Below are 72089 nucleotides of genomic sequence, written 5' to 3' on the forward strand. Positions count from 1 at the left end.
TGGTGCTAGAGTCTAATCACAAAAATTAGAATTTTGGTATCTTCTTCAGTTTCTCCATGATAGTTACTTCTTTTTTTTTTTAAAAAAAAACATTTTTTAAATGTTTATTTATTTTTGAGAGAGAGAGAGTGTGTGTGAGTGGGAGAGGGGCAGAGAGAGAGAAAGACACAGAATGTGAAACAGGCTCCAGGCTCTGAGCTGTCAGCACAGACCCCAACGTGGGGCTCGAACCTGAAAACCGGACCATGACCTGAGCCAAAGTCGGATGCCCATCCGACTGAGCCTCCCAGGTGCCCCTCCATGATAGTTACCTCCAATTTCTATTCGAAGACCTCTTTTTGGTCAGGATGACAAATTTTGATTTCTTATTTCAATCTTTACCTAGTAAATATAACATCCATGTATGCATCTATGGATGTATGTACATAAGACACACACACGCACACAGCACACAGCAATATGAGAAGCTAAAGTCACAGTCCTATTAAGTTCTAATTCAAAAACCTGATGGAACTAGAAGTTTGACCAACAGCCAAAAGTTCCTCAGGCATCAAAGGGAATGAAGCCAGGCTTACCGCATGAGATTGGGCACTGCGAGAGGCTCTCTACCTGTGGAATGCAGTGCAAAAAGCAGTGGCTACTGACCAGGGTGAAGGTTTTCAATCTGTCCACTTGCAGCACTTAAGACAGGCTGGACTTGAACCACGCTGTCTGCTACTCCTCTGACTGAATGGGACAAGTGCTGCATATCATCCGTAGTTTCTACTATGAAACCTACTTCTTGGCGAGCGGTCTAGCTATGCCCCCAAGGCTATCATAAAAAACACTATAGAGAAAAACAAAAGTGGTCCTACAGGGAGAAAAGAAAAATGATCAACCTGCAAGCCAAAATTCCAAAGCACACAACTAAAAGAGACAGTCAATAATATTGACAAGTGGGGAGATGGTGTCAGTCTTGAAAAAAATACAAATAATGGAACAATCTATACATGATTTTGAAACCTTTTTATTTAAGATTCTCAGAGACACACAAAAGCTATGACCCAGGGAAAAGTTGTGAAATACCAACTAGAAGATATAATTCAGAAATGGTTAAAAACAGATACAGCTAGCAATTGTGTGTATATAGACAGCGTCCTTGACTTTAAAAAAAGGAGGACCTTCTACAATGTAGTCAAAGAATTAGAGAATTCAGACACTACTGGGCATTTGCCTACAACAAACACAGAAGGAGAGTAAATTAAAAATCTAAAAGATAATTTGAGGTTCCAAATTACATCTTAAAAGGGATGTGAGACTTCAAAAACAAATCAACCCTTCTCTAGAAAATAATTTTCCAGACTTCAGGTTATGAGTTTTCATATCAAAAGTGCATCCTTAGTTGCAGGTATGGTCAATAAAAATAAACCCACATTCACACCCATCGCAGTGAAATTGAAAGGCATAAAAGATAGAGTAAAAGTCTCAAAAGTTATGAGAGAAAAGATGGATTAGCAACAAAAGAATGACGATTATACTTAAAACTGATTTCAACTAATGATTCTGGAAGACAACAGAGTAGTATCTCTGAAATGCCAAGAGAAAACTACCATCGTTTTAACACTTTATATCAAGCTAAACCATGATTCAAGAGTGAGGAACCGATAAAGACTCACAAAGGCCATGAAAATGTACTTTTCCACAAGTTAAAATAACTCTTAAGGGATAGAGTTCATCAATAAGAAAAATGAACCAAATGAAATTAAATAGGAAAACAAAAATGATCGAAGTAATGGTAAAATATGTTGGCAATCTATAAAGCCATCTGCAAGAAAATTCTAGAAACATCATTGGAGAGAGTGGAGGTGGTAGGAAGTGGTAGGAACTCAGGAAGAATGTGTTAAAGTCATTCATTAAGAGAAGGACAGAGAAGATTTCCCTCTTGCTAGAAAAAAAAACAAAACAAAACAGAAAAATTCATGTTAACATTTTAGTAGTAAATTCCTAAAGAATAAAAATGCAAACAACAGGTTCCAAACTAGCAAGGTAAAAGAAGAGTGAACAAGAAAATTTTCAGCAATCTAACAGAAGTCAGGAAAGGGAAAAAAATGGGTACCTGGGTGGTCAGTTTGTTGAGAGTGAGACTTGGGCTCAGGTCATGATCTCACAGTTTGTGGGTTCAAGCCTTGCTCTGTGCTGACAGCTTGGAGCCTGTAGCCGGCTTCAGATCCTCTTTATCTTCCTGCCCCTCCCCACTCTTGCTCTGTGTGTGTGTGTGTCTCTCTCTCCCTCAAAAATAAACATTAGAAGAATTAAAAATAAATAAAAAATTAAAAAAGGAAAGGGGAAAATGAAGAAAGCGTAGAAAAAGGATGGGAAACAGAAGAAAACAAAATGGTAAAATCCAAATATATTAGCAAAGTCAAATGGTAATAGCTTGAACTCCTCTATTAAAAACTAAAAACCACATTGGGGGAAATTTTCAGGTACATTCTGATTATAAAGGACATTTTTTTTTATTGTGGTAAAAAAGACAACACAATTTAGCATCTTAACCATTTTTAAGGGCACCGCTCAATAGGGTTAAGTGCATTCACATTGTTATGGAACAGATCTCCAGAGCTTTTTCATCTTGTAAATCTGAAACTCTCCATAATAGAGTCCCCCTTTCCCCTAGCCCTGGTAACCATCATTCCACTTTCTGTTTCTATGAATTTGATTACTTTAGATACTTCAGATAAGTGAAATTATACTTTTTATTTTTATTTAACAAATTGTTTTAATGTTTATCTTTGAGAGAGAGAGAGAGAGAGAGAGAGAGAGAGAGAGAGAGAGAGAGAGAGAGAGAGAGAATGAATATGAATCTAAAGCAGGCTCCAGGCTCTGAGCTGTCAGCACAGAGCCCTATGCAGGGCTCGAACTCACGAAATGTGAGATCATGACCTGAGCTGAAGTCGGACACTGAACCGACTGAGTCACCCCAGGCTCCCTGGAATTATACTTTATAAATCACACAAAAAGATGGAAAATAACAGGATTGGAAAAGAGACATAAAGCAAATAGAAAATTAATTGGTGTAGAATAAACATTAGCCACTCCAATCAGCTTATGCTCAGAGCAACACTGCTTTTTAAGGAGTGGGGCGTAGAAGAAGAATCAATGGAGGAGACCAAGAAAAAAAATGAATGGGAGAATCATGAGCAGAATAAGAAGAATGTAGAGATTCAGAAAGTAAAGATTATGCAACAATATATTAGTTCAGTCAAATAAGGACCTAAACACATGAGCAAATGTAGAAGTTCAGAGTACTGATTATCTCTATTGGTGATCTTGGCCAAAGCAATTTCAGTTGAATTTGAGCAAATTCCTGTCTCTCAGATTGAAGAGGAATTGTGCTTTTGAGAAGTTTGAGAAAAAATGGGTGAGAAGATAACGTACAGGTGAGGCTAAGGGAATATAAATATTGCTTTACAGGACACATATAACCATTTTTATATATTGAGAGCAAAGAGATTAAGCCAGAGGGGTGGCAACATTTCTCTCCAGCTACATCTCACATACATTTCCTTTAACACAGGGCCACTCACTGGTCCCTGAACAGCCCTATACCTTCACCTGTACTTTGATATCGGTACTGTTTCCAGGGACTAAATTTTCCTTTCCCTTTTTTGCCACTTCTTACTCATCCCTTTAGATTTAGCTCAAATATGCCCTCCTTTGTTAAATCCTCTCTGACTCTCCCAGGAGAACCAAACCCTCGATCCATTGTATTCATTGGGTTTGTAAATAAGTCTGTTCTTCTGTAACAAGATAAATGTTATTTATACATGGAATTATATATGCCATTTCTAGGTATGAGTCTAGCCATGGATTTCTCCTCCTTAGTATAAGTCATATTTTCCTGCTTCTTTACAGACCTGGTAATTTTTTTATTATTGTATCAAATATTATGAATTTAAACTTGAGTGCTGTGTGTTTTGGTATTTCTATAAATATTCTTGAGCTTTGTTTTCAAAGACATATAAGTAACTTTGAAATAGCTTGACTCTTTTGAATCTTCATAGTTTTTAGGTGGGACCAGAGCAGTCTTTAGGGCTAATTTTGCCCCATTACTAAGGCAATGTCCTGGGTAGTCTACCTGATGCCCACTGAATTATGAAGTTTTACACTCCAGTTAGTAGGACCAACTACTGCCCCTGTGGGAACTTCGGAAATGTTCCTTCTAATTCTTTTCCTGGCCTTGGGTTGTTGCCTCACACACATGTGCTAATGGGTATCCAACTAAAGACTCAAGGGGAACCTGTGCAGATCTCTGAAATTGTCTGTGTAGTTTTCTCCTATGTAGTACCCTACACTCCCAACTCTCTTTCACTCAGATAGATGGTTGGACTCCAGTTGGTCCCCTCTTCCAATGCCATAGCCTGGTATTAGAGGGCTCACCTTATTAATTTTTATTTCCTTGGGGATCATTGCCTTGTGATTCCCAATGTCTAATGTCTGAAAATGACTGTTTGAACAATCATGTTTCAATGAGGAAAAGAATGGGAAGCTAGGAGCTGGGAGATTTCAGATTAAAAAAATAAATATCAACAGTGAAGTTTTTAAAGTTATACATGCATAGCCATAAAATTTAGTCATTACTGATTAAATTCTAACTTTTTATCACCATGATATTTTGCATAGATTTAATGGCTTCTCCTTCCCTATATAGCTGTTATTATTCGCATAGAGCTTCTTGGGTATTAGCATCCATGTAATATGATATGTGAATTATAAAGCCATTCAAAAGGAGCTACACTGTGTAGGCAACAGGTTTTTTCTTCTTCTCCTGGTTGTGATAAGCTTATAACTACTTGTGTTCTGAGAAAGGCAAATCATATCCACTATTGATTATATTAATATCTACTTTTATTGAGAATTTTACCATAAGAAAATCATCACTGTTTTATCAGGGTGTGACCTCCTGAAAAGAAGAGTCCTTCAGTGATCCAGGCCATGTCTCATTGACTTTTGATATCCCAAGAGTCTGTCACATTGCTGGTACTCACGTGTTGTTAAGACGTGTTGTTAAGAGACCTTGAAACACAGTTGCAAAAATGTGTATGACCACTCAATAAGCCTCCTTTAAAAGTATATCCATGGTTGAGGTGGAAAGAGAGGACATTGTAACAGCGGTGGGAGGTACCACTGCAAGAGGATGCTCAGTAAATGCTAGCAGGGTCGAGGACTTAGTGACCTGCCACAACAGAACCCAAGTCCTGGCATCTATGTTAGGGCTGGTCATTGAGGCCAAGCTGTTCATTTTTAAAAGGGAGCTTGATAAATTAATGAAGAACAAAGTCAATGAGCATCTTGGGCTGTTCTTCATATTAAAATATGATTTTAAGCAGGGGCAGGACAAGCTGTTATAAATACACCCCAAATGCCATGTTCAAGTGCAATAAGCACTTTTTTCCTCACTTATGTTGCTAGTCTTCAAAGCAAATATCCCAGGTTGGTGGGGAGACCGTATTCCATTCAGCCAGAGACCCAGTCTCTCCTACAGGTGAAGTCAAGGAAGAGCAGCTCTCGGCTATGGCTTTCCAATCAGACAGCTGCAGGAAAAGGACATGGATGGGTGCTTGTAAGTAAAGGTTGTGTGTCCAGGCTTTATACTTCTGTTCACATTCCACTGGGGGGAAAAGTCACACAGCGATAGACACACCTAAATGCAAGGTGACTGAGAAATATATAGTAGCTGGGCAGCCATATGTGCAGTTCCTACCCAAATAAAAATCTGTTGACACACCTGGCCACCTGTTTACTTTTAGTAAACTGAACAGGAAATTATTTTCCTGCTGACTGCTGGACCAAATCATCTGGTGATTGTTTGAAAAAGAAACAAAGATCTTTTGACTTCCTTTAGTTCTTTCTAGAAGGCGTCCTACTGACACACAGGTTAACTGTTCTTAGTATTTTTCATACAATGACATCACAGCTGGCTTTGTAACTAACAGCTTCCTGTGTTACTCTCATGACAGTTCATATGAAGTTCTATGGGAAAACATTGCTACGTGTGGGGCAAAAAGAAAAAGCTTGCTTTTCAAGGAGCCTCTGGATTCGAACAGAAGAAAAATAAACATTTCAGGACAATAATCTTTTCGTATGTCTAGGAGTTTCTTTGGGGAAAAATATGAGTATTTAAAATATTTAATATTTAATAGCCCAAGCATCTAAGATAGCACCTAAGAGTACTCAAAAAAAAGTTTGCAAAAAAAATGAGAAAATACACACAAGGACAAGAGTGTTGTTGCCAAATTTCAACTTTAGGCTGTACATGTGTCAATATAAACCACAGAGGTGCATAGGGGCTGGTCAGGGGTACTGTACTGTTCTCTGAAAAGCTGGGAGTAGGGGGTTGCAAAGCGGGTACGGTTTGAAGGGTCGGCTGGATCTATGAGTGAAAGATCTTATACACCATAAATGGGATTTAAAGCTTAGCCATCAATGGTTTTTAAACAGGAAAGTGACCGATTCAGATCTAGTTTAGAAAACTAATTTTGTGAAACAATGAATCGGGTAGGAGAGAGACAAAGGACAAAAGACAGATGAGGGTCTGAACTTGGCAGTGGCAATGGGCTAAGAGGGAAGGCATAAACCATCTTGAGGACATTCAGGTGCAAAATCAATAGGAGTGGTGATTACTGATGATTAAACATGGAAAGGAGTACCAGAAATGAAATTGTTCTGGGATGCAGGTGGGAAACCTGGATAATCAACTTGTTCTAGGACACGCTGACTGAAGTGCATTTAACACTTGTAGATAGTTCCATTAAAATTACAAAGTTAGCTAAAAAATAGCTACAGGGGCCAAAGCTATTTAATGCAAGGTATTATAAGTATTTATGAACCTGCTTCCTGTCCCTCTGATTAATTAGGACAAGGATCATTTTACTCATTTCTCTATCACTGATTCAAAATATACATACAACTAAGTATATAAGAAATGTCTGACAGCTGAGAGTGTGTTATCAAATTTCCACTCTGAGCTGTAGATAGATCAAAACAAAACCATATGCAGAAATATCACAGTAACTACCAAAACAATGACAATCTCATGAAGGCATTAGGTGTTATGTTTAAACAGGATTAAAAAAAAAAGTTTACTTGTTAAAAGCTAAAATCAACCATAAAACCCAACAGAGATACATGAAAATTATAGAAATCCGAGAGTGAAATTGTAACAATTGTGGATTGCTTTGCCTTATTAAGATGTATTCTTAAAAATTCTTTAAAACATGTAATTCTAATAAAAGGCTACATGCAAATACTGATTATAATTTCTTATGCTCATGGATATCAATCAACATATGGGAGGATACAGAATTCGGACCCTAGACACTAAAACCGGTAGAAATGATAATTATCTTGAAATTTTTACAATAGAGAGATTTGGGGAAACTGTATACATTTCAATCTATAATATAGATTTTCATGTTTTTTAATCTCAGTAATACATCTCAAGTTAAATCAAACATCTTTATTAAAAGACACCAATTATCAGATTTCTCAAAAAAAACAAAAACAAAAACAAACCAAATGGTCCCAAATATTGGGATCAATATTTCTCTGTTAAAAGACTTTCTTTTTATACATTAGTTTAAAAAGTGCCTCATGGAAAAGGTAAGTTCTGGTAACTGAATATTTCTCAAATATTGAAATAATTCCAATTCATGAAGAAACCGTACCCCTCTTTGAAGACTCTAATAGTTTTTTTGGCAGGACGCTGAGCTATTCAATGTGTTCATGGAATGCCGTCTTAAAAAATAGTGAGTTCTAAATTATCCTATTACACAAGTCCAACCACTGCAGATTCCGAGAGTGGGAGGCACATAGCAGGCTCTCTGTGGTGACATTTGGTTCTCCTTCTTGAAAAATACCCCTGTAGCACATCTATTGTAATGTTGGTTATAACTTACTTCCTATCACATTAAATCAAAAGGACTAACACCCTTCAGGTGTGTACAAATAGCAATTCACTTTCCTTTTTGACATCAAGTTTTTAAAAATAGTACCATTGGCTTTATTCTGAGAAGTAATTTCTGGCTTCTGTTAAGAGGACTGTGAAAGTGAGTTGTAAACGTTCCACAGACTAGACATTACGAAATATTGCTGGGGCACCTGGGTGGCTGTTGGGTAAGTGTCCGACTTTGGCTCAGGTCATGATCTCACGGTTCCTGGGTTCGAGCCCTGAGTTGGGCTCTGTGGTGACAGCTCAGGGCCTGGAGCCTGCTTCGGATTCTGTGTCTCCCTCTCTCTCTGCTCCTCCCCTGCTCATACTCGGTCTCTCACAAAAATAAACATTAAAAAAATTTTTTTAATGTTGCCTGCCACAGTTATATAACCTTTATCTCCGAATATCTTAAAAAACAGGTTGAGATTACACACAGTAACAATGTTATCATTAGCACTGGTAATGAAGAAAACACTATGAAAGTGGCGTGAACATCTATTAAGACATGTTGTATGTGAATTAGTCTTTATCAGAAAGCACAGAAAGATTAAATTGAAAAATTTTAGGCATTATTTTTCATAAACTAAATGATTTGGTATTTATCTTTTTCTGAAGTCTGTATTATTCTAGGATATATTAATACTTACTAGATTCATTTTGTGATTATATACGTTCTTTTCCTGCAAATGTCAAAGAGAAATTGAGCTCCTGTTTTTCCACACAGCTAAAATTATCTGTAATCCATATATACACACAGAGTAAAAGGGAAAAATCATATTAAAGTAGAGTGAATATAATTTTTGAATTTCAAGTGTTAATGATTTAAACCTTTGTGGCTAAGTCCGGAAAAATGAAATCTGTTAAAAGAAGTTCTTAATCATTGAATAGGCCCCCATCAATGCTTGCAACACATCTGGCAATAATGAAGACAAGTTAGTAAGATTTTGAAAGTCTGGCAATATGATAAAGCCAAAGCATACAAAATCACTTCTCTGCACATAGTCACTGGTGTTCCAAGGAAGGATCAACTTCCTGTCCTAGACTCTGGTGTCTACATTAAAAGAAGAAAATCTTACTACAGTCTGGGGTCGTTTCTGGCTCACAGACAGCAAAACCGGACACTCCCTAAGCAGGAAAACGTCACCCCCCCCCCAACATATCCTCCGAGAAGAATCTGCTTTTCTAACACTTTAGTTCAAACACACTTTAGTTCAAAGGACTGACAATGGCATAAATTCACACCTTCATCAGGTTGGATTTTAAAGCTTAATGTGCTATGCATTAACTCTTCCCATATATATTTAACTATTCTTGGGCAAGAGGATTGGTCTTTAAACTATAGACGTAAACAAGAATTGCCTTTAAAAAATCCAATTTCATCACCTGAATTAGTAGCCTTAAGTTTACTTCAAGTAATTGAAATAATGTCAATTTTAAAGATGACTATATTCATGTTTTGTGTGTATATACGCACCATGTAATGACATTTTCACTTAAATACTATTTAAAACAAATATTTTAAATAGTTTAAGTAACAGATTTGATACTCAGTTTTTACCAAAAGCAGGATAACCAAATTAGGAAAATATTTTAATTCTTTAGAATAGCTTAAAAGTACCTTTTTTATAAGAACTGCTCATCCAACACAAAATCAGTAAAAAATAGCCAAGATTTCTATCAGCATCCCACTATAACCTGGAACAGTAAATGAAAATCACCTCTGTTATAGCCACTTTAACTACAGAAATGTGCAGTAAACCATGCTCTTGTTATAATTAAAGGGATGGTAAATGTGAAACTATTTGGAAAAGCACAAGGCATCAGGCCACGTAAGGCATTATTATAATTAAAGAAACATGGCTTGAGCAGTGATTTAAGCAATGGTGGTTGCACTACATTATACCAGACTATACCAACAAATGTTTGTAAAGTTAGAAATAAATTAATACACCTCGAATCTTTGTAGCTCTTTTTCCGTTTACAATGTGCTTTTATATACACTAATCTGATTTGAGTTTGCATTACCTCAACTCTGTGTGATAGGCAGAATGGTCAGTTTTTGCTCATATTTTAATGTGCTAAGTAGAATTTCCTTCAATTTGGATGTGATAATATGAAATTATTAAGCCTAAAATGTGTTGAGAACAACAAAAACTGTAATTGTATAGATGGGGCTTAGGATCAAAATGACACATTTTATTAAATGCAATGTGCAAAATAAAATGAAGTGACCTCTATTCAAAAAAGGTACAAGACAGGTATTAATTAAAATGTTTTAGTACTCATTTTCAATAAAAAGAAATCTGGCATTATAAAAATACATAAAATAGTCATGGATTCATACCATTAATTTACATTAAGATTTTTTTTTCACATAAAACAAAGTTAAAATAGTTTAAAAAGGTATCCTTATATGAAAGTTACTCCCAGTATAAAATTTTTTATAACTTTTTGTAATTTTGGTCCATCTGTATAAATAAGACATTTTATCCTTTTAAAATTCGTAACTCCATTTAAAAACATAGGATTCTCTCTCTTTTAAATAAAAGTCTGCTTGAGGTAGTATGTTAGAGCTCTTCTTTGCTCCTACTCAGTCTAGGTGTCCAAGTCATAAGACTGAAAATTTGGAGTCCTATGGTTTTCTAAGGTCTGTTGATAGGTACACGTGTGATTTTCTTGCTGAAAATCTGTCCTTTCTTTCCCATATTCCTCTGACTCAGAGTCCAAGTCTGGGGAAGAACGAGCTTTTAGGTGAAATGCTCTTGGCTGACAATCTGATGGCTGTCCAAAGCTTGAAAAAGCATCCAGGTGAGCTCTCTTCAGAGGCTTTCCAAATGTTCCTGAAAGAAAACAAAAAACAAACAAAACAAAAAAGACCCCTTAACATATGGGTCCTTTGTAGCGCTAGTATGGATATTAAAACATTTTAAATGAAGGAGCATCTTACCCCGTGAGCACAAATAAGTGTTTTGTACAAGTCACTTATGGTTTCAGGTATATGTGCATCTGTGTTATGGAGAGAGAACTTACGGAATGGAGCTGAGGAATGAACACATATGTCCAATCATTGCATTTCATAACCTACAGTAATATTAATCACTGTGCAATGAAGTTCCCCAATGTAAGTTCTTCCAAATCCTAGCTTTGTTACTGAAGGGTCCACAATTCTCCATGAAGGAGATATGGATTGTTGGTTACAAGTAAATTGTGCCTAGATACAGAAACTTTCTCTCAAAATCATCCTTATGCCTTGCCCTTTCTTCTTCACTAACAAAATATTATTTGACTCAAATTCTTGTCGCAGTCATATAAAAGATATTTTCATTGTTAAAAGAAGGAATATAAGTAGTTACACTGTGACAAAACAAAATTTCTTAAAAGCTGGTAAACGGTTTTAAAATTCCATTTTTTAAAAACAAGATAATTTGTGGTTCATTTTCCCATATCCTCACTCAGTGAAAAGATGGCCTCAGTTCTATCCGTTGCTTGTCTGAAGCACTAGACCAAAAAACTCACAAATGAGTCTTGGCACTAGCCAGTGTCTACCACCACCAACTTGGGCTTTAAGGCTCTGACGGGCTCCTCCACCAAAGCAGTCCGGCTTGGCAGACGGGCAGATGTTGCCAAGTAGGACGCTGTCCACCCTCCGACCATGGTCCAAGTGTGAGCACCACCAGACAGCCCAAACCACAATCATGCAGCGCGCACAACTCCACCCCAAAAGCTGCCGTAGCCCAAAACCACTTTTTCCACATGGCTGACAAATGGAGCTCCTAAGTCACTCCCCAAATTCTTGTCTTCTAGATGATGCCACACACAGTGTTAACCAGAAAGCTCCTAGGGCTTACTTACGGATTACATATATAATCAAGGAAAATCCCCCGTGGCTGACTCCGCCTTTAGAAACACGTGTACTAACTCACAGGATGTCATGACAACACCATTTCAACAACAACAACGACAAAACACTCTTCACAAGTTTGGCATCTGAGGCGCTCGCTGCTCTCCCACATACAACATGGAATGTGAGTCCTGAGTTAAGGGGTCTACTAAGTTAATAAACTCACCCATGAAAGAATTACTTGAAGCAACTGATGCTGGCTCTGGACTTAGACTGAAATCTAAAGAGGACTTGTTTAGACACAAACTTTTCATTCCGGGTCCTTCATTCTGAGAGTAAGTGGAGTTGATTAATTTCCTCACATGTGAAGGCCATCCTACATCACTGCCATTCTGTTCACAGGATTCTTCTGAAGGATAAGGACATGGGTAGCACTCCTTTTTCTTTATGTGACTGGGCTCACAGTGGTCCATTAAAGCTGTTCTCAGGTCAGGGCCACAGCCTTTCGAATTTGGGGACATTATCAGAAAGAGCCAGAGTTAGTGCTTCTGAAAATCTCTCCAGGAAACAGAACTCAGATAAGAAAACCACATACCTGTATGATAGGCTTCAAAAGGATCGGAGCCACATACATTCCCCTTCAAATACACAGGGCCTGAGGATCCCAAAAAGGGACAAAGGAATGGATCCGTGGAAACTTCCACATCGGCTTCACTGCTATTGTCGATATTGCACGTTCCTTTAAAACAGACATCTCGGTCACCAAATGAATTTGATTCAAGTATCCTTCAACACTGTCTCCAGTTTTGGTATTTTTCCATTATTTAGAGATAAAAATTTTGGATAGAATGACATATAAAGGAAATAAATTGCAGAAATTTATAGCAGGAAATTTACTGAGGCCTATGGATTAGTAACTAACTAAATCTGTGCCATCTTACAGAAAGAGTCACTTGATTAACCATCATACGGACGTGTTCACCTGGGTGAGCCTCCCCGCCCGGCTTACGAGAGAAACTGATCCGTGTGTCTGCGTACAGCACCTAAAGCAGCCATGGTCTGAAACACATGATGGCATCAGCACTGCCCCCTTCCTCCATAATGTCACAGGTGAGCAGGATGAGGAAGGGGCCTTCAGCAAATGATCTCTGAATGCCCAGCTCAAAGATGAGCTCGGCCAAAAAAAAAAAAATGAATCCCTACTGTGAGTATCTGAGCCAAAAAAAACCCAGAAATGATATGCCAGTTAGCAGTGGCCACAGTAGAAGGAGGACAAGAGATGTGGTGCAGGTGAGAGATGCCACGATAGGCCATGTGCCTGAGAAGTAGGAACCGGGCAGTCTTCGAGAGAAGAGACTGTGCAGAATGTGATCAGTGATGCTGGTGGCCTCTGGAGCTGCTGACAGCACCAATCTCCAGCCCCGGCGCCCACGTGACACAGCATTATTGCGTTCCAGTTCTGTTGCTTTAAACTTTCATAAATGTCTCGGGTAAACCCTGCTACATTTGAACAAGCTTGGGCTTCTGCCCTTTGCAACCAAATGAGCCCAACCAGAACACCCACTTGGGTGTGCAAATCTTCTATCTCTAGACCGCTGCCTTGCCAAGCACTTTGTGATTATTTGTTGAAATTTTTGTCTCATCACTGACTACACTATGAGACTGAAAACAAGTATCTTCCCTCTTGACTACAGAGCCCACCACAGAGCAGATATTCAATAAATGCTTGTGGGACAAGATGGTAAAATGTTTGAAAAGAATGTCAATAGCTTTCACTTTTTGAGCCCTTTAGTATGTGCCAAGCACTATGCAGTTTTCCAGTATCATTTTAATTTCACAACAACCTAATAAGTACTATAGAAATGCCCAAGGATACACAGGGAGTAAGTGTCAGAAGTGGGTCTTGAACCAAGCCTGCGTGCTTGTCTTATGCTGCCTCCATGGTTATTCTTAAAACCACACAGTTCTTTTTTTAATGCTTATTTTTGACAGAAAGACAGAATGTGAGTGGGGAAGGGGCAGAGAGAGAGGAGACACAGAATCCAAAGCAGGTTCCAAGCTCTGAGCTGTCACCACAGAACCCAATGCAGGGCTCGAACCCAGGAACTGTGAGATCATGACCTGAGCTGAAGTTGGAAGCCGAAGTTGGAAGCCGACTGAGCCACCCAGGTGCCCCAAAACCATACAGTTCTTAAAGAGTCAGAATTTGATTCCTCTCATTTGACTTTTAAGACCATACATGAAACCAGTTAACGTCATTTAAAAAAGGAGAACGTTCGGGGCCAAAGAGCATTTACGGTGTAAAGAAAATACTGTGTTGCATGGGGAAATTAAACTTTAGTTCTTCCACTGGTCTTCTATTATTATCAGAAACAAAGATTTTTCCAGTATTTAAGAGAACAGCATAAAAGTATTTAGTTTCAAGCTTTGCTAGTGATGCTAGGCCAGTTCCTGAATATATGAGTGTATCGATTTCTTGAACTGTACTTCAGCCTTCCATCAAATTATTTCAAAACAACTACAGCCCGTGTTCATTTTAAACACTTACCGTTACTGTCGTGTTGCGGTAAGAAAAATCCTCCTCCTGAAGAAGTGACGAACTGGTGGTGGCTTCCACTTTCTGAGGAGATGTACCCATCCTGCCTGTCGGCTAAGGTTCCCTGAGATGACAAATAACTAGGGATATCTGCTGGCAAGTTGGTTTCATCTACAATCCAACAACAGCACTCTGTTAACCCAGGATGACCGTACATACCCCACAGCCTTCCTTGATGAACAGTAAATACTGTTTGGGTTTCTGTACAAATCAAGTAAACCTCCTCCTGAAAACCCATCTTGATTGTATAGTATTTAGGTAAGGAAGATTAGGGCTTTCTGTCTGCTGCTCGGCAAGCACAAGCCCATTTTCTACTGATCTTCTACAGAATACCTCTCCCAAATTTCAAAAAATAAAGGCTTAGGAATTTTCATGGGATGTATCTAAGCTCTTGAATTAAGCTTGATTTCTGCCATTTTTCCAACTTAATATTTACCAGCAGAGGAGTCTGCACGTATTAGTCAAGTGACAGCCCCCTCCCACTAATAACAGGATCCTCCCCAGATGGCTGCACGCACATGACAAGACAAAGAACTACGTCAGCGTGTAAAGCTCACAGCTGAAGGGCTGCTCCTGTTCTCCATCACCACCGTGTGAAAGAGTGAGTCTGTTTTACTCTGTGATTTGGGCTGTATCTCACAGCCAACAGGATATTCTGATGAGGTTTTAACAAAAAGGATTAATCTTTAAATGTCAGCTTTCTTTGGGGCTGAGGTGTTATTTTTAGCTAACCGTATTTCTGCAGCTTGCAACAAGTGAGTCACCCCTCTGCCATGGCCTCAGGATGTGAGACACACATTCTAGACGAAAATTACCACGGGACCACAAACACACATGACGACGGCCCCCTGTGCCAAGCTTCTGTTTACACACCTGTGTTGGTAATGCTGCAATCTTCGTTCCTCCGCCTTGTGTGGTATATGATGACCACCCACACGAGCGACGTGCCCACCACACAGCAAACCACTGCTATGATCACAACGCCCACGGTGGCCCATCCGTCGTCGTCTAACGACGAAGCGGTCATCTGAGGGGAGTCGCAGGTGGGAGTGGGGATCACACTGAGGCGCACGTTGCCTCTCTCAGTGCCAACGGTATTAGACATTTCACACGTGTACTTCCCAGCATCGCTGACATCAGAGTCCACAATGATCAGCAGCTGATTGCCTGCTGCAAAAAAGTGCCTTTCGGTGACCACCAAGGGGCTGTCATCCTTGGTCCAGTTCAGTCTGGGAGGAGGGCTACCTCCAGCAATGCACTGCAGGACGGCCGTTTCTCCCTTGGTTACAGTTCGGTCCAACAGGGGCCGCAGAAAGGATGGTGTCTCTGAAATGACAAGTTATGCTTTTAATCTAAATGAAATTAGGTTCTGCATATCATAAGACCCACTAGTTCAATTTACTAAAACTGGCACCTAACAATGTATTCTTCCACGTCTTAATGTGTACACTTCTTTAAGAGCCTAAATGTGTATACAACATTTGGGATTTCATTTCATCATTTGGCTGTCATTTATTGTGACACCTGTTAAGGATAATATTTACTATTTTTCAAATCTCAGCCTCTCTCACTCTTGGCAAGATTGGGAATTGTGGAAGAGGGGCAATGTGAAACATTTTAGACATTTCTTAGAAACAGAAGATATATAAAAATAATTTTAAGCAGGGGGATGTGTTGATGGAAGAAAGATTTCAGAATGTTTAAATGTTTTAAAGGGAAACTTTCTAGTGCTAGATGTCCAAACCTATATTTAAATTATGAAAGTATTTTTATTTTCTGGTATTCATAGGTTACTTTGCTCAACTCTTTCAAAGATACGCAGATGATTAACATATTCAAATGCTTAAAAAGCTCCCGTTGAGGCAAAAGGTAAAAGACAAACTCCTGATTTCCAGAATGGCAGGGCAGGCCACGTAAAGAGAACAGGTCCTTCCCAATCTGCTCACATGTTTTTTGTTTCCTTACATAGTTTTTATAGTGTTAGGATTATTGGTAGAGACTGGGCAATGGGAAGAGGAGGGCAGAGGAAAAGGTGACTCCAAAAAGGGGAAGCTTCAAAGCATTTACTTTTCCCCTGCCCTCGGAACAGAAGAAGCAGATTCATCTCACTGGCCTCAGGCTAGAAGATGTAACGCACTCCCCACGTCGAGCTCCCAAGAAGCCATCTGCCCTCTCCAAGGGAAGGCAGTGTCTTATGGATTACCTCTCACCCTCACAACTTGGGACACTTAGGGCCTCTGGGGGAGCTAGTTATCTTTAAGATTAACTTACATCATGGAACCTGACAACAGCCACCTACCTAGGACAGTCAGAGTCGCATTTGCAGAAATGCTTCCTGCACTGTTCTGAGCTGTGCAGCTATAAACCCCGATGTCCTCTATCTTCACATCCACAATAAAGAACACATCGTCCTCAGGCATAACATGCATGCGTCTCTCCCTCGCAGCAGGGAAGTCTGTGCCCCCGTCCTTCTGCCAGGCTATCTGTGGGGCTGGATGCCCCAGGGCGGCACACTCCAGACGCGCCATTGCCCCAGCCCGGATGGTAAGGTCCATGGGGGTCTTGGTGAAGGAAGGAAGCACTGAAATCAGATAAAGAATATGGGCATCAGTGCTATGGAGTTTTAGCGGTTCATTTCCATCCTGGTTTTTTTTTTTTAAGTACATACCTACCAATGCCCCTGACATAGTTAAGGCTGGTGTTATTTCTGATTGCAAGATAAGGAATGTAAAGCTGAGACGAAGAGATGCCCTCAAGGTTACACAGACACAGAAATGATGAAGTCAGGCTGAAACAACACAGGTCACCTGATGTTCAGAGTGAAGGTCTTTCTGCTATTTTCAAGATACTTCTCAGTTCCCTCAGTAATCATCTGTGAGATCTTGGGCAAATCAATTAATCTCTTTGTACGCTGACCACTCTCTCCTGGCTCCAACATTCTATGACTTTAGATATGTGTTTTGTCCTACAATTTTAAACTCAAAATTGTATGTGTCAGGCCTCAGCAACCATTTGTAGAATGGATACATTAATGTATCATGCAAGAAAATCTCCTACCACGGAAAGTACAAATGATTAAAGATAAAGTGGTAAGACTCCAGTCATAAAAATGTATACCAGCCACACAAAGTAATTACATATTTTTACTAACACTAGCTAATACTTACTGCCTTCAGTGAGCATTCACTGTATTCTAGGTATTCTGCTAAGTTCTCTGTACCAATTATTTTATTTAATGAAGATCACACCTCTCTGTAAGGTAGGTACCATTATTCCTAATTGAAAGATGTGGGGGGGAAAAAGATGTGGAAATGGAGGCACAGAAAGGTTAAGTAACTTGCTAAGGGTTACACAGCTATAAGCACGAGTTGCAGGATTCCAACCCAGACCTCAGAATTAAAGGCGGTGTGCTCTAACAGCATACATCATGGCCTCCCCGCATCAGACTAATACATTGTTGGGGTGTCTGAGTGGCTCAGGTGGTTGAGTGTCTGACTCTTGATTTTGGCTCAGGCCATGATTCCAGGGTCGTAGGATTGAGATCCACATCAGGGTCAGCATGGAGCCTGCTTGGGATTCTCTCTCTCCCTCTGCCCCTCCTCTGCTTGCACGCATACTCTCCAAAAATTAAAAATGAAAAAAAATGGGGTGCCTGGGTGGCTCAGTTAAGCATTGAACTTTGGCTCAGGCCATGATCTCATGGTTTGTGAGTTCAGGCCCTGTATTGGGCTCTGTGCTAACAGCTCAGAGCCTGGAGCCTGCTTTGGATTCTGTGTCTCCCTCTCTCCCTGCCCCCCCCCCGCCACCCCGCTCGCACTCTGTGTCTCTCTCTCTTTCAAAAATAAATAAACATTGCAAAAAATTAAAAAAAAAAAGACTAATACATTGTGAACTCCCAGGAGAGCAAAGAGTGTCTGATTCACTCCTGTGTTACCCACCACAATGGGGTCCTCGACACAATAACTGCTTGTGTAGATGCCAAGACTCTTAATTTTGTAGAGAGGCAGAGAAGGGAAGGGTTAGGTGGGAAACTGAGCAGAAGACAGGGTCAGGAGTAAGAGAAAACCAAATCTAAAAGGCGTCTTTAAATGCAAAAGGAAAAGTCAGATCACATACTATTTACTGTGAGCTTGGCTTTGACAGAGTAGGATGAGCCAAAGTGATTGGAGATGACACACTGATATCTCCCCTCACTGGTGAATTCCACGCTGCGCAGCCGGAGAATGGTGGTGTACTCCATCACCTCGCCACCTTGGGCCCGCAGGTGTGCGTAATTTTCCATTTCAGCATCATGCAGTAGTTCATTGTCTTTTTTCCAAGCAAAAGTCATCGGGGAATCACTGCTGCTGGCAGCCGAGCAGATAAAACTCAAATTGGAACCTTTTATTGCCGACTGTGTTTCTGGCTGAACCGTGATCTGGGGTTTAGGAAAATCATCTGTTCAAAATGGAGAGGAGAAAACAAAACAATTTTAAGGCTTGAGAGTCCAAAAGCTACTCACTTTTTAATACCAAGAAACCCAAAACAAATGAGGGCTTAGGTTTTACCCTTTGTGTATGTTTCACAAATGGACTAACAGTCCTAGTGTTGAAATGATGGCCTGGGAGAGTGTTTATCAACTAATTTGTTCACTTCAAAGAGAGACAAACTTATTTATCAGTCACTAACTGAGAGGAGACTGCTATTTTGGAAGATAGGTTATCCTAGGCCCCTTATGCTTTTTTCATACAGATACAAGAAGAAATCAGTTATGGAACTTCCAGGCTCAGAGATCATACTTAAATGCTACTTGTTTTGGGGAAGTGTGATTTTTTTCCATGTTACCCATGAGTAAGCAGCAGGGAAATTAAGAAATCACTATCACTAAAGAGCAATTAACACCCCATTTACCAAAGACAGAACCCATATTAAAAAGCAGTAACTTTTAGATACAGCAGAAAAAGATAATCCTGCAGTGAAAGAAAAAGCATCTTTCAAACTTCCTGTGAGACCCTGGCTTCAGCCTGGGGTTTCGGGTGGACAATCAATCAGGCCGCTGTGCTACACTGTTGGAGCTACATTATAATTAGAGCTGAGCAACTCTTTCATTCCAAACAGCTATTTTTAGTTCTCTGTTACTTTTTGGAAAAGTTACCTTCTTGAACTGCAGTTTCTTGGAGATGGTCTAAACCCAGAAGGAAAACAGCTTAGAAATACTGAAATGTATTATTTGGGTGCTCTAGAATGTATTAGAATGTATTATTTGGGTGCTCTAGAAAAACAACTCGTGTGTGTGTGTGTGTGTGTGTGTGTGTGTGAGAGTGTGTGTGTGTGTGAGAGAGAGAGAGAGAGAGAGAGAGAGAGAGAGAGAGAGAGAATGATTATGTGTGCCTCTGTGTCTGCACGTGCGTGAATGGGGCGTGGGAATGTTCTGATAACTCCAATGCTGCACACTTCCAATACCATGCTGTAATCAGGATGGTTTCTTCTTCCGTGGAATTATTCTAAAATTCTCATCTGGTATATCAATGTTTAGATCCACAATGGAAGGAGTGACAGAAAAATCTAAGGACACCATATGTACATCTCAAAGTAATCGCGTTCCTATCTTGAGACTAGAGAACTGTGAAATAAGCACCATGGGAAAGGCATGGCTCAGGCCCTTCTAGATGAGTGCCAAAAGCTTATTTAGATCCAAAAGCTACATCAGACATTTTATTTCCAGAAACCGTTGGCACTGTTTAATGCTGCAACCTAAAAAAATATATTTTTCTTGTACTTGACTAAACAATCGTAGGCAAAGCAGTTTCAAATAAATTTTTAAAGGCCAATGTAAAATTAGGTTCTGTAATATCTTAACACACACGCTAAAATTTAAGCACAAGTCGATTTCGTGTTCTATGTGCACATTTATTTTTACAAAAGTCTCCATGGTGGTGAATAGTAAACAGCAGTGTGGTGTGGTAGACAGAAGCCTGCACCAGGGAGATGAGAGCCTGGGTTTTGATCCGATCTGCTGACTAGCAATGTGAAGTGTGAGATTTCTGACACTGAGATTCTTAGATGCTATGACAATGGACCTTACATTTATTTATAATCAATTCAAACTTTCTACTCCTTATAGTGCTTTACCCACCGGGAGCAAAATTGTTAACGGCCCATCAATCATAAGCAGATAATTTTTCTCTTTCTACTCTTAATACACAGCATTTACACAGGGGTTAGTTCAGCCTCTCAACAACCCCACAGTTGGGAAGGGAAGTCCACAGAGTTCCCATTTCACGGACACAGAGATTGAGATTTAGGGAAGCAGGAGGACTGCCCCTGTCCTTCAATTCTCCCAAGATCCAATGTCCTACTCTTTCCATCAAACCACCCTGATGTCAAAACAATGACATTTTGGAAAACTCTCATCTGTAACATTAAAATCATCACTATAGATCCATTTACATCTACCTCAGCAGACACGGAAGCTTCATTAAGAGAACAGAAGCTTAGGGGGCGCCATTAGGGATGGCCCAGTCTGTTAAGCATCTGACTTCAGCTCAGGTCATGATCTCACAGTTCATGAGTTTGAGCCCTGCGTCGGGCTCTGTGCTGACAGCTCAGAGCCTAGAGTCTGCTTCAAATTCAGTGTCTCCCTCTTTCTCTCTGCCCCTCCCCCACTTGCACTCTTTCTCAAAATAAACAAACATTAAAAAAAAGAGGGAACATAAGCTTATTCAAAACCATTAGCTGGAGGGAAAAAGAAGGAATGCAGAGGCAACAGGTACACTCACCACACACAAAGCCATCTGGGCTAACAGCGAAAATACTTCTTCCTTTGAGCAGCTGAGGATGGGCACAACTGGCATTTACAAAGCTCTGAAAGTTGTTTTCTGCCACCCACTGTGGGAGCCATTTTAGCTGGCAATCGCACAAAAGGCTTGATGTATTTAAATGCCTGAGGAGAGTAATTATGTTCAATTTGTTTTATATGAAATGCAGATTCTACAAGTAAACTAACTCAAGTAAATAGTAACAAAGCAATGAATGTGGAAACCAAATACACCCTATGAAATAAATATTCTCTAGTCCACCTTAAAATGTAAGAAATGTATTAGCACCATATTGTTTGTTCTTACCGACCTGCTGAGGGAGAGGGGCTGATGATATATCAAAAATCTCTCACTACTGAAGACCTGTTACTGGGATATTCATTGCCCTGCATTAGGTCCCAAAAATGTAAATTGTAAATTCCTAACAGAAACAAAAAGATACTCCTCTTTTTGACCAAAGGAACAAATAACCAATTCCCTTTGCTTTCTGGTATAAAAATTAAGTAATGCTGAGAACGTGCTAGACACTTTTCATAGACACGTGATCTAGGATGACATACCTCATGAGAGCTCCCCCCACCATGTTTTATTTGAAACCCTTGGAAGAAAAAAGAAAAGCTTACAATTGCTGAAGTTTCTTCATCTGTGAAAATGCATTGCCTTGTAACGACATGATTGCGTTGTCACTCAAATCTCTGAAAACAAATCAAATACATTAGAGCGAATTATGGTCACTGCATGCCTCAGGGAAAGGCTGGGCCCACACTCCTCACCCCATTCACCGAACTACTCCATGCGCTAAAATATATAAACCATGCAACTCCAGAAGAACACAAGAAACTTAGATCAAAGAACAAGAATATCTATTTGTATCAGAGGTAGGTTCTGTTATAGTAAAAGAGATTTGCTTTATATCATTATGTACAGGTTATTTGACTCCTAAGGGCCTAAGCTGTTCTGCTGTATTTTTTTAAATAGTTATATGGCTTGTTCTGCTGTGATACTTTATTGTTTCTCATTGTTCAAGTTAGTAACTTGAGAAGTTAGAACTTCAGAAGTTACTGAGAGTAACTTTTAAATACAGAACTAAAATTCATAGTTATCCTTTTTAAAAAACCCATCATGCATCAAATCCTTTCTATGACATGCACTGGGTTAAATGATTTAACATTTACTCCTCACAGCAACCCAAAAGAAGATGGTTTTACTACCTTGTTCAGCATGACAGGCACAGCTAAGATGCAAACTCCATTAGTTTCAATTTCAAAACCTATGCTCTTAGTAGCCCATTCTGCAACACACATGTATGTCACTGCTAAAGACAGTACGGTGTTCAGACGAGATGTACTTGCTGTAACACACTCTGGGAAATGCATTAGTAAAACCAGAGAATATTCGAGGCTGACTTTATTTGTAACTAGTACCTACAAGCAGTCTGAATTAAAGCACTCTCCACAATGATTACTACTCTGGTTTTCTTTACAGGTCAGAGTGTACAAAAAGGATTTTGAATGAGATGAGGGGCAAGAGAGGACAGAGTGAAGGTACCAAACATGGGCAGAGAAAGAGGCTGGGAGAGTCAAGAAGGTTTAGAAAGCTAAAGCCGAGGTCAATACTCCACTGATCCACTAATTCCACTTTCCCAGAAATGGAATGGGTCAGATGACAAACCCTTTTGGCTAGTTTCCCTCTGAAAGTAATTTGTTTCAAGAAGTCCAGCAACACTGGCCCGCCCTTCCAAATTCTGCAATGCAGAATCAACCTCCTCCAGCCCGAACTGTTTCTGTTGGTGTGGCTAGCCATCCAAACCTCCCTCAAACTAACAAGTGAGTCAAAAGACAACAAGGTGGTCGTGGATAATGGTGAAATCTTCCCTTTTGATACGCAGTGCAAACACAGGTACAACCAAATGTGTATTGTAAATCAGACCATCTTTTGTCGAAGTTAATAGTTATTAAAACTTTTGGCTACAAACATTCCCTAACAGAGTGGAGACATTTAGTATCACTTTGTACTTTTGCTGGACAAGTATAAAACACAGATCCAGTTGTAAGAAGCTGGTCGGTTCAAGCTCATGCAGGTTTTGACTCCTACCAAGGTTGGCTAGCTTGCCCTCCTAGTGGCTGGAAATATCCGAGTCCCTGAATGTCATTTCAAAACTGTGTGCCAGGAGTTGCTAAGAGGGGGTGGTGCAGAGCTCGTGGAGGTGAGAGCTGCTTGGCACAGGGACGCCTACGGCAGAGGCAGCCCCGGTTTGAGTCCTACTTCTGTCAATTGCTAGCCGATGGACTGGTAGCAAAATGGAAAAAGAGAAAGAACAAAGGTGGAAAATGGACTGTCTGCTTTACAATTAACCACAACAACAAACTACTAAAAGCCTCCCAGTAGTGCTACTAGTCTCCTAATGTTATGCCTGACGACTGCGGGGAGTGGTCTTTGTATCTTTAAAATTCAAGTCACCATCTTAACTGTTCGATGGAATCAATGGACACTCTGGACTTCCCTTTCTTCACTTCAAAATAAAGGTAGTAATAGCTATTGAATAGTTTTTCCTTTTTTAGAGATGGAGTGCAAGCAAGGGAGAGGGGCACAGGCAGAGACAGAATGTTAAAGCAGGCTCCACGCTCAGCGCTGAGCCCCATGTGGGGCTCGATCCCATGACCCAGGGATCACCTGAGCCAAAATCAAGAGTCAGACACTCAACCAACTGGGCCACCCAGGTGCCCCTGAATAGTTTTCTCATGAGGATTAAATGAGACTGTATATAAATACCTGGCACAATGCCTGACATGTATATACAATAAATGGTAGGTTTTTGAAAACTAAATATGTCACCGCTTGAGAAAAATAACTAAAAGAAAACCCAATAACGTGCAGCAATGTCCTCAAATGCAAAGGAAAATACATACCTATATACTGCCATGAAGATATAGATAGGTAGACAAATAGGTACAGGATAAGCAGATGTGTAAATATACTTTATGGTACAGAAAGGATGCCAACAAAATTACATTCTACTTCATCTTTCATGACACATAAGTAGATAACCATCTCAGATTCCTTTAGGGTAACTAAATTCCAGTCACTCACAGATGTTCTAATGCGTCCAAACCAGTAAAGGCTTTTTTGGTAATAGATCGAATCCGGTTCCCCTGGAGTATTCTGGGGAAAAAAAAAATTACATTGGAACAGTTAAAGCCAATTGGGGATGGAATTCTCATGAAAAAAATTGCTTTTAAAATCATTTGTGAATAATTCTATTCTCTTCAATTAAATAATGTATCCTGTAAAAACGTTATCCATGCCATCTATATCAGTAATACAGTTCAGCAGGGTCTCAAAGCATTCAGCAGAGAACTCAGCAAAAGTAGGTATTCAGTAAGTTACTCTGGCAGCTAAATTAAAGCAGTGATTTTGAAAGTCTTTTTAGGAAGAGGCAGAAACTTTCTTCCAAGTAAATGGTCTCAAAAACTATAATCAGTAAAGAAGATATAGTGGAGATCTTCTCTTTACCCTTCCTCCCCATGGACACTTTCATCATCCACAGAAGCTTAGGGCTATATGAAACTCAACCTGAAAACTTAAAACCCAGAATCTGGCCACCTTACAAGGCCACTTTAAGGCTAAATAGAAGCAGGATTTCCTCCTCTAGGGCTTGGAACCTCCTGCAGTACTGTCAGTGGACACTGGGTCACTCCACTTAAAAACTGTGAGCAGAATACAACTCTGAAAGGTTCAAAATGGCGGACTTAGTAAGCATGTTAATTTTTATACGATGATAATCCCAAGAGCCTAAGCACTCAAAACAATTTAACACTCTTATCTAGATATTAAAATAAGTTACAACTCACCAAAGTGTTGAACAAAACCACCATCCCAAGGAAGAAAAGCTAATTAATACCCATCTTGTGTAACAATACTCATTTGGGAAAATGTCCAAGGGAAACAACCAGATATAAAGCCTCTAGTTCTAAACTCTTCCGAATGTGAACCTGTAGACTGGACCTCCAGTGAACGTGTAGGTCAGAGAGTGAGACAAACATGAAGCAAATCCCACTCACAGCCGCCTCAGTTTGTCAAGCCCAGAGAAAGCACCGTTCATGTCTTCAATAGTCCAGGAAATTTCATTGTTCTTCAGATCCCTAATTATTAAAAGAAACGTTACTGAAACCGGTACCAGATATTTAACACAAGATACAAACACTCCCCTTAGAGATATGCTCAAAAAGCTAAGATCACCGCCCAGGTGGCGTATAATTTGTAACGAATTCTTCATGATCCCTCACATCATCTCTACCCCTTTCAAAACAATACAAAATTTTCTCTCTCCCTGCCCTCCTCCCTCAACAACATTTTAAGTATTGCTGCCCAAAAATCAAGACAGTTGAACCTGTCCTATTAATTCCTCTATCAAGATGACTCAATTCTGAAAGACCTGAACAGTCTGAAAAATACATTAAACTTTAAAACCACGGCTCCAACCACATTAGCAGGAGTTGGCCAAAGCACACAGCATGTCTTTCAATTATGTCATGCTTCAAACAGTGAATGGAGCAAAAATTTCTGACAGTGCAAAAACCAAAAACCCACTGCACAACATTAAAATGAACATTTCAGAGATATTTCAAAGGTCAATTAATCCAAAATTTTCTCTTCTCTTAGGAGATGGATTAAATCTGGATATAACTTGTATGATAAACAGACATCTTCCTTTGCTGCCCTTTGTAGATCTTTTCGCTCTGGGTAATTTCTAATCTGCATTTTTATAAAGAAAAATCAGTGGATTTACAATCGCTTCCCCTTTGAGCAGTTACCAACTTCCTGGAGATCCTGAGAAGGCTAAGTGTAATCACCAAACCAATCTGATCATTGTCCTTTTTAATCCCTCTAAGAAACACATATGGATGAAATGGACCTATTTTAATCAAACTGATCTGGGAAAGATTAAGACACAACTTCTGAGGCTGTAGATATTTCCTTCACAACAAAGGAAATCTGCTTGGAGAAAAGTGGGCACATTTAGGAACCAATTAGGTTCATGTACGGAGAGCAAAATGTGTAACTTACAAAGTCTTTAAACTGGAAAGCCCCCGGAAGGCACAATCAGCAATGTAGCTGACTTTGTTATTCCCAATGTGCAGTGTATTTAGTAAGCTTAGGCCCAGGAAGCTTGAATCATCCAACCTCGATAAGTGATTGAAAGTTAGGTCCCTGTAAAAACAAAAAACAAACAACAGCTTTTATTTTCCAATTCAACACAACGATTTCTTTTCTAAACAACAGGTGATATATGTAACCACAATAATTCTTATTTTGACACTCTGCCTTCTTAATAATACTCAGGTAAACATTATTTCTAATCCTAGTAATTAAAAAAATTCTCTTTATTTGAAAATAACCATCACTGATTTAGCCCATGTGCCCCAGAAGTCAAATAGCAGAGTTGGCTTCAACTTATCACAACAAAAATATGACTAGGTTGCATGTGAAAAAAGCTGTCACCTTGGAAACTTTGTTATGAAAATTTCACAGATCAGTGGTAAGAAGCTCATGCTCTGGCATGATCCTTGCTCTCAAACCTGGGGAGAATAAAAGGCAACTCACAGCTCACTGAGTTTCTGGCAGAACTCCCAGGCATCAGGGCTGATCCTGTTGATGGCATTTTGGCTGAGATGAAGTTCCTGCAGCATCAGCAAGCCGTAAAGCCAGCCTTTGGTAATCTCTGTTAGGTTGTTATGGTCCAGCTGCCTACATTTACAATAAGAATCAAAAGCAGGATCAAAAGTTCATTATCTAGTCTTTTCAAAGGAGACATATGATTACAACCTATTACATATTCCTATTGTTACAAGATGTTTAGCTTTTGTGATATAAAGGCATCAGCCCAAAGTACCATGTGCTTCTAAATTTCAGTCACATTACCTGAAACAAAACTGGGTATTAAATGAGGAGACTGTAACATAGGATTTCAAATAAAGCTACTGCATGTTCACTGCGTGGCCCATGGTCGTACTACCTAAGCAGGAACTGTAGGATAAGCCATACTTACAAGATTTCCATGTTGCTCAGCCCCCAAAAAGCTCCATCCATAAGTTTTGTTACTCCATTTCTTTGCATTTTCAGAGACTTCAGAGCACCAAGCCCTTGGAATGTGAGCCCATCTACGTTTCTAATCTTGTTTCGGTTCAGTTCACTGCATTGGATATAACAGTTAAACAGTTAGCTTATATGACAAATTCTGTAGTAATAAAATGCAACATTACTATAATATAGTTAAACCAGCCGGTGTTAAATTACATGGAATGTTTTAAATTACTAAACATTTTCAGTGAGAAGAAGTTTGATTTATTAGCAGTGAGGGCATTTCCTTCTGAAACGTGTGATGTATTTTTAGAATGAAATACTGAAACTAGACTACACTTTAATTTCTAAATGGTCATCTACTCAGTATATTTGTCTGTAAATTATCCAGTAAATTATCCAGAGTGAGAATACCGAATATGATGTTAAAACATGAGGTCTATTTCGGGGGCAGGGCCGTCAAGCTTAGCCTGCTTACAAAAGTTGGTTGGTTACTCTCTTTGACGATTCTTTTTATGTTTAATGCTTTCTCTTTAAGGCAGTCCTTTTCAACCTTGGTTGCACACTGGAATCACCCGGGGAGTTTTAAAAATTACCGAAGCCTGGATCTTACCCCCAGAGGTTCTAATATAATTGGTCTAGGGTGTGGCCTGGACATTGGGATTTTTAAAAGCTCCCCAGTGTCTATAATGTGCAGCCAAGGTTGAAAACCACTGTGTTGCAGGAGCCTGTTCACAGATCATTCCACTGCTATTAACGAGACAGTTCTCTGCAGCCACTTAAGCTATCAGAGCCTCCTGGAGTTGTCGGTATTATTCTCATAAACCACAGCTGTTGAGAGTCACCCACGATGTTTTCTGTGCCACAATGACGCCTTTGTGTGGAGATTGTTCAATGATTACACTGTGCATTCCTTCAGTAACAATCTAACCTGCCCTGTCAGGCAGGAGTCTGCACTAGGTGACTGTGAAGGCTCTTTCCAATTCAGAAATTCTACCACTCCAGCTCTCGATGGAAAGACAGCCACATCCTTGCTTCTAAACTCCTTTGGCCATGTTGTGGATTTTGGGCAACAGATGCCAAGGGTTAGGAGGAGCTGAGGAAACAATATCTAAGAGAACATTTTACTTACAGGTGTTGTAGTTGGGACAGTTTAAACATCTTGGGTGGGATAGCTGGGATTCGGTTCCTGTTCAGCTTCAACACCAGGAGCGTGTTGGCCAAGCTGTCAAAATACCCAGGTTCCATCGAAGTGACCCGGTTGCTGTTGATATACCTGTTAAAAGTTTGAAGATGAGCTGCTCTTTCCGGTTCTTTGGAAAGTTAAAGCACAAACATTCTCTGTGTTATAATGTCCAGAGAACCTAACTATCATCTGTAACAATGGACACTTTAAAAATTAAGTATTCAGGTCCTTGTGGACCAACGCTAAACTAGGGTTCACACGTACTGCTCAGGAAAGAGTGACTGGAATATCTGAAGGTTATACAAGTTTGTTAGAGATGCTTATCCAATTTTTATAAAATTCACTTATTAATGAAACAAGCAGTGGTTTAATTTTTTCAAAGGAGCACTTTTAACTCCACCTACTTTTTCTAACACTCAAAGGATGTCTAATTTTTTTTGTTTACATTTTTTTTTAAATGTTTATTTCTATGAGAGCGAGCGAGCATGGGGGCACACGAGTGGGGGAGGGGCAGAGAGCGCGGGAGACAGAATCCAAAGTAGACTCCAGGCTCCGAGCTGTCAGCACAGACCCTGCCGTGGGGCTCGAACTTACGAGCTGTGAGAGCATGACCTGAGCTGAAGTCAGACACCCAACCGACTGAGCCACCTAGGTGCCCGGATGTCTAATTTTTTATAATCCAAAAGTACAGCAACAAAATAAAGATTGTGGTTATTTGGGCTTACAGCAAATTACACATCAATAAAAGTTAAATGGCTGATACACCAGCAATTTAAAAAAAAGGCAGATTTTATTATATCCTAAAGTTGATTTTTTGTTATTATTACAATGATATTTTCATCATAGGTGAATATTTTTGTTAAAGAAGAACTGACTTACAGGTATTTGAGTTGTAGGGGTGGAAGGGGAATTTTAAGCTCTGAAATATTATTGCTGCTCAGGTCCAAAGTTTCGAGGGATTGAAACTGTTTCAGATGTTCAGGTAATACTTCAACAATCTTGTTTCCAGCTCTGGAATTTAAGGATAACACAGATGACAAGGTTAATAGTACAACAATCTGAAAGGCCATCCCTAATTTGTTCTTCAGAATTATGGAAAATTGATTGCTCTAAACTGTACTTTTAAAAGTTAAACAGCAACTCTTAAGTCACTTCAATTTTGCCTTAAACAGTAAATCATAATATTAGAATGTATGAAAAACATTCCTATGTAAATCTGAATGTGTTTACCAGTTGTGGTTACCTAGGTGCTATGCACTTAAACTGATTTTTCTTTATGTTATTTTATTACCAGTCCTTCTTCCTTACCATTTTATTATATGTTATGTAAAATGACTAGCACCGAGTTGGCATTCTAGGTACCGGTGTGTTAGTTCCCTATTCTTTTTCTTGATTCCTAATCTATTTCTAATTCTTCTCCTGGAGAGTACCCACACTATAGGTACCAATAACCTTAAAATAATCATCAGATTGGGGTTATTTTTTAAAGCCACGCTAGAGAGCCCTCTTTTTCTTTAAGAGACAGCAAGTTTCAATGTATTGCTATACAAGTCTTCAAAAGCAGTGGATGTGCTCCAGGGCTTTGAATATTATAGAAGTATTACATAAAAAGCACACCAGTCTAAAGAATTCCTAGAGAACCAGATTAATAAAGTTTGACCTTAACAGCCTTAAACACCTGACCATGATGACCAATATGGTAGGTAGCCATATGAAGCACTTTAAATTAAATTTAAATGTTAAAACTCAGTTCCTTAGTCACAGTAGCCACATTTCAGGTCCTCGACAGCCACACGTGCTTGGTGGCTGTCAAATGGGTCAGTGCACATACAGAATATTTCATCACTGAAAGTTCCACTGGTGAGCCCTACACTAGATCACAAATGAAAAACAAAACAAAAAAAGAGGCCAAGTCAATCTCTTAAAAGGTCATTAACACAACAGCTTTCAAGGGGAAAGTCAGCATTAAATGACAATCTTGCTAGAGAACAGGAATCAAACTGATGTGCGAGCCATCTTATTTGTCATATTAGATCAGGAAGTGTGGACTTCTTAAACCATCATTTGGCGGGGGAAAACAACATGTCAAGGTAGGAAGCGTAGGAAGGCCAGGATGAAAACAGAGTCCACCTGCAAAAAAAGTCTCTTTACAATCCAAGGAACAGTGAAACAACCTGAAGGCTCTGGGCAGAACTCAGAAACAGGATGAAAACAGAGTCCACCTGTAAAAAAAAAGTCTCTTTACAATCCAAGGAACAGGGAAACAATCTGAAGGCTCTGGGCAGAACTCTGTGAATGTCACATGCTGACGTTTTTATACACAGTCTACGGTTAAGCCTCATTTAATGAGAAAACTTAGGAAATACAGCTCATATGTGTATCTTTCTCCAATAACTTATTTCTATAGTGCTTTCAGTTTATTAAGCTCTTTTGCATTATTATAACTCACAGGCCTCTCACCATCTCAGAAGGTCCCTGAGTTAGGAGCACCTCGTATGTATTTTCACAAGATCCTACACTGTGTTCTGACATTGCACTTTTACACTGCTGATCTTCTCTGCCAAACTGTAGCGAAAGTAGGGATAGGTATCTACCCCAGTCTTGGATTGTATATGAAATCTAATAATGTTGAGAACATCTCACATGTCAAGCCAAGGCTAAGCATTTTTCATATGTCGTGCCATTTAATCCTAATAGCATTTCTCTAGTGTAGATATTATAGATAATTGCAAAATTAAGAAACTAGAGCTTTTAACCTAACAAAGCCATACTGGTCCCAAAGCAAGGCTTATTTCATAAAACACAGTGTCAGATTTATTCTGGCAATTCAATTCTTACATGGAGATGCACGTCCAGAAAGGGCCACTACTTCCCACTCTTGCAGACACGTTTAACTTCTTGTTTCAAACTAATGTGGGAATCAACACCGGCTCACAGAGCCATCACCATGCCAACAGTAAGGATGCCCTGGAAACAGGGTCTCCCCAGTCTTGCTTGTACCCCAGGAAGATAACCCAGGAGTTTGCATGTATTTGCCATACACCAGAGCTTCTAGAAGACCAACTTCCTGAATAGGCGCCAATGTCGGGTGCTGATTTCCCTGCCAGAAAGGATAATAAGGGGAGAAAACAGGTTGGATGCTTTCTATTTAAACGACAAACTAGGGGCACCTGGGTGGCTCAGTCGGCTGGGAGTCCAACTTCGGCTCAGGTCATGATCTCACGGTTAGTGAGTTCGAGCCTGCACTGGGCTCTGTGCTGACAGCTCGGAGCCTGGAGCCAGCTTGGGATTCTGTGTCTCCCTCTCTCTCTGCCCCTCCCCCACTCACGTTCTGTCTCTCTCTTTCTCTCTCTCTCAAGAATAAACAGTAAGAAAATTTAAAAATAAATAAAAATAAAAATAAACAAACTAACAAAGCTTGTCAAAATACTGTTAAAACCCTCCATATGTTACTTTTAAGGGCTGCAGGGATTCATGTCTTGATCTAAGTCATCTGGGAATCTATGTTTTGAAATAATCCTATACAAGGTAACAGGCATAGGTGATGTGTATCTTAAGAACTGAATTTGTCTGAGATAATAGTAAGGTTAAAAAAAATAAAGGATTAACAGTCCTATTTACTAGTAACAAATATCAAGCCCCTTAGACTCCCATAAAGTCTTACAGACTTTGTTTAGAGTCAAGTCAGCCATGACCTCTGATTTTGACCATTTCCCACATCTGGATTTGCCAGTGTTTAAACTCCTTGATCTAGTTGTGAGGTATAGGGTAATGCAACAGAGACAATTAGTCAATTTCTAGGTCCCGGAGATGGATTTAGTCCAAGAGAAAAGCCACAGGGCCTTAGGGTCAGGGTGTGTGGGTTAAACAAAACCACACTTTAGGGGACAAAAATGTTCTCTTAAACACATAACCCAAATGTTTGCATTACCAGGATGTCCTCCCACAAACACTAGAGTAACCCTGAAATGCCCCTCTGTCTCCACCCCCCTCCCTGTCCCTAGTCGCTACCTCCCATCAAACTCTGCATCTGGTTTTGGCCCCCAGGCTGTCTGATGCTGGTACAGCTACACTTAACGTTTAACAACACAAAGAAAACGCTCAGCTATAGATTTTTGCAATAAACGGAACAACCTGGTTTTTTTGTGGGAAGGAGAGGGAGGCCTACAGGTGTCTATCACGTTGGTCAAATAAGGCTACAGGTTAGATAACAGGCCATACAATCTTTGGTTTATATGTTCGTTTGTTTATTAAGTAATTATGAACAAGGTATTAAAACTGCCAATTACTTGAGTGACGAATAAAATTTTCCTTGCAGTTAAAGTATGCTCCAGCCAAAGCCAGCAATTTCCTGAACTGCACACTTCCTAAATTGCAGTGTGAAAGTGCTCAGTTACAGACGGAGTGCGCACAGTGCCCTCTTTGTCAGCCCTGCTTCCTCGCACAAAAATCCCTTACAACTGCCAGGATAATAGTCCCTGTATCACAGAATTTTAACTCTGTTCTCATGGAACTGAATTAAATCCAAATACCAGTTTCGTATTAGCTCTCAGACTAACTGACAAATAACCACCTGATATGTACCAGTTTAAACAAAACAAACTTGCTTTATATCATGCAAGAGTTTTTAAAAAAAGAGACAGCTCCATTAAAAACTAGATTGAAAAACCTTTCTAATCACCTAAAACCCTCAAAATAAACATAATTCTAATAGAGTTGGTCACAAATAGCCGCTTCTAAAAGACAAAGATTCAATTCAACTCCAGCTTTAATTTTTCTCCAAATATGGATAAATGCCAAAATTGATGAACACACTGAAAGCACTGCAGTTAATATTTTTGGCAGGATATGTGCAATGGTTTAATGAAAACAAAACAGTGTGAATGCCTTTTTCCACGACTTGATGTGGAAATGCCATCACTGCATTGTTCAAAACTGACAACACGTATGTCGTGTAAGTACTAGAAGGCATTTTAACCTTGTGCAAATCCACCTAAAAAGGACTGTGAACATTTTGGTCATCTGTGTCTGTTGACAGTACAAGGTGTTCCATGGTCAAATCACTGCTGAGGTCAAGTATAATTAGTCCCTTGTGGACACACACAGATCTGGGGGCTTGGGCTGTCGGAATGCAGATGGTTCCCTGAGGCTTCCAAGAAGCCACAGGAAAAACAGGAGTCCCAGGTATAGCCTTGGCTTCTCAGGACCAACCATGCTGGTTTCACTTTGTTGCTAGTTTCCCACTTCCGGCCCACTTTGCCCAATACCTTTAGAATGCCGAGGCAAATAAAGCTTACCATTTGCTTATGGGATATTTGCTCTGTGAGTGCTGAAGATCTAACAAGGAACAAGATGGATATGGTCCCTGACCTCACGGAGCTTACGTTCTGGTGGGGCAAAGACGCAGGCAGATGAAACCAGTCACCAGAGTGATAGCTGCTGTGATAAGACTGCAGTGGGAGAAGAACGACCAGCTTTTTACTTTTTAGGAGTAAAAGGGGGGGCAATGGTCAGCAGAACTTCCCAGAGCAAGGAGACGGGGCTAGCGCTCCAAGCAGAACCGAGTATGAGTAAGGCAGGGCTTCCCTTGGAAGAAATGAAAGAAAGAAAGCCTTGATGGCTGGAGTAGGGAGTTCCTGGGTCAAGACTGGGGAGAGATGAATCCAAGAGTGAGGTAGCTGGGAGAAGAGGAGTGCAGGTCAAGTGGGACCCTGTAAACCACTGTAGGCACTGGAACTTTGTCTCAATCAGCTGGGGGAGGAGGGCAGAGGGCTTTGAATGTGGGGTGGCAATATCAGGTGTGCATTCTAGAAAGGCTGCTCTGGCAGTGGTGGGTAGAAACACTGGTGAGGGCAGGTAAGACCAGGTGCCGGAGCACCAGGGGGTGCACAGGACCAATGGCGGTGTGTGGGGATAACAATGACTTCTGCCTAGCGATCAACTTTGGGGATGAAGCACCATTCTTCATCTGGTTCCCCAGGACACAGGCTGTGCTTTTCTCCTCCCCTGACTCAGGTTTCCAGTTCTGCAGCCTCTGGACACTGGAACCCAATTCAGCACCACTCGCCACTACCACTCGTGTGTTGTGCTGCTGACATGGAAGGCCTTGTAAAGCATGGGACACAGACTAGGATTGCGTCTCGCTCAGGTCTGAGATACTACTGAGCAGAACAGCCCTGTACTGGCATTTTAATGTCTGTAACCGCTTGGAAAATGGACAAATGTGTTATTCCCATCTATAAGAATGTCCCAATTTGTTCCGATACTCTCAACACCTGCACTGAATGTAAACCCAGACTAAATTATTAACAGTAAAATATAACTTTCGAGGCTAGTGACATGATCACTTGGTATGATGATTTACCTTCTGACTCAATACTATCTCCACAAAGTGTAAGAGTCTCAGGAAAATTTCATGGACTCTTAAGTGGATATAAATGGTATCTGTTTATTTCCAGAGTCTGAGAGTGGAATATTCCTTGTGAGGAACCAGAGTATCAGTTTTTTTTCACACTGGAATTCCTGAACTAATTAAACTGTAGCGTTTTGATGAATAAGAAATATCTGTCAATAGTTTCAACTGTCTCCTACATACTGCAAAAGGTAACAGGCAGCTTAAAGTTTCTCAACTGTGATGTGTAAAGATGTGCAATCTTGGCTATTCAGAGAACGTTATATGCATGTGGCATTTACCTTTTAGAAAAGGTGTGAGCAGTAAAGTTTACTCTGAACCGTATATGTTGCAATGCCCCCTTTTCTTAGAATGCATTACTCTAACCACATCACTTATGTCCAATTCAGTGACAGCAGCTAACAAATTGCCGAATCTGTGGTCTTTCTATACAACCACAGGACAAGCGTATTAACTGTATTGATGGGGACCAATACAGTGGGGGTTGGCCTGGCCCAAGGAAATACTGATTTCTATATATAATTTGCAAACAACCAGTTTAGCACCCATTTATGAAAGAATTACAAGTTGTTAAAGAAAACGTTACATTTTGCAAATACATTAAAGGTCACTTACACTTCCAATGATGACCTTCTCTCCCCAAGAAAATGCTTCCTTGAAAACTACCTTGGCTGAAATAACTAACACTCCATAATAGGCTTCTTTTAACAGAGAGACTTGGCAAACAGAGAGCCTCTCCCAAGCAGATAAAAATAAACTGTCTCTGCTCATCTTTTTTTCTAAAAAGATAATTAAGAAGTTTCATTAAAAGAACACATGTTCAGACTGGTCTGCTGGTACTGTGGCATCAAAGAATAAAGCCAATTGAAGAAACTTTTGCAAGGAGAAAGATTCTTGATTAAGAACTAATGATACTAAGCAGCAAATGAACTACTGTAAGGAGCAAAGTGTTCTTTCAGCTAAAAGCCAGGTCAACATAAAATATAATTGTCTTTTGGATCAAAACATGAATGAAGATGGCCATATTTTAATATAGAGGTTCTACAATAATCAGGGCCTTCTTCATGTGCCAATATAATACATGTTATTTGCCAATATAAATACATGTATTTATAATACATGTTAAAAATGAAAAAAAGAAATAGGGGTCAAAAACCCATTTTCACTACATATGAAACCACCTGTTTTGATCCCCAAGTGTGAATTCAACTTAATCTTTTTTATTTTGAGAGAGACAGAGACAGTGTGAGTGGGGGAGGGGCAGAGAGAGAGGGGGGGAGAGAGAATCCCAAGCAGGCTCCACACTGCAAGAACAGAGCCCGATGCAGGGCTGAACTCAAAAACCGTGAGACCATGACCTGACCTGAAACCAAGAGACAGACGCTTAACCAATTGAGTGACCTGGGTGACCGATGTGTGAATTCCATTTAGTCCTTTATGTAAACAGAGATTTCAGGGTGAACCCGCTAATGTTAAATGTCAAAGATACTTACTGAACAATTATCTGAATCTCAAACAATTTAATTACGTATAAAAAAATTTAATTTCTAAAATTTAACAATTTTCTCTACCTCTCTTGTGAGGCAGAGGCTTTCCATAAGAGAGTTTCATATGCCAGACCACTGTTAGAGTTCAGCTTTGAGTTTGAGTTTCCCCTTACCTTGGGACTTACTTGTGAGTAGAGAGGCTAACTCATCTTTGGTTCCCCAGAATTTAGGATTAAATGAATGGGTTTGAGACCTAGAGTGACCAGTGCTTCACCTAGAAATTCTAGATCAAGCTTCAGATTGGCTGGTAAGGATTTATCTCAACTATGGTTCAAGACACATAAGTACATCAGAAAATACTATGACCATTACAGCTACCAGCCAAAAAAAGTAAAACTGCCATTCCATATGCTAACCAACCTGTTAAAAGTAGGATCTCCTTGACACAGTAATTGAAATCACAGTTCCCTAGCAAGATTTTGATTCTCTTCCTGGCTCTCTTTTGATTTACTACACTTTGTGGACCTTGATTTTCTCACCTGTTAATCAAGAGGACATTGAATGGAACGATTTCATCCATGTCTAAGAGGCTGTGATTCTGGATTTGGATGATGAACTCTGCAGAAGATCAGATTTGCCACGAAGGCTTCACAGAACCATTATTAGAAAATGAAGCCTTACAGAATCTGGCCTCGCTCTGGAGGGATTTCACCTCCTTCCTCTGCGGGGGAGTCTCACTGCCTGGCTGCCCAGTCTTCATCCTTGGTTTACTTGTTCATTTTCCTGGGGCATATCCTCCACCAGCTTTACAAGAAACCATGCACAGAGGTGCTTCCCTCAGCCCCCATGTTTGGAGATGACTTAACAGGATTGATAGTTTAGGTGTACACAGAATTTAGAAGTCATTCTCCCTTGGGATTTTGAAGACATTGTTTTACTCTATATCCACAGCACTCATGCAAGTACTCAGAGGAGCTGGAGGCCATTCTGATTCTCTATCCCAGGGTTTCTCAAACTTTGGCAGGCATCAGAACTGGGGGGTGGGGGTGGGGGCATGGCTTCTCTTCCAGCAGGTCTAGGTGGGACCTGAGAATCTGCATTTCTACCAAGTTGATGCTGATGCTGCTGGCAGCACACTAGAAGAGCCACTGTCAACCCTTACAGGTGACCTGTTCTGTGTTTTCTCCCCTCCTCTCAGAGCTTCTTTACTTCTGGCATACTGAAACTGCACAGTAATGTCTCTAGCATAGGTCTTTTTTCAATTGCTGGCGCTCAGTAGGGCCTTTCAACCTAGAAATGTGTGTTTCTCAGTTCTGGGAAATGTTTTTGTATCTCTGATAATTTCATCCCTTCTATGTCTCTGTGGAATTCCGATTAGACAGGTTTTAGATTTCGGTCTGATATTCCTATTTTCTCATTTTTTCCTCTCCCATTTTCCATCCTTTGTCTTTTGGTTCTTCCTTTTGAGAGAGTTTTCAGCTTTCTTCCAATACTTCTATTGCCTTTTTAAAGTGTCTGTTATATTTTTAATTTCTAAGACTTCCTCCTTATTGTCCCAATATTCTTTATTGTCATGTACTAATTATTTACCATTCTTTACTTATTTTGTGGATGTAACACCTCTTTTCTTTCCACACATATTAGGTTGTTTTGAGATTCCCTTTTCCTTCCACTGTCTCTGGCTCTCTTTTTCCATTTATTCCAGTCAAACACTGATTTTATTATTAGAAACTTCTACAAAAGTCTGGCAACCACCGGGCTATCCATTTATATTTAACAAAAAAACACTCAAAAGCTTACTGAGGGTGGGGCACCCGAGTGGCTCAATCGGTTAAGCGAAGGACTCTTGATTTCAGTTCGGGTCATGATCTCATGATTTGTGAGATTAAGCCCCACACTGGGCTACGTGCTGACAGTGTGCACAGCCTGCTTCTGATCTTCTTTCTCCTTCCCTCTCTCTCTCTGCTTGCTCTCCCTCAAAACAAACAAACAAACAAAAAACCAAACCAAAACAAAACAACAAAAACAACTTACTGCAGGCTGTGTGTGGAACAGACTTGTTGCCTGGTGAGTCCCAGCCACAGGTGGCAGGCAGAGTGGCGACCTATTTCATGATGGGATCTCTTACATGTCTTACTGCTCCGATCCTCCAACCTCCAGTCTGGTAAGTCTAAGCATGATTGCTAGCCTCTGGAAGGGCTAACAGGTACATAAGCTGAGGTGAGGCAGTGTCCTCCTCAGTGTTCAGATTAGATTTAATTGCCCTGATGCTGCCCTGAATCCCCACTTCTTCTCTGCCCAGTAGGTCTTGCCTCTTAAATTCTAGAGACTCACTGTTTCAACTCTCCAGAGGGTAACTTCCGGTTCTGTCCATGTCAGTGGTATCACCGGGCTTTGAGTCTGGAGGAGGAAGCTGGAGGTCTCACTCCTTCTTATAAGAGTTTTAGCCTTTCCCCCATTTTCAGTCCTCCTCTGCACCCAAACCCTTATAGTCTTTGAATTTCTGAACTCAGAATGGTTCTGCAGAAAAGAAGTCTGCTGCTTTTGGACTCCACTCCATTTTCTCAAAGTCAGTTACAATTTGTCCATTTGCGTGCAAAATTTTTATGACCTCTCTCATGTGGACGGTCTCCTTTCCTGTTTTATCTTTGTTCCTATCTGTGTGCATTTTCTTTTTAGACCTTTACTTCCCTTTTAAGGGAGTTTTAAGGTGCAGGGTGAAATGAATTCATTTAGTCCACCATGCTTGATAGGAGTCTTCAACAGAACTCTTAATGAAGAAAAATGGATTTTCTCTAAAAACCCCAAAATAAATCACAAAACCTTCCGTCAAAAAAGCTACTGTAATTTTTTGCTGGAAAAAAATCATCCAACTTAGATTTGTATATTTTAATGAAAAGTTAGCCTATATAAAGGATTTTCATTTAAGATGATGCTACAAAGCAGAAAACACATTATTTTGAACCTCAAATTAACAAACAGTTCTCATACAGAAAATTAATTCTGTACAAAAACATCAGGCTAAATTAATGTTATTTTATTTACTGATATGGTTCACAGACGAATGGACTAAGAACATCTCAGGCACCAAATACCTTGATTTAACCAAGTATTTAAACTGTGCTTGTGGGGCACGGCACCTGATTGGCTCCTTCGGCAGAGCATGTGACTCTTGATCTTGGAGTCATGAGTTTGAGCCCCATGTTCAGTCTAGAGTTTACTTAAATAATTTAAAAATAAACAAACTGTCCTTGTGAATAAGACACAGAAAATGTGGTGATGATGATCATACAGGCAATTGAGCTCACATCCCTTAACTTTTGTTCACAGACTGACATGAACCTTTAAAGGAAGCTGCTAGATACAAAATCAATGCACCTAAATCTGGTGGATTTCTATACACTAATAATGAAGGAGCAGAAAGAAAAATTCAGAGAACAATCCCATTTACAAATGCACCAAAAATAATAAAATAGTTAGGAATAAACTTAACCAAAGAGGTGAAAGAGCTATACTCTGAAAACAATAGAACACTGATGAAAGCAACTGGAGACAACTCAAAGAAATGTAAACACATTCCATGCTCATGGACTGGAAAAACAAATATTGTTAAAATATCTATACTACTGAAAGCAATCCATAGGTTTAATACAAACCCTATCAAAACACCAACAGCATGTTTCATAGAACTAGAACAAACAATCCTAAAATTTGTATGGAACCCCAAACTGCCAAAGCAATCTTAAAAAAGAAAAACAAAACTGGGGGATCACAAGCCCAGAATTCAAAATATACTACAAAGCTGTAGTAATAAAAACAATATAGTACTGGCCGCAAAAAAACACACAAAGATCAAAGAAAAGAAAGCCCAGAAATAAAACCCCAATTATATGGTCAACTGATCTTTAACAAGTATATGCAATGGGGAAAAGACAGTCTCTTCAACAAATGGTGTTGGGAAAACTGGACAGCTACATGCAAAACAAGGAAACTGGACCACATTCTTACACCATACAAAAAATAAGTTCAAAATGTAATAAAGACCTAAATGTGACGTCTGAAACCATAAAAATTCTAGAAGAGAGCACAGGAAGTTATTTCTCTGACACTGCCTGTAACAACACCTTCTAGATATGCCTTCTGAGGCATGGGAAGCAATAGCAAAAATAAACTTATTGGATCTACATCAAAGTAAAAACCTTCTACACAGGGAAGGAAACAATCAACAAAACTAAAAGACAACCTACCAAATGGGAGAAGATATTTGCGAATGACATATCTTGTAAAGGGTTAGTATCTAAAATACATTAACAACTTCTACAGTTCAACGCCTAAAACCTAAATAATCCAATTAAAAATGGGCAGAAGGCGTGAACAGACATTTCTTGAAGGAGACATCCAGATGGCCAGCACACATGAAAAGATGCCCAACATCACTCATTATCAGGGAAATGCAAATCAAAACCACCAGGGAGATATCACCTCACACCTGGCTAAAAGCAAAAACATGAGAAACGAAAAGAAAAGTGTTGGCGAGGATGTGGAGAAAAAGAAACCCTCTTATACTGTTGGTGGGAATGCAAACCGGTGCAGTTACTCTGGAAAACTGTATGGAAGTTCTTAAAAAGTTAAAAATAGAACTACCCTACGATCCAATAATTAATTGTGCTACTGAACGTTTACCCAAAGAATATGAAAACACCCCTATGTTTATTGCAGTAGTATTTACAATAGCCAAATTAAGGAAGCAGTTCAGGGTCCACTGATAGAGGAATGGATAAAAAGAGCTGACACACATATACACACAATGGAATATTACCCCACTATACATAAGAATGAAATACTGCCATTCGCAATGAATGACATGGATGGAGCTAGACAGTGTAATGCTAAGCAATATAAGCCAATCAGAGAAAGAAAAATACCTCATGATTTCACTCATATGTAGTATTTAAGAAGTAAAACAAATAGGGGAAAAAAGAGAGACAAACCCAAAAACACTCTTTAGAGTACAAATTGATGGTCACCAGAGGGGAGATGGGTGGGGGGTTGGGTGAAATAGGTCATGGGAATTATGAGTACAGTTAACTTGATGAGAACTGCGGAATACATGGAACTGCTGAATCACTGTATTATACACCTGAAGCTAATATAACACTGTACTTAACTACAATGGAATCAAAATTAACAATGAAAAAGGGAAGCTGCCAGTGGCTGCAATTGGGTCTGTGGCCCTTGTGCTCTCAACATTCGTATGAGCATGGACAGAGGTAGGAATGATCAAATGTGAATGTCCTAGAATTAAACGTATACCTCATCTATTAGATGAATCATGATCCCACAACTCTCAATGTACTAAAATGATGGTCTAGAAGCAATTAGAGAAATTAAGTTGGGATAAGTGTTTTGAATTTTTAATTAATCATTTTTAAAAGGCCTATGTGAAAGAAATTCTCATGAAAATGAAAATAGACCTGGGGAGCTTGGATGACCACAACTCAATATGAGCCAAAAATACAACACAGTCCTTAAAAAGTCAACACAATTTTAAGCTTCATTAATGTCCAGTAATCTGGTCAATGGGCATGATCCCACCGTATTTTGTGTTGGACTTACCTCAAATATCTTGTCTGGGCACATTTTACACCGTCACGGTTAATGACGTATGAATAGGGCAACTTTAAGAATCTAGACCTGTACTGTCCTGGACAACAGCCACCGGCCATGTGTAGCTATTTAATTTTAAATTAAATAAAATTAAAAATGGAACTTTTCAGTATACTAGCCACATTTCAAGTGTTCAATATGCATGTGTCTAGTAGCTACCACAGGGGACAGCACAGATTCAGAGCATTTCCATCAATGCAGAAAGGGCCACTGAATACCATTGGTCTAGACTCCATGTCATATAGGAAAGGATAATTGGAATTTGAGCCAGTAAAAGAGAAGGCTTTAAGAAAACCTTATGTTTTATGACCTGTAGGTATTATTATGCAGAAAATAGAACAAAGTTGTTTTTCCCACTACAGAGAACTAAGGCTATAGGTAAAGGTAGGGGAAGAGCTCAGCTTAACAAATAAAACATCCTAGTAACTACGACTATTCACAGGGAATGGCTTGTCACCAAGAAGTGAGGCTTTGTCCCTGGAAGTGCTCAAAGGGAGGCTGGATAACCTCTTTTTCCAGAGATCTCTCCATAGAGAGAAATGTGTCTTCCCATTCTAAGTTACTAGGATTGCACGCAGATAGTCAAAACCAAGAAAAAATGGGTTGTGACCAGTTATACAATCTACTGAACTGTTTTTAATTCCCCTCATCCTTTAGTGGACACTTAAATGGGGATGATGGTGAGGAACTGAAAGCAAAAAAGACAGGAGGAGGAGAAAAAAAGAAGGATTTATACAATTGACTACTTTCCTGATTCTGCAAACATCTATTCATCTTTAAAGAGTACTGCCTCTATTCCTAGGCCAGTACCTTGTTCAGGATTACATGGCAATTAGTGACTAACTTCAAAAAGCGTCTTGTTTTTTTTTTTTTTTTCTAAAAAAAAAATGTTCGTTTTGATTCTATTCCAATGTTTGTTTTGGAATAAAAACATTTAAAATCGCTCATGCACAGTAAAACTGACCGTCCAAGAATACACACCATGTTTATCCTGTGTTGTAGGGTACCTGCAGCATGAACGTTACCTTAATATTTCATTTTGCCTTCAATCTCATTCTAGAGACTGGTCTATCTACTGGCTAAAGCTTCACAGGGAGGAAGGGAGACTCTCAGGCAGGTGATTTTACATTTATAATTGCCTCTCCTTTCATGTTTCGAATTTAGTACTTATGCAACTTTCAGCCAAGGGAAGAAGCAGTGGTACAGGTTAGAGCCCTGTTTCACTGTTTTGGTCTCTCTATCCAACTAGAGCCTTGAGCCTCTCATCTGTGGAAGATGGCAGCGATACTAAAATGAGGATGAGAAGGAGGAAAAGCAACTAGGCCAGGAAAGAGACATGTTCACTCTTGCCACCCCATCATGAAAAGCAACTGGCTGTGACTTTATTGTCTTGTCTGTCTTGGCAGCACAAGCCTCATTCAGCACAGAAACGTCTCTGGCAGAAGTCGCACTTGATACTTCAAAGCAGCAATCGAAATGGCTAGCATGAAGTTGAGGGGAGATGAGAAAATGCTGCAGGTTCAGGTAAACATCGGTAACACAGGAGTTTTGGGGGCAAGCTATGCTGGAAGGACAAGTTCAAGGGAGCGGCGAGTCATTTCTATGGGCTCCGAGTACCACCACTGAAGAAAGATGTCTACTGGGTCACTATATCAAATCTGAGACTGTTGTTACCTTGGAAAAAGCAAGTGTTAATAGTGAAAACAGTTCTAAGTGTATATGGAGAGGCGTGAACAGAAAGGTTAACTGAACAGTGTCTTCTACCATTAACTGTATACGATATTAATTAGGGCTATCCATTTGGTCATTCATTCAACAACCATGCACTGTCTACCAGGGGCCAGGCACTCACGCTAGAGTTATAACTGGGATGAAAACACACACGCTCTCAGCTTTTATGAAGTTCCATTCTGGTGGGGAAAATGGACATTAAAAAAATCACACATACAGGGTGCCTGAGTGACTCAGTGGGTTGAGTGTCTGACTTCGGCTCAGGTCATGATCTCATGGTCTGTGAGTTCAAGCCCCGCGTCGAGCTCTGTGCTGACGGCTCAGAGCCCGGAGCCTGCTTTGGATTCTGTGTCTCCCTCTCTCTCTGCCCCTCCCCTGCTCATGCTCTGTCTCTGTCTCTCAAAAATAAATAAATGTAAAAAAAAAATCACAAATACACAACTGACAAATGTGACTGCAGGTATGACAGCATCATAGACACTGTAAATAAAGGTGATAGGAAAATGTGTCACGTGAAACCTAAGTCTGACTTAGCAAGAGTTAGGAAAAGGGTGAGTACTGTGGGCAGAGAGGAAAGTATCCAAAGGGAAGTGACGCAGAACAAGCTGGCACACTCCTAAAAGCAAGAGCTGAGTCTGGAGAGGGCTCAGCAGGAGAAGATTCAGATCGGGCAAGCACCTTGTAGGTCTTGTGAAAGATTCTGCTCTTGACCTAAGAGGAGTGGGGAATTCCTGAAGGGTTTAAAGAGCCACGGCATGATCACAAATGTTTCATATCTAAATTGAGAATTCAAACACCTAGCAAACCTGTATTGTGGGGACTGGTTTATGATTAATTGTAAAGATAAACGTAGAGTGTAACAAACACATCTTTGTGTACAATAAACTCTTTTATGTGCAAATCACATATAAACATTTAAAAATCCAGTAAAAGAATACAACTTATCATATTAAGATGTTTATGTGTTTATTTTGTAAGACTTCAGCTTTATGAGCTTATTTCCATTAAACACAATAACGTCTGGGTTATTTACACTGGTAAAGGCTATAGCCTTCAGATGCAATGTCCTTTAAATACAAAGACACTAGTCCATTCATCCACATCACTAGAGCAGACATTTAGGGATGAGTTCTTCAGTTAAGGTGGTCAAATTCTATGGGCTCATCTACACCCACAAACGGGTAAAGATGATATGGTTTATGTCCACTTAATCAGAACAAAGCTCCCAGATTCCCTAGAAACTTAAGATTCTAATTTTGGCTAAAGCTTCTCCCCATTTCCCTAATTAACATGACACATTGGTAACCTTCTTTCAGATGCTGACTTACATAGGTTTGGTTTAAAAACAAACTATTTGAGCTTTACCACAGTTACACAGTTGCTTAGTTACATCATCACTTGAAATTACATCAGTCATCGTATGTGAAAACGTATGTAATGCTTGCCTTCCTTTTATGCAGCTTTATCTGAGTTATAAACTATTCAAATATCAACGTGCTTTAAAATCACAAATTGAGTTTGAGGAATTATTTAAATCAACTCTGTGCCATATAACCAAGCAATGGTCTCTTGGGTCACCATCTCCCAAGATGATTTTATTAGTCTGATTTTTGAAATGTAACAAAAAATGCATGCTTATGGATGAAATTCCCACTCAGTATGGTGTTGGCTTCTAGATCTGTGTATATATGTATATATATATGTATATATATATATATATATATATATATATATTTTGATATATATGTATTCTGATATATGTATATACATATTGTGATATATATATTCTGATATGTATGTATGTATATTGGTACATATATTCTGATATGTATATATATATGTATATATATTCTGATATGTATATATATATTTTGATATGTATATATATATATACATATCAGGATACTGCAAATCTGATTTTTAATTTTTTTTATTTTTGAGAAAGAGAGAGAGAGCATACACAGGGGAAGGGCAGAAAGAGAAGGTGACACAATCCAAAGTAGACTCCAGACTCTGAGCTGTCAGCACAGAGGCCGATGTGGGACTCGAACTCACGGACCATGAGATCATGACCTGAGCTGAAGTCCATGCTTAACTGACTGAGCCACCCAGGCGCCCCTGCAGACCTGATTTCTAATCACTAGTTCAACTCCACCCTTTTCATCATACAGAAGTCAATATTTATATGATGCCCACCCTGTGGTCAATTGCCTTTTGTGGGAAAGAGAGATGTGGCCCTAACAGACAGCAAGGGCCAGAGCACAGGATAGTTCTAAGGATGGATGGATAGCAGGTATTTGGCAAATCGTAACTGTTAATGATCAACAGCACATTATTTATCTTCATGGCATTTGATTTTGAAAATGAACATGGTTTAGTGACTTGAAAAAAAGGAAAGAAGATTCTGCGCTTCAATGAAATGTAGTCACCTCATTCTCCTGATTAACAAAAACGTCATTTCCTCCTCCAGACCTGTAAAACACTTAGGTGCATCACTACCAACTTACCCATGTCTCCTTTCCTTCTGTGGACCTCACTCACCCTCACGTTCCACACACACTGAAACTACACCTCTCTTCCGCACTGGGACAGCCCTAGGCATCTCTCCATCATTCAGGGCATCACCCTACTCGCAGCATGCCCTTATTGTCTGTCTTCCCCCGTTATTCCTTATTTAAAGTCCCTTGAGGGCAGAGGCCAAATCCCATTTTTCTTTGTTCCCTAGCACTGAGCACATAGGTGGTGTTGCTGGGCACCCCGAGCAGCTCAAAATCCACCTACAGACACACAAGCCCTCAGGGTAGAAATGCTGTTCAGTCATTACAACTGAGTTTTCACCAATTCTTTGAACTACTGGAAGAGAGCAAAAGTTTTCCACATAAACCACTCCAAATGCAAACGCAAAGTTCTACCTCCCTCCCTCCCTCAACTATGTGGCCAGGATGTTTCTCAATCCTGCCTTCCCCCTGTGACCCTCTGGCTCCAGAATCCACTCTGGCCCTGCTGCAAGTGCTGCTGCTCGCACCTTTCAGAGCCGTCTCCTTCTGTTCACTCTGCCATTTGATCCTGCACCGGAACCACAGGAGATGGAGGGGCAGACATCTCACACCGTGTTTACAGATAAAGAAGAGGTGACGAAGTCGGCCTGAGGTCGGGCAAGTCACTGGTGTGAGACAAGACAACAACGTGTGCGCCCCATTCCCAGTTCAGGTCTCTCCACTGTTGTACAACGGCCCCACGGTCTCTCTCCGGACTCAGATATTTAACGAGCACCTCCTGCGTGCCAGATTCTGGGCTGGGCTGCTGAGGGACTAACAGCTCAGTAGGACATGAATCCTACCCTGGAATGAGACATGTGACAAATGCCATTGGGAGAATCTGAGGGAGTTTCAAAACTGAAGGGAAAAAGCCACCATTCTTCTCAGAATTCCATAATATCATGCAGACCACACAAGTTGCCAGCATCCTCAGATGCCCAGGACTGTTCCTTGCAGCGGGTAAATCACATTAGACCTCAGGAAAGGGCGTAACCCCTGTACTTCCCCACATCCCAGAGCATCCCTGGTACAGGAGGGCACGTGATGCGATGGGCCCCACATCACACCACGTCAGGCTCTAATGTCAGCACACGAGGGGAAAACATCTATCAATAACACACCCTTGAAGATCCCTTTAAGACAACAGCGAAGTGTTCTTATGCAGGCATATTCTCCCTCCCTGAGTCCTATATGACCAGTTTTGCCTTAAGTGTTGGAACAGATCGATTACGTATTTTGTTATTGTTTCTTATTTTGAATTTTCAGTTCAGGACCTGATGAAGTAGTTCACATGTATGCTGGGCCCAAAACCTGAAGACCAAAGTCATCCCGGGTGGGCTGAGATATTCAAACTGAGAAAGGCAAATAATGAAGGGGGGCTTTTATTTCCCACACAGTTCCATCTCAAACACACTGCAGGGCGTGCACTCACTGGCTAGGGCGGGGAGCTGAATCCTTTCACTACTTAAATTACTTCTCTTGTTCTTTCTTTTACTTATTACTATTGCTGTTGTTATAATTTATTATTATTTACCAAACACGCAGAGTTGAAGACACATTAAGTAAAACATACATATGCTTGGTCTTCACTGTAAGTTTTTAGGCACTGGTATAGACTAAGCAACAGGAAATCCGCCTGAATAATGCTAAGTGCATGTGGCTTTCCATATATACTCCTTAATTTTTATACCTAATTAAGCACCGACTACATGCTATTCATCTGCCAAGTGCTGGGGAAACTAAGAGCAGACCCACAGGCCCCAAAGTATACTACGGGAGAAAAGTATGAAAAAAATCATTTCATTACCATGTAGGAGTTGACATACAAGGCGGGAGGGCCTGGATAGATTAGGGGAGGCTTAAGGAGATGACCCTTCCCTCACCTTCAGGCCATGATTCAAGTGTCATCTTCTCAGCAGACCTCTCCCTTCATCCCCATTTAAAGTGTTTGGGGTGGCTTTGGGCTCCTGGGTGGCTCAGTTGGTTGAACATTCGATTTTGGCTCAGGTTCCCTGAGTTCTCATGTTCCCTGAGTTCAAGCCCCATGTCAGGCTCTATGCTGACAGCTCGGAGCCTGGAGCCTGCTTCAGATTCTCTCTCTCTGCCCCTCCCCCACTTGCACTCTCTCAAAAATAATAAACATTAAAGTAAAAAAATAAAATAAAACAAAACTGTAAACCCCCTCTTGCCACAAACCCCTATTACCTCAGCTCTTTTTTCTTCCTAGCCCTCACTACCTTCTGAGCACATTTTTTATTTTACTTTTTTGTCCTCTTCCGTGAGAAGGTCAGCTCTGTGAGGGCAGGAATTTTGTCTGTTTGGTCAAAACAGTAATCTCAACCTGAGATGGTACCCAGCACATAGCAGGATTTGGCAAATATTCAGTAGCCTTCCTTGAACATATTAAAGGGCATCCGCCAGGGCTCTTCTCTGTTCTTGCTTTCCCAGGAGATAAATGCCAGAACAGCATTTATCAAGAAACTGAAGTAATCTTTAAACAAAAAAAATTGTTACTTAGTGTCCTCTTACTCCTCACTAGAAATGGAAACTTCACAGCAGTGACTTGTCTGTTTTGTTCACTGCTGTGTCCCCAGCACTTAAAACAGAGTCTGGCACTGTGTATTTATTCCACGAATTTCACTTGAGTGAATGATCATCATCATCATGATCACAGCTCATCATATTCACTGAGCACTCAGCATATGCCAGATGGTTCTGTCTGTATTCTCTTTTCAGATCCTCACAACCCTAGGAGGTGGGCACTGTTATGATTCTCATTTTGTAGATGAGGAAACATAGACAGAGACTTGCCCAAGATCTCAAACCTAGTAGATGGAAGAACCAGCAAATAATTCCAACTTAAGCTTTGCTTTAATCACTGTTCTGCTGCTGTGACACAGTACTGGCATCACTCTTGGGCTAGTTCCCCCATCATCTGTCCCCTCTACACCACCCTCCGGCCACCTTCAGGACATCCTCCACACTAAAGACAAAATGACACCTTCAGATAGCGAAACTCATCACCTCATTCTGCCTTAAATCTCTCCACTGGATGTCCATTGGTAGAGTACACATTTTGAGGTCCCACCAGCAATGTTTATAATAACCACCCTCGAAGGATGACATTATCATTTCTAGAAAAATTACAGGCTATAAAGAACATGATGGGCTTGGGAGAAATGCTCTACCCTTGAGATAAGAAATAACGAGAAAAGGCTTATTTGATTATAACTGGATTCCATCAGCGGTTCCAGAAATACTTACTGAATATCTAATCAGAACCAACTAGGTAGATGTGTTAAAATGGATATTCCTGGGCCCCACCCAATCCCATTAATTCAGAATCTCTAGGGAGAGGGTCAGGAAATCGACATTTTTTAACAAGTACTCTGGGTATTCCTTTGACATTCAGGGACCTAAGTCTTTTCAACTCTAACACATAGGCAAGTACTTACATGTTGAGCAATGCTATATAAAACCACCAGTGTCAAGGCCAAGATCTAACCAACTTTATTTAATGACCAGTGAGAACTCTTTTGTTCAATAATAATGTTATGTATCAATAATGTTATATAATTCAGCAAAAATGCTCTAACTCAAAACTGCCCGAACTCAAGCCATAATTTTTACAGATGTCCAATGTTTGAGTGGCTCATGCTGCCTCACAGGAGGTCAGAACTACCATGTCTGGTGAAATTAACTTATTTATGCCAGGTCAACAGTTTTATTTTTTTAAGTTTGTTTATTTTGAAAGGGAGAGGGAGAGGAGAGAAGAGAAGGAGGGAGAGAGAGAGAGAGAGAGCGAGCGAGCATAAGCAGAGGAGGGGCAGAGAGAGAAAGAGGGAGAGAATCCCAAGCAGGCTTCACGCTATCAGCACAAAGCTGACGTGGGACTCCATCTCATGAACTATGAGATCATGACCTGAGCTGAAACCAAGAGTCGGGCACTTAACTGAGCCACCAAGGTGCCTTATCAGGGCAACAGTTTTAATGTATGTTCATTCCAAACATTATTGCATTTCTTCCCTTAACGTATAGCATCCTGCCACGGCTACAAAACAGAAAAAAAGAAAAAAAAAATCACACAAACCATGTGTTGCCTCTAGCATGTCAAATGACTTCTGTGCTCTGGGTGGGATTCAAAGAAAAGCAAGTCTATTCAGGTCTTTTACATTCTGACAGACCCCTAAAAAGGTTAGAGATGAACTTTGTTAAGGGAAAGTTCAATGCTCATCCAACCACCATCCCAAAGACCCTGGTATTTTACCAGGCTTCCCTGACATTATCAGAAGTGGTCCCTAAACGAATTCATCTCTGGACCTGGGATGCCGTTTGCTCCTGGCTCCTGAAGACGAGAGAAGGTGAAGGTCTCACCAGGTGCTCTTCTCTGCCTCCAGCTAGGAAGGGTCCCCACTGCACAGAGCAGCAAAGATATGGAGAACCAACCTTAAATCTTTTTGTTCAAGACTCCCAACTGATTTTTCCTTTCCTTTAATATGTTTCCAAATGATTTAACTTGCACAAATGACCCCCCAAAACCTATTTTCCTCCACAAATGTTATGAAAAAACAAAAACCAAACACTTTGATCAAAAAGAAGTCAAACAGTCCTGAGACCTACTTTGATAGACATGGTGCTTAACTGTGGTGCCATGGCAAGCTTCTAATCTAAGCCATGGGATGTGGTTGAACAATCTCTTTTGAAATTTCAGAAATTTAAGTACTGACCTAATGTTCAAGTACTTCTATATAAAAGAAAATGCTCTGTCCTATACAACACAAGACAGAAATTAACAGTGCTTCAGAAACAATGACCGTGTACTGCAATATCGAAAGAGGACTACAGGAGAAAACAACACATTTGTAAAAGAAAACAGCCAGAGAAATACATTTTTCAACATATTTTATAGGCATGAAAACAATTTTTCACTACCTATATTGAATTAGCAGCCCCATCACATAAATAATCCTTTGCGGATGCTATGTAATCTAGGTAATAAATAGGATCTCTCATTACATAAAAATGAACAAAATAATCCCCGGTAAGACATGCTGCAACACATTAACGGGAAAGAAAGTGAGAGTCTTCAAGTTCAGTAAAAGATTATTCAGCGCTCACTAAAGTAAAACACAAATGAAAACAGGGAGGACGGTTCAAATTTCGAAGGCTTCTGTCTTTCCAGAGTTCTTTTTCAGTTTTCAAATTATAAAGGAAAGCTTGAAGTGTAATTAAAATCACCTAGGTTGTTTATTTCCAATAGAAGTTTCTAATTTCCTTACAAGTTCTTACGATTTCAACTCTATACCAAGTCAAAGAGAAGACTGTTTTCCCCACCCCACCCAGATTCTAAAACTCCACGGTGGACCCTCTCAACCATGAAGCACCCAATGACCCTCAACTCAAGACTCTCTTGAACATGCTGACAGATCCTGCCAATACACAGGACGAGAACAGCAGGGGGAAGAGGCATTCCCTGGGATTTAGAAAGGCCCCACTGGTCCAATGCGAATAGCTAAAGCTGTTTAAGATACCAAAACCAGTACTCCATTTTGACACCAAATTCTTAAGCAATTATGAAAGACAAAGAAAACAGGTATTAATGCTAGCATAAAAATGTTTCTTAAATTCAGTGTTTATTTGTCAAATACCAACTCCTTTTTCTTTCATTCCTTTCTGTTTCTGATCTTTGGAAAAACCACATCAGTATCAAATGTCACTTAGTTCTTATTCAAACAGAGGAAAGCAGACACAGCGGCTGCACTCGTGACTTAGGTGACCTGGGCCCTCAGTAAAACCCAACCTCTATAAATCACCAGATGTAAGCAATTGGGTAGTGATCACTTTAATTAATTGAACAGCTTTCCTGAAATTTACTGTATAATTTCAACCCTCACAACACCTTCCCTAGAAGCAAGCAACAACGGTGGTTTTTTCTTAAGTTGTATTAGGAAGGAAAACATTTTAAGCTCAATGGCTTAAATATATTTTTAGATTATTCAAGATCATGGTGGCAAGCTACTTAAATTTTAGAAATTTAATGTTGCACATCCTACATGCTACCCTTAAGTGCCAAAAGTCAAAATTATGCCAGAACCTCTCCAAAGCATGAGTATAAACATGTTATTTGTCCTAAAAATACAGGAAATTTAGCACAATTTTAATTTTATTTGAAAACTCATCTTCGCAAAGTAACATGCAGTGGTGTTTATAACTTCAATCACGTACTTAATTTTAACTGTATAAAGCTGATATTTTGATTTATTGTCTCTGAACCTCGGTTTCTACTACAGGTACCACACTTAAAAGAGAATACTTCAGTGTCTTATTACCAACTCCCACTTCTCACAAAACAACTCCAATCACCCTCCACTAGGAACTATGTAATACCTAACCCACAGATCCCATGCCGACCACTGAGCAATAACCAGAATTAGTCCTAGTCTACAGGACATCATCCAACACCTGTCTCTATGAGGTGAAAGCAGCTCCTCTGAATCTTGGAGACCAGTTCAGCAATGAGAGCAACACATAAAGTGTGTTGTTACAATGGTATTTCAAATTTGGGAGAGAACGGCTGGAAAACAAGTCAACCAATTTAAAAAATGCTTCTACGTTATCTATAGAAACATTCGTATTTTGCTTGTAAGACCTTTACTCTAGCCCATGCGGAACTGCTACTACCCATGGTCCTTGCAAACATACACACAAAATCCTAACGTTCACTTACAAGGAGAGAAGTGTAATATTTGCTGAGACTGGTCCTAGATTTGGAATGGTCTCCAATTCATTGTTGTTCAGTTTCCTTTAGGTGCCAAAAAAAAAGGGGGGGGGAAGAAAAAAAGACAAAAAGAATGCTGATTAGATAATCTGTAATTCACAGAGGTAAAAACTTTATAAAATTAAAGATACCTCCCAAATTAAAAGTTTTTAATAATTTACTGTTATCTAAATGTTCTTTACAGTTAAGTGGTATATTTTATTCAACCTCAAATAGAAAGTAAAATAAGACTCACACTTCTCGAAGGCTCTGAAGGTGGCTCATGGAATTTGCCTTGATTAAAGACAATCTGTTGTGACTCAAGTCCCTATGAGAAAACAAAAATAAAGTTATAGGTAGTTTCAAAAACAAATCACTAACGGTCTTTAACAAAGTGCAAGACAGTTATGAAATATCTCTATCAACACTAGTGACAACATAAGAAATAACTGGTTCATCCTTTCCCCAAACTAGATGGTAACCAAACTGCCAAAATCAAAAATACAAATTCTGAGGACAAAATTAGTTTAGGAGGCTGGCAGATTCAAGTGCTTTGAGCCTACAAATTTTTAGGAGATGTTTTTTGGCACAAAGTGAACAGATCTTTTGTGAACTGGTTGTTTTGCTTCACCCTCCCCATCCCCTACCATCTCCTCGCTTCCAACCTGATATGATGAAGTCATGGCCTATGAAAAGTGGCTAATTAGGCAGGCTGCTGAAACTCAAATCTCTAAAGAAACCTTTTTATTATTATCATAAAATTAAGCATCAGTGTCTTTATTACAAACAAAATAGAAATTGCTTTTTATACATATTTGTTTCTCTGGGTTTAGGCACCAAATTATTTCAAGTACCATTTTGTGTGTGTGTGTGTGTGTGTGTGTGTGTGTGTGTGTGTGTCTGTGTGTGAGAGAGTAGGAAGCCACCTGAATTCTACTTTCCTGAATTTCCCAAATCTCAGTATCTGATAATGTAATGTGTAATTTAAACCACATAAACCACCTACAAAGTAGGCTGTATAGAAACCTATGATCAGATTTTTTTCAATCATTAAATACATCTGCTTCTTACTCAAAGACTTAACCTGAGTAACAATTTCCATAAGACAGCATTATTTTTAAGAAAGCAAAACAAAACTTCTACTTATACAATATTCTAGGCCAGGACATCATCTGAGCATTTAAGATTCAAGAATTTTAAAGAAACCCAGTAAATATTTGATGGCATTCCCTTTATGTGTTAATAAACTGAATGTGCGCCTTCCACGTGGTATAATGAAAACGAAATGGTTGGAACAGCCATCGAAAATCAGGCTTACAAGCAGTATGGCTTAAAGCTCTCCCACTGAAGGAAGCTTACCAACCCTTACCAAATTAATTCTTTCAGTGTTTAAAAATGAAGACTTGTAACTAACCTAAGTTTTAGGTAACCAAACTTGACTGGAGAAAAGCATGAACCAAAAATAAAGGGCCGAAGAATCACATCCAGAAAAACACAGTGTAACTTGGTGCACATCTATTAAGCTAACAATTAGAAACCAGCAATCCTTTCAAGTCTTTGAATTTTTATTTTGAGAATAAACCTGGATTTCTCTATTTCACCTAAATAGAAAAAAAAAAATCTGCAAAGGTTTTATTTGAAACATGTTTGCTTAAAGACCTACCAGACAGTAACAGACATGAGTAGATTTGTTCTGGTAGAGTTATAACATGAAAAAAAATCTGGCACAGTCTTTAAACTATAAAAATCCTGCAATTACAACCACTGCTGTGCATGCTCACCACGCTGGAGCCAGACACTTTCCCTCACGGCCCAGCTCACGTCCGTCTGGAGTTCATCAAGGAACCCGTGGGCCCAACAACTCACGTTAGGATTCAAACAAAACCTGTGTGCTTTTAGCACCACAGACAGTCACGGATTTCCCACAGGGTTTCAAAAACAACCAGCGAAAAGAGTCCTTCACCTGGGAGGTAGCCTGAATCAACAGAGAGTCTCATTTGGATCCACTTAACTAAAGAACATTGAACCAGCATAAAACTGCGTCCCTGATTGTTTCAATTTTTAAAAGGAAAAGGGGAGCCAATCTGGCATTGCCATTTAATACAGGTGGTTTTCTTTTTAATTAGAAAAAACTAAAACCACACTCTTCGCTTTGTTTTAAACATTATTTCATAGGGCAATCCTGTGAGAAAAGAGAGCGAGTGTTGAGCTTTTTTTCAACCAGTAATGGGATGAGATCTCCAACAAAAGACCTTTAAAATGAGAAACTGCCTTCCAAGAACTATGCACATGCTGGGGACCACTCATTTCTGATCCAGAAGCGGGAACTGGCAACCTTAAATATTTCAGTTATTGCAACACACTTCCATTCCTGAGTTTTGTGTACTATTAAAACCACATTATATGTGGGAGGAAAAAAAAATCACCTCTTAAGTGACTTTTACTACTAAATACTTAAAGCCATGAATCTTTGAATGCATCTAAATTTAGATTTAATACAGTTTATGTTTCAGAAATGATTACTTTCCAGTTAAAGGATGTCACATTTTCCTCAGTCTTCCCTATATTGTTTTTATGGCTAAACCACATTAAAAACAAACACAAGTCATACAATGTCGATATTTTCTTAAACCCGCAAGAACATTCAGGGAGAAAAGCAGATTCTTCATTTTTAGGGTTCCATTAATGAACACCTTCCCCACGAAACCTTACTAAAAAACTCTGTAGAGTGAGGTTAATAAATGTGAAAAGTGGCGAGGCAAGGAGGTGTGAACTATTTACCTAGAACTCAGCCGGCCAAATGCTTGAAAATTAAACGCTACATGGTAGAGAAAAGTCTTCCTGCACGTTAGCAAGCAAATAAATATACATGAAAATAATTCATTTACAACATTTGGTTCCGGCCATCATTTTGTTCCTTTTAGCATTTGGAAATCTGACTTCCAAGTCAAATTTTAAAATGCAAATCCAGCTCAGCTTCTTAATCAATCCCACTGGGGCCTGCAGAGCTGCAAATTCAGCAGAAATCTGGAAAGCTGAAAAACAAAAAGCCAGGCTGTAGCTGTTTTAAGACACTGATCCAAAGTGACTCATAAATCAGCCTGCTATGTTCAAGTTTTAGTCTGGAAATACAGAAAAACAGCTGTGAAAACCATAAGGCCCATTACCCCCACTCCAGCCCCAATTCTGGTACCGAGCAGACGATTTCTAACAGGAGAACACTAAAGCCACACCAGCAGAAAGTACCTTTCGGACTTTCGCCTCAGCCCAGCTAACTCAAACATCTCTGTGTGATAAGATAATTCTGAAACTCCATTGAGATTTTAATACGTTTAGCTCTCACTGGCAATTGAGCAACTTCTCTCTCTTTTGGCTAAAGTAACATATTCCAACAAGCACTCCTCTTTGGGTTCAGAACTCTGTAAGTGCAAACTCAAAAGATGTAAACTCAAGTCTGCCTTTAAAGGCAGTTTGTAAGCAAAGACTTCCAGTAGTTACTGTTTTAAAAGCCACTTTCAGTAAAGTACAAGTTACTTTTGGAAAAGAGAACTACAGTATTATTATTTTACAGCTCAAACTATTCAATTTTTCACACACGAGATTCTTAAGGCAATACATTACAACCGAATAAAGTGAACAAAGTACATACGCACGTACATTGGATTTTAACTCGCAAATTCAACAAAAGACACAAAACACAAAGTTTTCCTGAATGGTGCTCTCATCAATTAGTCCTAAGGCAAATGTTTACTCTCTTAATTACCCGAGAAAAAGTTAAGATACGGGAAAGAATGATACGTACTCTTCTGTTTAGTTCTCAACTCTGAAACAGTCTACTTAAACGCTTTTATAATTGTGTAAAATTTAAGAAATGGTGATCTTATGCCTCCTGTTCCAAACACCAAGTAACAGGGAAGTAAAGCCCAATTCCACGTGTTTTTCTGCTCCTTTCAAAGGTGGAGCTAGGAGACCTCTAGAGCTTTAGGAACAAAAGAAACATTTATAATAAAGAATTTAGACCGCATGGCTTGGTGACAACTACAAAGTTGGTTAAAAGTCACACAAGTACAAGGATGACAGAACTGTCCAATGAGTGATCACAGTGGGGCTTCTGACAACAGACCTAGTGCTTATTTATACAAGTGGAACTTATTTTCACATATATTTAAGGAATGTGTACTTGCACTGAGACAATTTACTGCTGGCGGAAATGTAATTAAAGATTGTGCTAACCAAATAAACTGTAATTTGTTTTTAGTGTGCCACCAAATTATCTGCAAAACAAAATCCTAATTAGGTCAGCTACTTTTAAGACAACGTTTCAATAGATATCAAACCCCTTTTGGTTTAACTCAACTTCTAATCAAGACCAGTACAGTTATTTTTTTTTTAAGACATCCAAATTCACACCAAAAATATATACTGCACACTGGCATGACCCAATAGACTACTTGGCAATGAGAAACTACTAATATAAGTTTGGCGAATGATTCAAGCATTTCTAAACACACCCCTGGAAGGACTATTCATTTTCTTTTTCTCATCTCTCTATTATTCATACATGTTCACCTCCAGTCATTCAAATGTTCAGTTCCATATGTTGTCAATAGAGCCATTCACATTTCATGAATAAGGCAGCATGACCTCCACAAGAAGCAATTGAACAGAATTAGCCACAACTAATTGAAAGTCTTCCTGCTTCGGGTTAAAGCCCTTATCTCCTTTCAATTGTAAAAAAAAAAAAAAAAAAAAAAAAAAAAAAAAAAAAAAAAGACACTATTAAAACATCATAAGAGATTAAATCATCTAAACCTTTAATTCTACTTTTCTGTTAAAGTAAGGTTTATTAACACAAATAATGTGCTTTTGGGGCCAACAGTCCCACAATTCACAAATAAAGATTTTGATTAGCGCAATGATTTAAAAACACAATTTCTTAAACTACCAGACTAAACTTTCTACTACTATTACCAGGATGAAGGCAGAATTTGCGTTGCAATTCTGCTAGGCCCAAACCTAAGGATTAAGGATGGACTGTATTTCAACTTTTTTAGACAAGATAACTTTTTAATTTTTTTTGAGAAACACAAGTTTTGATTATTTACATTTTACACAAGTCCGCCAATTTTAACAAAAGACTGGGGCCTGGAGAGCCTAAGGAGAGGACATTTGGAAAGAATCAGCCTTTCCAACTAAACTACATTTTCTTCCTTGTTCTTCCACGCAGTTGGCAGTGATTTCAAGTTTTCAGACTTCACAGCTAGCTTCCAAAAACTTGCATAACAGCGTCCAGTCCTCTGTCCTAAACTGTTTGCTGAGAAGCTACAGAAATCACGCCCTTCGTTCTGAAAACGAGTTCCTTCCTTTCCGTATCTACTCATCAGTCTCGCCGACTTCTTACCGGAACCAGGATGCGTTACAATTTGGTGGAGGCTTTACGGAATTTCTTATAAGCGAAATTAAGCACAGGGGAAGAACAATAAAAGGATGTCTACTACAGCTTGCATGGAACTCTGGCGAGGGGGACTTCTCAAATAAAGGCTCACTCAGTTACTGGTTAGGAACAGTATAGGGGGCCAGAACCAGTTAGAACTGTAGTTGAGCCACAGGATCACACACTCAGGGAGAACTGAGAACGCCGGTAACACGTAGGTTGCCACCTCTCCCGTCCCGCCCTCGCAGGGGAGCGCAGTGGAATCCCCTTGGCAGGCTCAAGGCTCAGGACCCAGGCTCTACCCTTTGGAGTTGTCAGCAGCTCCCTTCCCCCGCCCACCTGCAGCCAGGCACCGGGGTAGAGAGACTGAGGCCTCGACGGCTCCTTTTCCATCCCCACGGAGCGCCGCTCGAGGCCTGGGCCAAGAGCAACTGCCCCAGAAGGGCCAACTGAGCGCCGAGCCCCAGGCCCCTTGCGAATCTCGAGCGGCTCCCCCCAGTGCCCTCGAAAATACTTACAGCCGAGCGACCCACGGCGGGAGCGACTCGGGAAGGCGCGCCAGCCGCTGGCGACTGCAGTCCAGGAGGTCCCCGAGGCAGCGGCAGGGAGCGGGACACAGGCGCTCGGCGGCGACCCCAGAAGGCTGCCCGAGTGTCCCCGAGCCGCCGCGACCGCTGCCCTCGGCCGGGCCCAGCCGCCCCAGCACCGCGCACAGCAGCAGTCCCAGCGCCACCGCCGGCGCACAGAGCCTCGGCGCGCCCATCGCACTCTTGCGGCCTCTAGCTCGGCCCGGCGCTCCGCAGCCGGCGCGCGCTCGGGGCCCGGCACAAACTTGCAGCTGAGAGTGGCTGCCCGCGCTCGGGGCCGTGTATGCGCGCCCTGTCCGGCGCTCCACGGCAAACTCCTTTATTTTACGCCCCGCAGCGAATCCCTTTCATGCCCCGGAGCAGCGAGAGGAAAACCGGAGAGGACGGCCAGCTGCGACGGCGTTGCAGCCCCAGCAGCGTCGGCGCGCCGAAGACCCTCTCGCCCGCAAAGAAACTTTTTGCCTCCTCCCCGCCGCGGTGCGTGAAGTCCCGGCGCGGTGGAGTCGGGAGGCGGGGCGTGCGGAGCCGTCGAGCGCCCATTGGCCGGCCAGGCCCAGTCGCCCCGAGTCCACGTGACAACAACAGGGCTCCAGCCCCGGGCGGGAGCGCGGGAGAAAGTGGAGCTGAGATTGTAGGAAATTTGGAGTTAGAGTTTCCAGCCTCTCCGGCCAGCAGTCTCCACTACGTCCTGGGAAACATATATCAAATGGAGTTGAAGAGAAAAAGGGAGTGTGCAAACAACTGAACACATCATTAGGCCAGCTCTCGGAGTTGGAGGTATTTTGGCAAACTTGAGAGGAGTAAAGTTAGTCCTGTTATCAGGAAAGTTTTCAATTCCAAATTAAAAAAAAAAAAAATTAGAAATTATCCACAGATGAAACGATGGTTTCAGTAAAAATACGGTTCCTTTAACATTAATAATGGTTGATTTTTTCACACATATGTCAGCTCTAAAGATAAAAATAATAAAATGTAAAAGTCATGGCATTGGAAATGGTATATGGCGTGGAAATAGCCAGCCTTAGTGCATTGGGTCGAGCTGGGGGGAAATTCTGGGAAACGACCTTCCAGTAAACTCGGATGGCAATCGTAGAGCATATGCAATAGCTAGGAATAATAAAAATAGTCAACAGTCATTTCAAGGCAAAATGAAAACTAGGACCTTGGAGGAAGAGGTTAATATAGGCCCCATAGTCTACCTGGGCTTTGAGTGATGACAAATTATGATTGAGAATGCTATCAGGCTAAAAGTACTGGTGTTCCTGCTTAGCTAGGGTGTGTGGGGACGGGGGGTTGGGGAGTGGGGTGGATTCAGGCATGTAGGACTTCCCCAGTGAAGTCTGTGTCCTGACTTACTCCTGCAGGTGGTTGGGGCCACAGGATGTTGGAAACCCCGGAGATAATCTGTGAACATCCTCCTCCTCTAGGTGAGGATATATACCCAGAGAAGGTAACTAATCTGTTTGTGGTGAAAAAAGGAAGCTTATTTGAAACTTCAACTTCTGCAGTCGTTGTTTCTTGCAGGTCATCTGCCAAAGCATTCCTTAGGGACCGCTTAAACTGTTCATTATTGAGGAGTGGACGTAGTTTGTCCAGTGGGGACTTTAACTCCAATTCCAGTGCTCTTTGATTTCTACTGCAGCAAACCACCTGTTAATAAGCACTCCCATTCTTGGGGGAGAGTAAAGACTCACTTTGAAGTTGAAGACCACTTTAGATATAATATCCCATCCTCTTCCTTTCACTACTGTTAGTGTCAACTCCACCACTTTTTTGGATGATGTACAATTAAGAAATATTTATAACGATGTCATCTCGGTTTTGAATGATCACTCTGCCTGCTTGGAGTGGTCACGAAACACCCCAGTCGTGCTGTGTTCAGCTCAGTCTCCCCCATCTATTTCATGTAAGGAAAATCAAGCTTAGTGCTTTGGAGTTTTTAGAAAGAAGTATGCCATTATACATGTGCCTTTATGTATAAGTGTGGTGGCTTGCTGATTGACCTATCACCCATGTGATGGAAGCAGTCAGAAATTGGCTACCATTTGGGGGAAGTTCGGCTCATTTTCTTTCTCCGTTTTCTACTCTCCTTATTTCATTTTCTGTTCATTTCACTTACACCTATGTGCTGACATTTACCATATCCATATTTCCAGCCCACATCTTTCTCTTAAACTCGAGACTTACATATTCAACCATTCTTAGGTATTCTCAAACTGGACGTTCAAATGTAACATGTTTAAGATTAAATTTCATCACCCCTGAACCTTACTCCTTTTCTTCATGAGTTGGACATCTCAAGGAATGATTAAACCTCCCTCTTTCCAGATGACTACAACTCCAGAAACCTCATTCACCCTTAATAGTCCTCATTCTCACCACCACCTCTGCATTTGATCAATTAGCAAGTCCTGATGAAGCTAGCAACTAAACGTATATCTCCGCTCCATCTCAAGAGGTGTTATGCAAACTCAGACCACCATCAGCTCTTGCTTGGATTACCGCTATAGCCTCCTTCCTATCTGGCATTCCAGTCCTTTCTCCACAGTGCACTCAAGTGATAAGCCGAAAGATCATATCTGAGCCTGTGATTCCAATGCCTAATTCCTACTGTCCTCAGAGTAAAGTTTAAATTCTCTAGCATAATATAGTCTCTTTTTGTATTTGGCCTCTACTCACCTCTTTAACTCATTTCATTTAATCGTGTTCATTTTACTCCAGGAACTACTGGCAATTCTCTTCCCATGCTGTGCTCTTTCCCTTGTCCCTCCTTCGTACCCTGGGGCCTCTGTCGCTCTTCTGTCTGGTTGGTTTGCACTTCAACTTATGCACCCTTCTTTTGGAGAAGGCTTCCTTGAGTCCTATCCCTCCACTTCCAGCATATCCTTCCAGCATATCCACTCTTCACTGGAATGTAATTGGCCATTTTTACTCTGCTATTTCCTAGGTAGTGCTTAGAATTTTCCATATAATCATTTTTCCTGTACATTCTTCAAGGGTTTTACCAGAATTTAATATTAATTAAATTACTTAAAATTTCAGTATTTCAGTTTCTCCATCTGTGAGTTGGGAATACAATATATATATATTTTTAAATTTGACTTCCAGTATAAGTTCACTGTATTAGCTATCACCCTCTATTCCCTCTATATTATTTAAGGACTAATAGCCGTGACTAGCTGAAATCTAGAGGCTACCAGCCCCTCCCTAGTACACCCTTTGCATGTTTGCTCCTACCAGTAGGATCCATAGTAGTTCCAGACTTGTTTATATCTATAATTACACAAGCGAATTAAATATTATGTTAACCAAATAAATTTGAGTGCAATCAAAAAGTAGCTTTATTCCTTATAATGAATACTGATTTGGATATCTAATGAAGAATTTGAAACTGGAGAAGATTCTTAAAAGGTAATCGCTAAAACACAATGCCATCAGATTAGATATGGGCAAGACAATTGAATAACTGGGGAGAAATTATAGATTAGAAGATTTCTTCACACAGATTGCTTTGTAAGCATCTTTAAGTTCTTATTTCACTTCAAAGTAATTGTAATTGGGAATCAATCAGCAGAGGATGTTTTATGGATGTGGCTTATGCTTGCTCAGAACTTCACATGGTCTTTGAGCAAACTGTGAAGACATGGAAAGGTTTTAGCATACATTAAATATGGCTATTCTCCGTGTCAATATGACCTCCACTATTCAGTCGATAGAAAGAGGAACTAGTTCTACACGGGAACTTTAAATCACCGTCATATTTTCAGAGACTTCTCAAACCCTTTATGAACCACAGGACGGAACTTCCATGGGGTTTCTGCTGAATGAGAATGTTCCTCACAGCCCTGTGCAGCTTCTTTTGTAAGTATGCAGACAGTAGGAATGGAGGCAGAGTGCCAGGAAACATGGTCTGTAATAGAGGAGGAAAAGGAACGTAAAACTTTGTTTAATCTTCCCAAATTTATCAGCGAATAGCAGTGATTCAGAAACGATCTTAATGTGTCATTGAATTCTCTGATCGTCTCATGACGTAGTTTATCTGTACACACACACATACAAATACAGTAGCATCACATGTTGATTCTCCATTCTTGTGGCTAATCTCTCATAAAAACAGATTTAGTATGAAGTAGCCAGATTCATTTTGAATGGAGGTCTTTTAACATTTGAATTAAGATGAGATCAAGTGTTGGATTTCTGTACTCCTTCAGAGGTTTACACTGGTTAACTGGGTAGTTGAAAATTGACTCTATTGGAAATGACCTAAATCACACCAGACAGTTTCTCATTTATAACTTTGTCCTGGTGAATGGCAATTCCCATCCGTTTTTAAAACAGCCTCCAGCTGCCCATTTTGTGGTTAGTATAACCCGGCCCCAGTTCTCTTTTCAGTTTTCCTGTGTTTTTTTTTTTTTTTCTTTCTTTCTTTTCTCCTTCTGGCAAGTGTGAGACTTTCTTATCTTGAGTGTTGGCAAGGGCAATGACTCACCGATAAAAAGTAATAGAGGTGCTAAGCTGTCAGTTTTAACATCCCAGGGCAAGAATGAAAGCTAAACACTCAGTACTTGCTTTATCATGACAATGAATGGCACAGTTTGTGTAAGTGTGAACTGTGAAAAGGAAAAAGAGATAAGGCAAAGGAGGAAGAAAAGCACAAAAATCCCCAGATAATGATGCCAAAAGCAAATGTTGCTGTACTCTGTAACCTAACCATATCTTTTCCCATTCATTAAGGCATTTTAGAAGAAATAGATAACCCCCCTTTCTCACAAAAAAAGTGCAATGTTTTACTTAGAGAACAGGAGACTAGAGTCTTAACTTTATAAAAGCTCTGCTATGAACATGTCTTAACTCTTCAGGAAATATTTAGAAAAATGAAGATAGCCACCCATCTGTTTCTCTCAAGCTGGCCAACCATGTGATATTACTGTAATTGAAAACAAACAATGTTATCTGAACATTCTATTCATCCAACCCCAGATTACACATATGCTGTCTTTTATTTTACCCATTTCTCTGGTCACCCACTAGGAATAATACGTGCTCTGAGGAAAATTCATATCGTGGACAGAACTGGATACCCTGGAACTCACCTAGGTGTAGCCTGGAGCCATCGGGAGCTGGGAACCTTGAGGTAGGGGTGGGGAATGCGTGAAGGCTCAGGGCTGTGATCTCCCCTAGATTCTCCTCAGTGGTGTGTCCTTTCCCAGCAACAGATCCTTTCAGTGGTCTCCAGTTTCTCCATTTTTTAAGGGACTTCCAGATAGGTTCTCTTCTTTCAATGTCTGTTCTCTTCTTTTTCTGTAGCCAGCAGTAATACTAACTCCATGGGGAATCTCGATGCATAAAAAATAACCCACCCTGTCAGAAATGCAGAATTCCAAACGCTTGAGAAATTGTTATAGAGGATGCAAGGTAGAAGTCTGATAGGGAGGTCATACACGCGGAAGCTTCGGCGTACCATACCTCATCACATTGGCCTGTAAAACAGGTGAAGAATGATACATTTGCTGTACGGTAGTATTCTGTTACTACAAAGTCCTTTATAGATTCTAGTTCCTGTGACTTAACTCCCAGGTTGCTATTTTCTTTTTTTTAATTTTTTTTTTAACGTTTATTCATTTTTGAGACAGAGAGAGACAGAGCATGAACGGGGGAGGGGCAGAGAGAGAGGGAGACACAGAATCGGAAGCAGGCTCCAGGCTCTGAGCCATCAGCCCAGAGCCCGATGCTGGGCTCGAACTCACGGACCGCAAGATCGTGACCTGAGCTGAAGTCGGACGCTTAACCGACTGAGCCACCCAGGCGCCCCCCAGGTTGCTATTTTCTAATGATATTTCAGGGAAATAAAGTGAATTCACTATAGAAATATTCTCCTGCTGGGGTTTTTGACAATGGACTGTTGGAATTAAGGAAACCCTCAACTATTTGTCCTGAGAAAAGTAATATTTAACTTTAAGATGGAGAACAACGACAAAAACATTTTATAACCTTAATAGAAGATCCTTAATCTATGTGTATGACAACATACTATACATATCCTGAGATTTTTAATAGGTCTTTTATTATGGCATATCAGAAAGTTATTGCATGACTCAATTTGTTATGATTTATCTTGTGAGGTCAAAGAGAATCATTAGGCATATTTACTAAAAAGATTCATATATACCTCCTGGAAACTTTTCTGTAGAATATTTTTCTTCTACTTCTTGCGTGAACAGTTGGCGTATACACTATTCTAAGAATTAATATGCATTTCCAAAACATGAGAGCACTCATAAATGAGTTACTTACTGCTTTTATTTATGGTTTCATCCTCTTACACATTCGTTGTTTACTCAAGTCTATCAAATTATTAAGGTGAGTGTGCCATGAACATTCCCAAAAATCAAGTCCCCTACATTATTAAAAACTCTGTTTCGGGGCGCCTGGGTGGCTCAGTTGGTTAAGTGGCTGACTTCGGCTCAGGTCATGATCTCGCGGTCTGTGAGTTCGAGCCCCGCGTTGGGCTCTGTGCTGACAGCTCAGAGCCTGGAGCCTGTTTCAGATTCTGTGTCTCCCTCTCTCTGACCCTCCTCCGTTCATGCTCTGTCTTCTCTGTCTCAAAAATAAAAACGTTAAAAAACAAACAAACAAACAAACAAAAAAACTCTGTTTCTATTCTTTAAGGATCCCTATCAAGCTACAGTGTTTACTGTATCATCACTCATAAGTATTTCAAATAGAGAATGAAGAAGAATTTTGGTTGTATGGGGTCGGTTTCAACACGGCATCATGCTCCTGTCATAGTAAAGACAGAACAAGTACTTTCCTGCTAAAATCTTAAGTTTTTAGCCCAAAGCTTTACACATTTCTGTTGTTTATACATACATAAAGAAAGATTCCCTCAGAAACATTGACATGGAGCTTGAAGACGCTTTCAAGGGCACCTTGCTTATTGGCTTGCCCCGGGCACAACCATGTCTGCGGCAGGCAGCCTCCTCCACTCCCATGGCAATTATTTCAGACTTGAACACCTTTTTCAGTCAGAGCCTTCATCTTTAAAGCCCACACAAATAAATTCCTCCTGGTCTCTTGCTGTCATTTGAGCTTTTCTGTTTCTTCTGGGCAAAATAGAAGCTATTCCCAGAAATATTCCTTAGTTTTCCTCTTTGCACATTAAATAATTACAATTCTTTCTAACTCTTTCTCACAAGCAGTACCTTTCCTCTATCTAACACCCTCATGAGGATCAAAAATGTCTGTTTTTTGGTTGCTTTGCATAGGTGAGTATGGCAAAATAGAAGTAGGAGACTCCTGGGACTCCACAAGTGAGGCTATTCAACCTTTGTCAAGCTTTTGCCATTCTTACAATTTTCTAAACATTTACTGTGTATTAACTCATTTATTACTTACCACCACCATGTATGATGTCATCCCCATGTGGCAGATAAGGAAACCGAGGAATGGAGATGCTAAGGAATTTGCCTATGTCGGAATTGGGATTCCAACCCAGTTAATCTTAACTCCACAGTGTACTCTCCTAACCACTATGCTACACTGCTTTCCACTAGAGTCAGAAGAAGCAAGTTTCCGAAATGCTCCAGAGAAGGGGTTTCCAATTGGTAGATTGGGATCAAGACGGAAAGCATGCCTGGCATTTGCCTGGTAATTCTTGAGGATGCTTGACTGCAGTCATTGTTTCTCCTTTCCTTCCCTCCTTCTTCCTTGCTTTCTTCATTGATCCAAGTTTAGGGGAAAAATTGTCTTATGCAGATGTATGAATAAGTCACCTCATATTCTGATCATAAAGGTTAATATCCCTACCCTAGTTTCAGAGTACTCCTTCAAATGTAACCATTACAGATTAACCATATGTGCTCAGGCAGGACTGTCCCCCTAAAGTTCTCCTCTGCAATGTCACTACCCCCTCACCTCCAGGAGTGTTGCATCAGGTGTCATTGGCATTTTAGAGTCAGTGTTGTAGGAAAGTACTTATGACTTGCAGGAGAACCTAGGTGGTTGGTAATCAGAAGAAAGAAAAAATGTGGAAGGGGAGACAGGTTTGGCTTTCTTTACAATTTTGTCTAGGACTGCACCTAATTAGGGGAACCATGAATGGGATACATTTGTCCAAGAAGCCCAGAGAAAGGAAATATTAATACTAGAGATTATATTTCAGCTGTTGAGATGGTTTTCATGTGGTAGCAGAATTTTCTTTTAGCTTTTGGTTTATTAGCTAATGCTCATTTTTATGCTTTTCTACCTCTTATACAGGAGAATTGTTCTTAATGTGTCCCCCAAATTGGCTGATTTTGAATTCTAGTTTCCCAAGCAGTTTTGTTTTAAAGGCTGCCCTTTAAGTCCATTGTCCCAGGAACATCTCAGAGGCTATAGGGGACTGTGCTCAAGTTCTCACAGTCTTTCTCACATTCAGAGATACAACTCAAGTTATGAGATAGTAATTCTTACTATCTTCATTTACACTTATTAAGCCATCTATCACCATGATGAATAGTTTCTATTATGAGTAATAGAGTAGACAACGTGAAAATGAACTTACTGGAGTTTTGATTAAAAATCTATATTTTTCTAATATTGTAAGCAAAAGTGCTAGCGACACAAGTTCCCCTGGGTTAAAAATTGTGAATTCATTTTTTAATTTTTATTATCATCTAATATTAAGAGCTCTCATCTACTATTTTATGAGTTTGTACACAAAACTAATTCATATAAAAGTATATTGATTTTTTCCAGGTATTTCTTAAATATGTTAGGAAAATAAAACTTATTTCAACAGTTTTTCCGAGAACATTAAATCATTTAATGCAGTGGTAAAATTTGGAAAAGCCAAGACCTATCTTAAAAACAGGAATTTGGATATAATCTTTATTTCAGCTAATGAGAGTATACCATAGGAAGTTAATGAAAGCATGAATAATTAATTACAGTAAATGCCGATGGATCTGTCCCAAAAGGATTCATAGCATTAGAAGTTGATGAGCATTTTCCTGAAGTTTGTGATTATTCATTGAAATTGATATGCTTGTAAAGGGAACAATAAAATGTACTATATTTTTTTCCTTGTAACTTTGGATCTTTTCCTATAGTTTTAATGAGAGTACATGCTAAATGTCTCAAGGTGAGGGTAGAATTCTCCATCTTGTTAGTAATTATACTTGACTTCTTGTGATCCAATACGAGAATGTTAGAAACAAAATTATGCATAATTTGAACATACTGATTGCAGTCACAAAAGCTCTTTCTAAAATTTTTGCCATAGGCAAAAAAAATTTTAAATCAGCTTTTATAAAATCACTCAAATGTAGCATGCTTGCTTCCATTAAAAATAACTAAATTATCCTAAGGCAATCCATATTTGGTAACTACAGTTACTTCTTTAAGATGTGTTTTATGTGTGACTAGATCTGAAATTAAGAGCAATCTGTTTCTTAAAACTGATATGTAAAAAAAAAATAAAGGGTTTAGGTCAGAGAATCTTTAAAATATCTTGTATTTTTGTCATCCTTTGTTCTAAAACTTTATACTGAATATGATTCCTCTGTGTACTATTAGAAGGCACAGGATAAAACAAAGGTACTGATAGATGGTAGTGTTTCTCCAAGGATGATCATTATAACTTTAGCATCAGACCCAGGGAAGGAAGGCTCAATAAACAAAAAGACTATTTGGCCCTTTTCTCAACTTAACTGAATCAGAAATTCTATCGATGGGTTCTGAGGATCTACATTTTAACACACCCTCCAAAGTTTGGGAATCTGCAAGTTGCTACTCTGGAATTGTGGGGGACCAATTCTCCTATTACCATGTAGCCTTTTTATAGTTTCATTACATGGGTGATGAAACCCTTACCATGAATTCATGAAACTCCTCTCTCTTTCTACCCTGTTCTGTCAAATACGTAATTGAAACTTACGGAGTATGGAAAAGGATACCATGATTCTATCTTGAATAATCATGGTTGCCTAGGACCACTATGGAAATTTGGCAAAAAAGAGGCATACTTTCCCATACGTTTTACATGGACAAGGATACATTCTATGGTGCCAAGCAATAGATCTTTGTATGCTATGTAATGATACATAATATGCTGCTGTACAGACCAATTTGTACAATCAGCTAACACTGAAATATCATGTATCTCAACAGGCCACACTATTCAGTGATCTATTTATGCTAAAGGCTAAAGAAGAAGGACTTAAATAAAAGTTATGGAAAATCTAGAGACCAGGAAGTTCCTGAGTATATTTCTGTAACAACACTTGTCAGGTGTGTGTGTGTGTGTGTGTGTGTGTGTGTGTGTGTGTGTGTGTGTGTGTGTTTCTTCCTTATGATGTGAGCTCCTTGCATCTTGGAAGCCAGGAACTGTCTTACTGATTTGATTTGTGATTTGATCTGCCATTTCAGCTAATGGCACCTGGTTCTTCTCCGCTCTTCTCTTTCTCTCACAGTTTACAACTCCCCTCCCACATCAGCGAGTCCTGTCAATTCTATTTTCAAAATATATGACGATTCTCACCAGTTTCCACACCTCTATTCCCATGACCCAGTTCCAGCTATCATTGTCTTCCTCCTGGATTAGTAGGAAAACCTCTTACCCAATCTCTGATGCCACTCTTGAATTCCTATAATCAGTTCTCCACAAAACAGTTCAGACCTTCTTAAACATAAACCAGACTCCTCTACAGACCCCTCTACTCTGCCCAATTCATAGATTCTCTCAAACTTGAAATTAAATCCAAAGTTTTCACCTTGGTGTGGTCTGCAAGGCTCCATAGGAGCTGCTTTCTTCCCCAACCTTATCTCCCACTCCTCTGCTCTGATTTGTACCACTCTTCCTCTGGCAACACCATACTTGGTCTCACTCTTATTTCTGGAACATACCAAGGTTATTCTCACCTGAGGACAGTTTCAATTGCTGTTAATTCAGCCAGGCCTAGACTGTGCTTCCTTGATCACCCCCTAGTTCATTCTCTCCTCATTAAGGTCTCTGCTCAAATTTCACCTCCCAGAGAAACTTCCTTCCACAGCTTCAAAATAACCTCCCTCTCCTCCCTCCCTGGCCCTAGACAAGCTCTAGTTCTTGGCCTATTATTTTCTTTCCTTGTATTATCACTACATGAAATTACATTATATGTGTTTTTTTTCTTTTCTTTCTTTCTTCCTTTCTCCTTCTCTCTCTTTCTTTTTTCTTCCCTCCTTTCCTTTCTTCCCTCCTTTTCTTTCTTTCTTTTTCTTTCTTTCTTTCTCTCTCTCTTTCTTTCTTTCTTTCTTTCTTTCTTTCTTTCTTTCTTTCTTTCTTTCTTTCTTTCTGTTTTTTCACCAGAAGGTAAGCCCCTTGGCCAAGTGGGAACTTGGTCCTGTTTACCACTGAAACTCCATGTCTAGAATATGTCTGGCATGACATAGTAATCAGTGAAACATCATTAAATGACTGTATCCCCAGAGCAATTACATAATCAGAGGTTTATATATGGGGCTAAATGTCTCACAGAATGGCTATTAGAAGCTTTGTGTTTCCAGTTACAAATATTCACCTTAAACAGAATGTGCCCCTTGCAGGTAAGTGCTCTTACCTGGTCCTAACTCTGCTTCCTTGATCATATTTTCCATCAGAACAGATTTGTTTTCTCATGTTTGGATGAATGAAAGTCAAGTAGAAGCAAGTTCTTATTAAATAAAAACCAATTTGGGCTTGTTTGAAGCCTATAAAATAATCATAAAATTAATTTTGCCCAACAGAAGGATATAGGGTGGCATCCAAATTATCATGAAGCAAGACAGTATCAGAAATAAGACAATAGAGACTTAGTAATAGGCCTTTTCACTTGTTTTTCTCTCTCTATGTCACTGAGAACCTAAATACCCTGTATAATAACCCACCTGTTATTGGTATCCTTCCCGTTACAATTTCAGATTCCTCCTCAGATTCTCAGGGGATACCAATTTAGGTTTTAGGCACTAATCGCCTCACTGTCACATTTCTTTATGGAAATGTGTCTTTATGGGACATCTTAAAACCTGCATAAAAGAAAAGCTGAAGAATCCCAGCCAGTACAGTGGTCTTATAGAAAGGTGTCTACCTAGTCATACCTTAAAAAAATACCTTAAAAATGTCATCTGCTATTATAGGAGCAGACGTATGGCTTCTGACAACATTATCCAGAGTGGGAAATAACGGTAATGATGAATGCAAGTGAAATAATAAAACGGCTCCATGTTACAGTCCCCCTCCCCCTTAGGATTCAGTTGGAGGATAATTTCACACTGGTAGACAACTGCTTCCCACATGTGAATTACAGTTCAACTAGACCAATGATGTCATTGACATGGAATAAAGAGTGCTGTGATTTTTAGTGATAGCCATTTCACCACAGCTGTGAGCAATGTGTTCCATAAAGACTGGTATAATTCTCCCAGGAGCCATGTTAAAACCTCACTCTTGCCACTCTTTAGTAAAATATAATGATTAAAAATGGATGCTAAAGACATTTACCCACAAGGTCAGTATTTTATGTATTTCCTAGTTAAAAAAAATTTTCTGATATTATTATATATATGCTACATTAGGCTGGTGTCCAGTACGTGCTTTATTATTAAGCAAGTCTGCAAATTCAAATAAGAGGGTGATCAAATACAATAGGGGTGATTTTCTGGTTTGAAATAAAAGTATAAGCACATGGTGCCTTTGAACTTCAAATATTTGAAGAAAAATAGCCCGGGTCAAAGGTAGAGCCAGATTTTTTTTTTCTTTAAAAGCTTTAAGATTGCCTACTCTTATTTTGGTTGGATTAAAGCAAATCGTTAGCATTACTATAACCCGGGTCAGAGCTGGCCTTGGGGGGATGGCTGTGTGCCCAGCAGACCCGTTCTGAGGGAAACGGCCATGGTGGCCTCTCCACAGGTGTCCTCCATGGGGCACAGTTTTCTCCTTGTGGGGTCTCAAGGATTCACCATTGAATTTCCATTGAAGAGAGAGATTTCCCAAAATGGGAAAAGGAAAA

General features: G+C 39.9%; 1 protein-coding gene across 3 annotated transcripts; it reads right to left on the reverse strand.

Annotated features, from left to right (window-relative positions):
* Positions 1–10233: 10233 nt before the first annotated feature.
* LRIG3 (leucine rich repeats and immunoglobulin like domains 3) lies at positions 10234–59541 on the reverse strand. Of its 3 annotated transcripts, none has more exons than XM_042992648.1 (19): positions 59017–59541; positions 53321–53392; positions 53035–53109; positions 29353–29484; positions 28420–28563; positions 27256–27399; positions 26811–26954; positions 26274–26417; positions 25268–25348; positions 24297–24368; positions 21830–21901; positions 21168–21331; positions 18526–18846; positions 16709–16990; positions 15283–15735; positions 14362–14520; positions 12409–12552; positions 12040–12315; positions 10234–10812 (listed from the first exon to the last, which is right to left on the reverse strand). In XM_042992648.1, exons 1-19 carry the CDS (start codon positions 59259–59261, stop codon positions 10568–10570), a joined length of 3369 nt encoding a protein of 1122 aa, XP_042848582.1. In that variant the 5' UTR covers positions 59262–59541; the 3' UTR covers positions 10234–10567. The 3 variants fall into 3 exon arrangements, with proteins under 3 accessions (XP_042848582.1, XP_042848584.1, XP_042848583.1); XM_042992650.1 differs by lacking the exon at positions 59017–59541 and adding an exon at positions 55846–55880; XM_042992649.1 differs by lacking the exon at positions 12040–12315.
* Positions 59542–72089: the final 12548 nt, after the last annotated feature.

Source organism: Panthera tigris, chromosome B4 (genome assembly GCF_018350195.1).
Source record: "Panthera tigris isolate Pti1 chromosome B4, P.tigris_Pti1_mat1.1, whole genome shotgun sequence".
Classification (NCBI taxonomy): domain Eukaryota; kingdom Metazoa; phylum Chordata; class Mammalia; order Carnivora; family Felidae; genus Panthera; species Panthera tigris.

Bases quoted from the DNA above. Each gene is read 5' to 3' on its own strand.
- LRIG3 (XM_042992648.1), bottom strand. From the start codon at position 59,261: ATGGGCGCGCCGAGGCTCTGTGCGCCGGCGGTGGCGCTGGGACTGCTG. The intron at 27,400-28,419 runs GTAAGTAAAATG...TATCCAATGCAG, and splicing joins CTGTCCCAACTACAACACCT to TGAACTGAACCGAAACAAGA. The intron at 15,736-16,708 runs GTAGGTGGCTGT...TTGTCATTTCAG, and splicing joins TGCGACTCTGACTGTCCTAG to AGACACCATCCTTTCTGCGG.